Consider the following 72,089-nt stretch of genomic DNA (forward strand, 5'->3'; position numbering starts at 1 on the left):
CATTCCGGATGTCCCCATTTTCTTGCCAGGAAAAGGAGATGTTAATGCCTACTAGTCAGGCTAATGTCAGGGTTAAATGAGCCAGAGATTAATGTGTGAGGGTGCTGAAGCATTGTCTGGCCTGGCCCCTCTCTGTTAACTAATCCTGCCCTCCTTGATCTCACCCACTAACTTCTGTAGGTGCACCATGTGCTTGGTGATGCCTGGACCCTAAGGTACACACAGCTATGTGACCCCTGCCCTCCTGAGCTTGCAGACAGAAAGACAGGCAATGCTGCACAGAGGCACCTCATGGAGAGTTCTAATAACAGCCAGCATAAGCACAGGGAAAAAGGCACAGCATCTCTAAAGGGAAGACTGACCCAGCCTGGGGAGATCTTACAGGATTCCCTAGTCCTGTAAAAGCAGAATAAATATAGGTAATGGGGAGGAAGGCAGCAAATCACACTGCCATGTGTGTACCTATGCAACAATCTTGCATGTTCTTCACATGTACCCCAAAACCATGTTCTTCACATGTACCCCAAAACCTAAAATGCAATTAAAAAATAAAATTAAAAAAAAAAGCAGAACAAATAATTGAAGAATAAGAAAAAGCTAATTAGGAGAAATGGGAGTGGGTTATATTCCTGGCAGAAAGTTCAGGGTAAGCAAAGGCCCTGCTGCCACGTGATGCTTCAGGAAGGAAACAGAAGAATGATAAGGCTGAGCATAAAGTGGGAGGGCAAGGGTGGCATGACTGAGGCCAGAGGAGGGTGGAGGCTGTGCAGGAGGTTTCCGTGCTCGGTGCAGGGAAAGCCCATCGAAGGCTTTGAGGTTGGGAATGTCACTGACTTCTCCCAGAGTGCCTGTGGAGAACTGATTGACATGACCGGAAGCCACTGACCTATTAGGAGGTAACCACCATCTGAGAGCTGCTATCTAAGGAACCAGCCAATAAAAAGCAAAAATACCATTTTTCCTTGACTTCATTTGGGTCCAGCTTCTAGGTCACTGCAGAGGAAAACATCCCCTGAAACATCCCTGGAACTGCTTAAGTGGGAGCCGTAAATCTCTCTTCAAAGGCCCAGGACATGGTAGGGACAGAGGTGAAAGAACGAGCTTGGCTTCCTGCCACCAGACCGTGTACTGTGTGGACTGAGGGGTTCTGCATGAAGAGCCCAGTCCTCTCACTCCATTGTGAAGGCTCCTGCACTGAGGAACATTTCTTTTTCTTATATATATATATATATATATATATATATATATATATATATATATATATATATGTATATAAAATTGCATTTTAGGTTTTGGGGTACATGTGAAGAACATGCAGGATTGTTGCATAGGTACATACATGGCAATGTGGTTTGCTGCCTTCCTCCCCATCACCTGTATCTGGCATTTCTCCCCATGTTATCCCTTCCCAACTCTTCACCCCCCACTGCCCCTCCCCTAGTTCGCCCCTACAGACCCCAGTGTGTGATGCTCCCCTTTCTGTGTCCATGTGTTCTCATTGTTCAACACCCGCCTATGAGTGAGAACATGTGGTGTTTGATTTTCTGTTCCTGTGTCAGTTTGCTGAGAATGATGGTTTCCAGGTTCATCCGTGTTCCTATAAAGGACACAAACTCATAGTTTTTTATGGCTGCATAGTGTTCCATGGTGTATATGTACCACATGTTCCCTGTCCAGTCTATCATCGATGAGCATTTGGGTTGATTCCAAGTCTTTACTATTGAAAACAGTGCTGCAATGAACATTCGTGTGCATGCGTCCTTATAATAGATTGATTTATAATCCTTTGGATATATACCCAGTATATATGGGAATTGCTGGGTCAATTGATGGGATTGCTGGGTCAAATGGAATTTCTATTTCTAGGTCCTTGAGGAATCGTCACACTGTCTTTCACAATGGTTGAACTAATTTACACTCCCACCAACAGTGTAAAAGTGTTCCTATTTCTCCACATCCTCTCCAGCATCTGTTGTCTCCAGATTTTCAACCCTGGTTGGCCTGCAGGCTGCACTGGGAATGGCAGACCAGCAGACCATAGGAAGGGCATCCTGACACTGCAGGTTCTGAAGGCTTTCCTCCCTGCACCCAGTTCAGAGGATGCTGGACCTTCCTGGAAGACATCTCAATTATTTATGTTAATGCAAACTCTCCTTATTTTTGTTTTCTCCCAAATAATAGTTTATGGGAAATTTTGGTATGTGAACCAGACACAGTGGGGCTGATCTTACAAAAAGGGAAGTGGAGATCTAATTTGTCTCCACCCTGACCCCCACTCCAGCAGCTGGGGCAAAGTACCTCAGCAAAACCCTCAGAAGCCAATGAGGCGGTCTGAAACCCTTGAGCTCAGCAAGAAATTAGGAAACACGGGCTGGCCTTCAACATCCTGGCCCCAGACTGAGAAGATGTGTGTGTAGCCTCAGGAATTGGAGCCTCAGGCTTGACCTTGTCCTCATATTTGCCTGGGTGTGTTCTAGGGAATGGCCCCTGGGATCTCAGAGCCATGCTTGGGTCAAACCCTGCCTCCTGCTTCTGTGTTCCCATAAGCAGGTCCTTCAAGGCCCTGGAGCTGTTCCTCCCTTGACAGAAGGATTGGGATAGTGAGCCTGGCTCTGAGCAGGAATGCACTGGGCATGACCATTCATTCACTCATTCGGCAAGGACGTGCTGAGAAGCTCTTGGGAAGCATCCTGATGGATGCTGGGGGATTTAGTTTCTTAGCGTTGCCATAACAAATCATCACAAACTGGGTGGTTTGCAACAGTAGAAATAGATTGCCTCACTATTCTGGAGACCGGAAGTCTGAAATCAACATGCTGACAGGTGCAGTCCCTTCTGGAGCCTCTGAGGGAGAATCTTTTCCACGCCTTCTAGTTGGGGTGCTGTTCCTGGCTTATAGACACATCACTCCAACCTCTGCCTTTCCCTTCACCTGTGTGTCTCTGTGTCTGCATCCCTTTCTCTAATGAGGATTTGTCATTGGATTCGGGACCCACCCCAGGCCAGGATAAACCCATCTGGAGATCCTTACTATAATTACATCTGCTAGACCTGACAAATAAAACCACATTCTGAGGTTCAGGATGAACCCATCTTTTGGGGGGCCACCATTGAAGCCACTGCAAGGATGAAAAGAAGTTTAAAACAGTCCTTGCCTAGAAAAAATCCCATGGTCTAGCGAGAGCACACACCCGTAGAAAGCTGCATTGCCCTCTACCTGTCTGCGCCTCAGTGGCTGAGGGGGTGTATGCCCCCACCCGCCTCACATAAGGCAGTGCGAGGAAGGGAGGCATTTCACATAGAGCTCCAGCCTCAATCCACTGCCTGGCCGTAATGGTGGTCCATATTTTTGTTGCTATGGACCAGGCTTTGCCAGAGACCCACAGGGGAGCTTGATCTGACCATCTGAGAACGAATGCCCCTTAGCACATGGGTTTCCATCAGAAATACTTCACCCTTGCCCACATGTCCCTGGACCATCTGAAGTGAAACCTTTGAGGTGGGGCCTGGGCACGGGATGTTGAAATACCTTCCAGGTGACTTTGATGCACACTGACGGTTGAGAACATCGGCTGTTCTTAAATGGTAAGAGCTTACCTCGCGAAGAGGAAGGCTAGTTCAGGCCGTGGTCTCAGCTTGAGTGAAGGCCCAGTGGTGAGAAGCTGCCTGGTTTGTTGGGTCCTGGGAGCTGGCTGTTGCCTGGGAGTGTCCCATGGGAGTCAATGGCCAACCAGGCAACAGGAGAAGGGCAGGGTCCCCGAGTGCAGTGGCGAGGAGGGGCGGAGGATGGGGGTTTCTCCTGAGGGCCTGGGAGACATCCGTTGGTGCCTAGCTGGGTGCCTGATGGGCAGTCAGTGCCTAATTAGGAGACAGAGCATCTGACTCAAGTAAGGAAGCAGCAGATGGGTCAAAGACAGAGACCTAAAGGGTGTTTACAGGCACGGAAGGAGCAGCCTGGGCTGCTCCATTTGGCCTGCCTTTGATCCTTAATCCCAGCTTCAGGTGGGTGCGCCCGGAGCCAGACAGCGCTAATCAGGACGACAGGAGTAATACAATGGGCTCAAATGGAGCAGGGCCCAGAAAACAGAGAGAGCAAGAGAGAGGGGGGAAAAAGAGGCTTCACGGGATAAAATTGCCAGCCAAGACAGAAGGCAAAGAGGCAGAGGGGCGGGCTCCCCCACCCAGGAGGCAGCCGGGTCACCCCCAGCCTCTGCCCAGCCTGGGAGAGCAGATGCTCCCAGCCTGTGATGTGAGCCTCTGAGAGGGGCAAGTCGCTCCCTGCAGTGAGCACAAGGGCAGGGTGGGAGATGTCCACCGGGGCCTTCTGGAGCAAATTTCAGGAAGGAGGGAGGGGCGAAGGCTGCTGGCCTCGGCAAACACGACTCCTTTCCTCCTGTGATGTGAGGCACAACAAAAAATTAACACAGCCACGACTTCTGTTTGTGTTCACAGTTTAATGAGAATTTTAAAATATGTATCTCAGTGAAATCTAAATGAATCATTTCTTTCCAAAAACTAAATAAATAAATAAGAAGAGAGAGAAGAGAAGGGAAAAAAAAAAAAAAAAAAAAAGATGATGTCCCCGAGATTGATGTTGCCACTCATGCTTGGATGCCGATCACTTATCTGAATAATTAAGCAGTATCAGTGAACGACCAGATCCCCGAAACTTGATATTAATCCGTCCCTCTTAATAGTAACACAGAGCCGCAGCGGCAGAACTCAGCCAAGACTTCTAATCCCCCTTTGCTTTGCTGATGTTCCAGCATCAGCACCCAGCATTGCTTTCCGGAGGTGGCCGAGACACGCTATCAGCGGCTTAAACCTCATTTCGGCTTTGAATCAAAGTCTATTAGGGAAGTCTGAAAGAGTCAAGAGGCCTATAGATTCCGGAGAGAGAGAGTAATTCACAATGGCTTTGCCAACAGGCCAGGGATGAGGCACCTGGTTTTCAGGGCTGTCTGTCCCTGAGGTGTGTGTGTGTGTAAACCAAAGGCTCTCTCCAAATTCAGGGCACCCAGGATTTTGCCACTTGAGTGTCTGTCTAGGTATTACATTCCCAGGCCTGCCAGAGAGGCCAACAGGCTTTGTGCCCACCCCTTCCTCAGGGTGGGGAGCAAAAGCCCACTGATGTCCATGTCAAATATCAGGGCTTGTGTCGGTTCACTTTCAACCTGGTTTCTGTCTGTTGGCTCCATCTTGCCTTCTGTTTATCTTCTTTCTGTCCGGGTAAAACCTTAACTTCAGGTTCAAGCAATTCTCCTGCCTCAGCCTCCCAAGTAGCTGAGATTACAGGCGTCCACCACCGTGCCTGGCTAATTTTTTGTATTTTTAGTAGAGAACGGGGTTTTGCCATGTTGGGCAGGCTAGTGTTGAACTCCTGACCTCAGGTGATCCACCCACCTTGGCCTCCCAAAGTGCTGGGATTATAGGTCTGAGCCACCATGCCCAGCCAGTAACCCCTTTAAGAGAGGACAATGTCGGCGTTGGAAGAAGTGGAATAGACCACTTGCAAAGTCCAAAGTGTGGATTCATAAGATTAGTGCAATCCAGAGGTTGAATCTGGTCCATGTGGAAGGTCCCAGAAGCTGGGCGGCCTCAGGCTGGAAGGACACAAGAGAGGCTGAAAGTGATTCGTAGTAACACACACCCAAGGAGAAGTCCCAGGACATAGCTGAGGCATAAGGGATCATGCCAGGCAGAATTCTAGGACCGGGTCCAGCCATGGAGAGCAAGATGGATCGTGGAGCTTGCTGAAGGTGCAGGCTTTGCACACTCCTAAGGTTTCTCCCATACAGGTGCTACCATAGCTCCCAAAGCAGCCAGTGGGTCTAAAGCCTTATTTAGTTGTCTCAATAGGAAGAAAGCAATAAACATGGAGGTTCTGTTAAACATATGCATCAGGGCAATGGGATTGGAGCAAAACAGAAAGAAAATGCAGTGGCAGTGAGCTCAGCAGCCACATGAATCCAGCAGCCACATGTGTGTGGCAAGAATGGGGGTCATGTGAGGGATTCTCCTTAAGGCACGTGTCCCACAGGTGGGTGCACCCCCAGGGCCAGGTGCTCCCTGTCTCTCACCTCCACAGGTACCTTTTTCTCAACATTCCTTGTGCCCTGTTAAAAAAATCTTTACCCATAAAAATACGTTTTTCTGAAATTTGAGTGAAGTTGAGGTGAAATTCACATAACATAAAATTAGTTGTTTTGAAGAGAGTGATTGCATGACATGGTAATTGTGCAACACTGTGAATGCCCTTGTGCTTTTTAGCCTGATGTCCCACAGTCAGGGGTCTGAAGCTTCTCCTTATCCCATACATGGGCTCTCTCTCTCCACAGCACAAGTGTCCCCGTCCCCAAGGGAGCTTCCCTGGCAGTATGCCTGGTGCAAGAGGGAGCTAGAACTTATTTTATTTTCTGGGTCTTCATTGCTTCCTTCAGCAGTTCCACAAGCCCTAAGGAAATGGCTGGCAGGCAGAAAGACAGTCTGTTTCCTTCCTAAGTGACAGAGCTGGAGACCCTCACACCCAGGTGTGCCCATTCCGGGGAAAAGGGTATATCACATGGTTTATTATGATTTTGCCAAGTCTCTCCAGCTGCAGAGGCCTGCTCTCCATGTATGACATGAGATCTCATGGACAGTCCGGGGGTGCTGTCCTGTATCCCCACCAGGAGCAGATCTTTGGGGGAGAGAGGACATTTTAGGGTACAAGCTGACAATAGGGTGATCCAGGGCTAAAGAAACAGAACAGCCAAGGTGAGGAGTAAGAATGGTATCTTCTGCCCTGGCCACCTTTTTAGATGCTTTCCACCTATGAGTACCTGTGTGCTCCTGACCACCTGGTGTTGGAAAGGCCAAGGCAAGAAAACAGAGTGAAGGTTGTCAGCCAGGTAATGTTATGGACCTCGGGTCACCTGGGGTTATGGGAACACAAAGAAACGGGCTGTCCATGAGCACGGACAGGCTAGACATGGTTGAGGGAGCATGAATTATTTAGCATTCAGGCCTGGCAAGGACCTCAGGCAGAGGCTCTTAACCTGAGCTTCAAACACCAAGGGCATCTTGGGTAGGTTTCCCAGACTATGGGAAAACTATGCAATATCACCGATGTAATCCTAGCATGTTTAGGATTCACTGCTTTATGCCCACCTTCTCAAACCCCTAGTCAGGTCTTGAAATCCCCCAGAAAAAAAAAAAAAACAAAAAACACACAACATTTCTCAGCTTGACAGTAATCATGTTTCTTAGCTTGATGGTGAACATCATCTTGGAAAAGGTAAGCAAGTCAAAGGAAGAAAAAAAAAGAGGGAGAGAGAGGAAAAAAAGAAGAAGGGAGAGAATAAGAGATAGAGGAGGAAAGAGGGAGGGTCAGAGAAAGGGAAGGAGAGGAAGGAGAGAGAGAGGAGAGGAGGGAGCGAGAGAAGAAAGGAGGAAGAAAGGGAGCAGGGAAGGAGGACAGCCGGGAGGGAGGGAGGAGACGGAAGGGAGGAAAAGAAGAAAATAGCAATTGCTTTGAGGCACACATTTGACTATGTCTCATCTACTCTAAACTCCCCAGTAGTTCTCTGTTGGTCCTTTGGAGAGACCCCCCTCTTTCAGGGGCTTACAGTGCCCTGCATGCTTTAGCAGCTCTTTTCCTGTAGCGCCGCCAGCACTGGTTCCTGCCTCCCTGTTCCCTGCCACCCATCTCAGCTTTCATTAGAATTACTGAAAAGACCTTTTCCTTCTCTCAAACTGCTGTTCCCCACCCCAAAGCTTCTGCTCCAGCTAGCTCCATTGCACGCAGATTCTGTTCAACCCTCAGATTCTAGTTTAGAACGTTCTCAGGTCTCAGGCTTTCCCAGGACGCATTTCCTGGCTGTTCTTTATTCTTTTTTTTTTTTTTTTTTTTTTTTTTTTTTTTTTTTTTTTGTGAAGAGTCTCGGTCTGTTGCCCAGGATGGAGTGCAATGGCACAATCTCAGCTCACTGCAACCTCCACCTGCCAGGTTCAGGCGATTCTCCTGCCTCAGCCTTCTGAGTAGCTGAGATTACAGGCGCCCACCACCAGACCTGGCTAATTTTTGTATTTTTAGTAGAGATGAGGTTTCACCATGTTTGTCAGGCTGGTCTTGAACTCCTGACCTCAGGTGATCTGCCCACCTCAACCTCCCAAAGTGCAGGAATTACAGGTGTGAGCCGTCATGCCCGGCCTTCTTGACCAGAGTCAAGTCACAGTAATTTCCTTTGGGAATTCACTAGTTTGACCTTCAAGGCAGGTAGGGAGGGAACCTATCCTATTTCTCTCACCACAATCATGGGATGCTCTGTGGACATTCCTCTCTTCAGATGTAAATACCCTTTTGGGGAGCCTTGGAATCTGCAGCTCAGACACAAGGTCCCTACTCCCCATCCCTGTATATGTGGCCTCAAGTGATAACTAAATTAAAACTAAGTTATAAGGCATCTAAGAGACAGAGCTGGACAGTCCCTTACACCCAGGTGCACTCTCTCGAAAACCCATGTATCTCATGATTTATTGTGATTTTGCCAGGTCTCTCCAGCGGAGGAGGCCTGCTCTCCATGTATCATATGAGACTTCATGAACAGTCTAGGGTGGCTGTCCTGTGACCCCATCCAGGAGCAGAGGACATTTCTAAGGGACAGAGCTTGACAATATGTGGCATTAAGTTAAGCACGTCAGTAACTGCTCATAATTATTTGGTTTTATTTTCTCATGAGTAAAGTGGAAATAATAATACAGACCCCGAATATTTTTGAAACAGAGAGAAAGGATATAAAAAGGCTGGAAGCAGTTGCAGAATGCAAAACACACCTGGTGAGCCCCGGCTGGCCCCGCAGACCTGCCTTAGATGGTCCCTGTAAGACCCTTCCCTGCGTTCAGCCTCACCTCCCATCTCCAGGCCCCCAGGAAGGCCTGATAGCCACATGGGCAAAGCAGCTTTTGGAAGTCCACTTCCTCTGCAGGGCCGACCCAGGCAGAGTAGGAAGAGCTGGGGCAGCTGCAACCTTTCATTTGTAAAATCATGATGGTCCCAACTCCTCTGTGACACAGAAGAGGGTGGCAGAGGGAGGGGCACACGTGTATCAACATCCCAGAGCCTTGCTACCTTTACCTTTTCATTTCTTATTTGTACAATAACAGTAAAATGTTTTTACAGAGTAAGCCAGCGGTGCTACAGAAACTGAATTAGAGCATCCTTAATTAATATGTCAGGATATAAGAAATGATGAAAATATGTATAATTAAATTCTTGCACTAAAACACGATTTGAAAATGCGACAAAAATAGCAGCGCAGCTTTCCCCCCACCTCTTATTTCCTCCTCCCTCCCCAATGGCCTCCCTCCCCTTTTCCTCCTGAAAAATAATAATAATTAAAAAAAGAAGAAGCGTGAAGGCTGTGGCAGCTGCCGCCTGCGTCGACCTCAAAGAACGATTGGGTCGCCGGAGCTGACAGGCTGGTCACCCCCAAATTTAGACACAAATTGTCGAGATTAAAAATTCTCCCCAATCAGGTGCCGCCTGCCTTATTTTCATACGAAGATGCCGCAGGCTGTGTGCTATGACAGCTGGACGTGTTGGTTCCCATACAAGCTCACGCGGCGATAAGGCTGTTGAAGACAGGTGCTTGGAAAAGCCAACCTCCTGAATAAACATACAATTACAGTAGGGCAACGTGGAGAGACGGAGGGAGTTATTTATTTATTTATTTAGGCTCCCAATGGGCACACAAAGATGTTCCAGGGCGTGACCCCGAAGGTTGGTGAGGCACTTAACCTGGGTTTAGGTAAGAATGCCCCATTGCCCCTATAGCCCCCGAAACCAAAACATCACCGAGGCCCTCCAGGCCCAGTTCCCCTCTGTCTCCAGAAAGTCCTGGGGACGAACTGTCTGTTGTCCTCAAGAGGGAGAAACCTGGGGCTTTCTCAGACCAATGAGGGACTCAGACCCAGGGGCACAGGCATCTTCTCATCCGGGAAAAGAAAGAAGAAAACCCTTTTCTCATCCCCGGAGATGGAGTGCCAGGAGACAGGCTTTTTGCTTTATCTGAGCAGGGAGTTGGGTGCTTTGGGAAATTTCTTCTGGGGGCTGCTCTGTCTGCTTCACCACGGGAAATGGCAATTCCCCACTCCAACCTCCAGAGAGGTGAAAGGGAGGCTCTGCCAGATGGGTTGCAGTTCTTACTGGGAATAAGATGACGCACTGAGAGGGAGGAGAGATCGAGTATGTATAAACCCATGGCACATGAGATCAGTCTTTATTTACTTATTTATTTATTTAGTTAGTTAGTTAGTTAGTTAGTTAGTTAGTTGGTTAGTTATTTTGAGATAGAGTCTTGCTCTTGTCGCCCAGGCTGGAGTGCAGTGGCACTATCTCGGCTCACTGTAACCTCTGCCTCCTGGGTTCAAGCGCGTCTCCTGCCTCAGCCTCCGGAGCAGCTGGGATTATAGGCAGCCACCACCATGAGCAGCTGGGATTATAGGCAGCCACCACCATGCCCAAATAATTTTTGTATTTTTAGTAGCGATGGCGTTTCACCTTGTTGGCCAAGCTGGTCTCAAACTCCTGACCTCGTGATCCACCCACCTCGGCCTCCCAAAGTGCCAGGATTACAGGCTTGAGCCACCACGCCCGGCTGAGGCCAGAGTCTTTAAAACAGAGCCAAGCTCCTTTCAGTAAATGTGGATCAGAGATGTTCTGGGGCACCTGGTCAGGTATGCGTGTGGGAGATGGACCCAGACTCAAACCTTGGTTGCAACACACTCTCTGTGCGACTGTAGACAAATTACTAACCAGGACTCAAACTTCTCACCTATTAAATGGGAACCACGTTACTACCTCCCAGGATTGTGGTGGAAATTAAATAATTATGAAAGGATCTGTAGTTGGTATGGAGACAGGCTGCCCAGAGACCCTTGCCAGGAAGCCATCCATGGACAGCACCCAGATCTCAGGCCCACGTGCGTGCCTTTCCAAAGAGAGCCCATATCTAGGCACTGAGCAGTGTGGAAGAGCCTGGGACCAGCCATCAGCCGGTCACTTTCTGGTCTCCTGGGGGCAGTGCTTATCTCAGAGCTGTGATGGCCGACCTCTGCTAGGTCTGCTGCCCTGCTCGAGGGTCTCCCCTGTCCCCTCTCTCTGGTGTAGATCTCTGATGGGCATCTTGTTTCCAAATTCCATATCAGCATCTTCTTCCTAAGAACCCAATTTCTCCTAACATCTTAGCTCCAGTTCTTGCCCAGGGTGAGCCTTCCAAATGGGGGCTTAAGAATTGCCAGCAGAGCCCTCCTAGAGTAGCCTCACTGGGATGAGTTAAACCTGAGAAAATGGACACGGAATCAATTGCACAGTGCTTTTGTGGCACGGAAGAAATGCCGTGTGCCCAGTAAGGGGCTGCCTGGACTGCAGGGAGTCTATGAGGGAGGGGCGTGGGTGACAGAGACGAAAAAAAGAGATAGAGAATTCAAGAGACTGTGCTTATTCAGCATAGTCCTGGATTCAGGAAACAGGAACATTCAGTCCCCGGAGAAGTGCTCTCAGTGGGGTGAGGAACACAGCCCCTCTCAGCACAGCCTGCTCCCCATACTGTTTCTCAACTCAGCAAGCATCCTCTTGATTATCAATCTGGAGTCTTGAGTCCATTGATAATAGAAAGAAAAGATGTGGAAAACAAAGCATAAGATGGAACAAAACTCTGGATCCTGGGAGGTTCCGTCTTAACACACAGACTTGTCAAATACCAGCTGGAAGCGAACACCAGCCCCGCCATTTGTAAATGCCATCGTGTGAGCCTGTGTTGAAGCTTCCCGAGCCTTGTTTCCAGGCTGGTCCTTGGGAGGAGGTGAGTGGACATATTAAAAATGCTCAGCACTGTTCCAGGCACCAAGTGGGATGACAAGGCATGGCCATTCCTCTTCCCCCTGCAGACACACTTCACCTTGGGGTGCGGGTACTTGTAAGTCACTAGAAGGAGCTTCCATTCTTTCTTCTGCCTGCTGTGAAGTCCCGAGGGATTGTTTCTAAAATTTATGTCAGATAGTCTATGACTCAAAGTCACTTCTCCTCTGAGTGCCTTTACCAACCAGTGCCATTCGCTTGGTTCTTGGTGCCCCCGGATCCCCGTGTCCCCTACAGTGCCAAGAAACAATAGGGGCTCAAGAAATAGGTGAGTACATTCAACTACATGTGGGACTGATGGGAAATATTTCTGGCAATTGAAAAACCTTATTTTTTTCTGGGTACCTTTGGGCTAATTTGAATGGGAAAGACACATGAACCGATATGTTTGCTTAGAGATAAAGCGGCATGCTCCACTCCTTTCAATGCAACACACATCATCTCAGATAGCAGAGGATGCTCTCATCCCGTGCTGTGTTCTAGGAATTGTCCATGTGCTTTCTAACCTTGCTTGAAGTGTCCTCAGGCTTCCTGGCCTGGTGATATCAAGAGTACATTCTGCAGAAACTCAGTGTTCCCCCTGTCAAAGAACTTCTGTGTCACCTCCATCACTGCCCACTCCTCAGCCTCTTCCTTCTCTGGCTATTCAGACTTCATCACCTCCCATAATGTTTCACCTGTTACCCACTGTTCATTCACAGAGTGGATGGCATCCTTCATCCTTCATTCATTTGCCAAAGAAATGCTAATTAACTACCAGTCAGCAGTGATTAACCACTTCCATAGAAACACGGAGTGTACCCCAGGAGAATTACAACACAGGGAAGAACCACTCAAAGTTAGATATTAGACATTGTATCAGACACCGCATCCACAGGTAACTTGGACTATCCTGCAGCATGGGCAGGTCCTGGGCTCACAGTCTCTCTACTTAGCCTTTGCCCATCCCCAGAGGTTCACTCTTCCTTCCTCGGAGCAGAGGCTTGTTTCTCTTTTCAGTCTTCTCTCTCATGTCCCAATAACTCCCTGAAAACTCTCCGTAAGCAGTTTCACACTCTACAAAAAAAAATAAAGCATGGCTGTGCATGATATTTATGTTCTTATACATGCTAAGAAAGAATAAAGAATAAAGGAAGGGAGAGAAGAGAGGGAGGGAGGGATGAAAGAAGAAATGAAGGAAGAAAGGAAGGAAGGAAGGATAGAAAGGAAGAGGAAAGAAAGGAAGGAGGGAGGGAGGGAGGGAGGGAGGGAGGAAAGAAAGAAGGAAGGAAATGAGTTTTATTAAACGGAACATTTTAACTCCTTAACCTCTCAAATTCATCTTATAAGGCCATGCTTTCAACCTTCATAGCCAATAAGCCAAATAAGCTAATTCCCCAAACATGAAAACAGTCTTTTTATGAAAATAAACTCTGTCTATTCCCTGATCCCCTCCGAACACACACAGCTGGAATAGAGAAATGTCCACAGGAATCTTTAAAAATAGCCCTTTGCTCATCTTCATCACTCAGACACAGGGACAGGATGCGGATATAAACCTACCCAGACTCCCAGTGTGCTCTGGTCTCAGTTCTGAGAGCTCATCAGGAAACCTGTAACAGTATGAGGAAGATCTTATTTTTATTCAATTTGACAGATGAGGAAACATCTGAGAAAGTGACATGATTCTCCTGAGCTAGAATTGAGTTGAGGGGGACTAGCTCTAGCATCCCCACCTGCTCAGTTCAAGCCTGACACTTACAAAAACACACAACCCTGGCATTTGTCACTGATGTATAAAACACCACCTGTCCAACTTCAGAGGAGATGCTCTTTCTGGGTTTGACCGCACAGTTCCCACTGACCCTCTGACACACAGCAGAAGCACAGCAGGTGAGTTCTCCGCTGGCTGCTTCAAAGAGCTGCCTAGAACTCAGCAGAGGGCACGTCCTCCAAGCTCTGGCTGTGGTCCCGGCCCATGACCAAGCTGGAGGGAATGACTGCCCAGCCAGCCCTATCAAGCCCACACTGCATGGCCATTTCTCCAAGACACTCAGATTCATGCTTACATTAGGTCAGCCCATGTGGATGTTGTGTCTCTGCAGAGTTCTCAGAATCTCCTTAGAACTTCTCAGAGCCAGCACTGGCATTACACCAGGCCTCGATGAAAGAACTTGACTTCTCCAAAGAAAATAAAGTATTTTATTTTAAGGACATAGAGGCTCATGCGATTAATCCTGTCTCCATCTTGGGACGCTCTGTGTGTCTCTGACTTCTACGAAGGACCTAGTGCCTCATTCCGGGTACTGACTTTATGCTAGCTTGGTGATATTTCTTCTACAATACTTTCTAATTTTTCTAAATTCTTCACTCATTTCTATTTTCTTGATCCCGATACATAACTGTGAGCTTTCTCAAGTCCGTTTGGGAGTGAGGCTGAGTACCTGCAAATAGTCAAATAAAATCACCAATAAGTTTTGATGGCCTTTTAAGTTTAAAAATGGAGACAGTGTTTTGGCTAAGCTGGATTATCCTGTTTTTAGTCTATTTGTCCAAGACAGAGAAGCAAGTGTGTGTGTGTGTGTGTGTGTGTGTTTGTGTGTGTGTGTGCATGTGTGTGTGTGTGTCCATGCAGCTGAAAGGGAAGTAGGTGAATCTGCAATGAGCATATCCTGTAAGGCTTTCCTCCAAGTGGCTGGAGGACTCCACTAGTTTGCAAAGTAGTCAAACAGCTGCTCTGGAAAGCAGATGGATCAAAACAAGGTCCATGGTTTTGGGAAGTACTAGACTCCCGGGCCAACCCCAGGCAGAGAAGTGGCCTGCGTTGGCCCTGAGGTAAGAAACCAGCCCCTACTGCTGGACAGGTGTTCGTGCCTCAACCCTGCACCTGCTCCCAGAGAAAGCACAAAGGGTAAGAGGATCACGTGTTCTTGCAAGGACACCCATGAAACCCACGCTCTGTGCTGGGGAGCAGGGCTGGGTTCTGATCAGTGCACTGCCTGCCAACCAGGGCTGCATAAAGCCCACCCGTCAGGATGAGGAGGTGACTCAGGCAGAAGCAAACTGCACGTCCACTGTGGTCATCTGTCTTGTTATATTTGTGTATTGCCTGTCTCCCCCACTAGACTGTAAGGTAGATCCTACATGCTCTACAGAATGGGCACATTTGCCTGTCTAGTTTACCAGTACGTACTCAGGGTTTAGAATAGGGCTATCCTTATAATAGGTGCTCAATAAGTATTTGTAAAAGGAAAGAAACAGGGAAGTAGGAAAGAAAGGGAGAGGAAGAAAGGTAGGAAGGAAGGAAAGAAGAAAAAAAGGAAGGAAGGAAATTTGAAATTTTCAGTATTCAGCAGGCCAGAGTCCATCCGAATGGCTATAGGAATGTGCACACCTGTCCAAGGTATACGTTACGATATAAAATATGGCCCAGTGTGGTGGCTCATGCTTGTAATTACAGCACTTTGGGAGGTTGAAGTAGGTGGAGCTCAGGTGTTTGAGACCAGCCTGGTCAACATAGTGAAACCCTGTGTATACCAAAAAATAGAAAACATTAGTTGGGTATGATGGTATTGGCCTGTGCTCCCAGTTTCTTGGGAGACTGAGGTGGGAGGATCACTTGAGCCTGGGAGGTACAAGTCGCAGTGAACTGAGGCCACGCCACTGCACTCTAACCAGGGTGACAGAATGAGATCCTGCCTCAAATAAATACATAAAAATGAATAAAATAAATAAAATGTGTATAATGGGGTACAAATTGTAATGTAGGGGAGCAAAGTGGGATAGGGGTGAGATTAATGCCAAGCAGATCCAGAAAAGAAAGACTTCTCAGAGGAGGGGACAATTTTTTAAATTGTGCTTTGAAAGCTGAAAGGTGATCTCTTATCTTTTTTTCAAAATACTTTTTCTCATTATAGGCTTAATACTTTTTCATTAGTGAAAAGTTCGATAATGAAGACAAGTATAAACACAAAAATTAAAATTTCACATAAATAAATGCATCATTCAGTTGAAAAGCACTATTATTGTTTTGGTGTGTGTTTTATTCCAGTCTTGTTTTTTCTGAAGTTTTTCATAACTGAAGCCAATTATGTGTATTGTGCATATTTTAATTAATACTGTATAATGTGCATTTTTCAATATCCAAATATCTTGGCAAACATTCTTAATCACCTTATCTCTTTCATCACATGGATATTTCATAATTTACCTGACCATTTCCAAATTATTTGCTTTTTATATTGGTAAAATTTCCATTCTTATAAATATTTAGTTGGAAAACATCTTTTTGTAGAATTATTCACATTTAGATTATTTCCTTAAAATGGTAAGTAAAAATGAAATAACTCAATTGAATATATGCTTTTAGACTTTGGTATAAATGAAGGAGAAGAAAGACAAAGACTCTCATAGACTTGGAAACTGGTATTAAGCAAAAGTGTTGAGTCACATTTTTCTCTAATCTTGAGTGTGAAAGATGAGATGGTGGTGCTTGTTTTGGTAGTGGTGGTGGTTTTGGAGGGTTTGGAGATGATGATGGTGGTTTTTATGATGATGATGGTGGTGACAGTGTTTGAGATTGCAATGATGACAACAATGGTTAGAGTAGTGATGATGGTGGTGGAAGATGTAATGATGGTAGTGATTGTGGTGTCTTGGCAGTGGTGATGGTGGTGATTAGTGTGGTAGAAGGGGATGTCGTTGTTTTAATGGTGCAGATGATGGTGGTGGTGGCATGATCATAATTGTTTACAATATGTTGCAAACATTATGGTGGTAGTGGTTATAGTGGTGGTTGTGGAGGGATCAGTGTGGATGGTGACAGTTGTGCTAGTGATGATAGTACTGGTAGATGTGGTTGTAATTGTTTTGACAGTGATGGAGGTGGTTTTGGTTGTATTAGCGGCAGTTGTTCTGATGGTGGTGGTGGTGGGCATGATGATGATGGGGGTAGTGGCTGTGGCGGTGGTTGTGGCTGTGGTGGTGGTTGTGGAGGTATTAGTGTTGACGGTGACAGTTGTGGTAGTGATGATAGTACTGGTAGATGTGGTTGTGATTGTTTTGACAGTGGTGGTGGTGGTTTTGGTTGTATTGGTGGCAGCTGTTTTGATGGTGATAACGGTGGTGACACTGGGTATTATGATGGTAATGGTAGTAGCTGTGATGGTGGTTGTGGAGGTGATGATGTGGTAGCAGTAGTGATGCTTGTGGTGATGGATGCAAGGGTGGTGATGATAATATTGGTAAATGTGGCTGTGCTGGTGCTTATGGTGGTGGTGATGATGGTAATGATGGTTGTAGTCATAGTGCTCATGGTATTGATGGTGGTGATATATACGTTTTCATTGGGAATGTGACCGTAAGTGGTACTGCTAGAGAACTTCTTCCTTTGGCTTTTCACCAATCTGCCAAATTTCAGTTTTGTTAATGATGTTCTGTCAACAATACCATTATTGGAATGAGGATCCATTTAATTGACTAAGATTACAATAATACTATGAAAAAGCAAATTTTCTAAACAAGATTCACAAAAGTCAGTCTGTGTGCAAATCCATACTTTACCCTAGTAAACGGGATTGGCCTCAGTTTTGCTTGTGCTTACAAAATCACATATTCTAAGAAGAAAAGATTTTGATTTAATTGTAATTTAATTTAGCTTGACAATGATGTATCAATCATCTTTCGTATCCCTCTACAGAAGGACATATTATCCCCGAGAACATTTACCTCGTCTTCCTGCCCCACATATTTCTTTATAGCAAGGATGGCAATGATGGCCTGTGAACCCAATCCAGGCCACTGCCAATTTTTGGATGGCTCACAAACTAAGAATGGTATTTACTCTTTTTAAGAGTTTATACAAAAATTCAAAGAAAGATAATATTTTGTGACACATGAAACCATGTAAAATTCAAGTCTTGGTGTCCATATGCATCTTTTGGAGCATATTAACATTCATGAATCGAATTACTCTGAATTTCTGTCTATGGCTGTTTTTATGCTATGGCTATAGAGTTCAGTAGAGTTGAGATCACGTGGCTCACAAAGTCTGAAATATTTACTGACTGGTTCTTTACAGAGAAAGTTTGCTGGCCTCTGCATTAGAGCATGCCCAGGTAAACGATGCCTTTGGCGATCCAAGAAGAATATATTGTAAACTGGCATGAGCTTGGACTCTGGAGTGAGTTGTGACTCTTAACTACTAAAGTTCCTTCAATTTCTGTATTGGAGAAATGATATTTATATCAGAATGAAAGCAGCAACCTTTTGAAATTGCCTTTACTGTAGAAGTGCAGGGTATAAGCTCCTATCTAATCAAGCTAAGTGTAAAATTTTGCCTTGAGCTTCCTGGTAGCTAGGTCAAAAAGGGCAAGAAATTTAACATGTATGGTCCCAAAGGAGTGTAGTTTTTCAGGCAAACAGATTCTTGCCTGCCTAACACTCAAGAATAAATTAATATCCTACAGGATTTCGTAAAGGTACAAATGTAGGGTCCTTAACAGTATCCTCATGGTGCAGGTAGCAGTGCGGTGTTGCCTATCCTCAGGGAAAGATGTGGTCAAAAGATCAAAGGCCATTTAGTAAAAGAAATTCCGTGAGTTGGACAAAATCGCGTGGACCAAGTACCAACTCTTAGTAATTTTATTTACTCGAGGGGTAAAAGTGAAACAATAGATTCCCCACGTCTTTTGAAAAGTCCTTCCTAACTACCATCTCTCATATGTTTATGACTAATGCAGAGATATTCTCACCCTTGTCTGCATCATGATGCCCAAGAGGCCTCAGCGACGGGCTGAGAGGCTGAGGGGTGCTCTGTACTTAACCCAGTACATGGGCTGAGCCTCAGCCACGCAAATAAATCATCACGTATTTTCAATTAGTTTGCACTCTCACTAGCTGCTGTCCTGAATAATTAGGAAAACGATTCACATGCTGCCAGGAGCTGATCTGAAGTGTTATCTCTGGGATAATTATCTGTCTGCAGTTCAGTCTCCCCTGCTCCTCCCAGGTCAGCCCGGCCGCAGGAGGACACCCAGAGAGCATTAATGAGCTCTCATTGAAGATGTTAAAAAGCTTGTATTGATCTGTTTGTCCAAGAAGGAGATATTTAAGCCTCTCTGCTGAGGGCAGGAGAGACAGCGAACCCTATCACAGAGCCTGTTAGCCGGCCTCTGCTGCTCCTGCCAGCCCCGCCCTCCTGCCTGCAGGTCTCCTTCCGGAGGTCAGACTTCAAACTCATCATGCGGCTTTCCAACCTGCCCCTGTGCCACATCCCCAGTGTTTGTTTTCTTTGAATATGTGTGTGTGTGTGTGTGTGTGTGTGTGTGTGTGAGAGAGAGAGAGAGAGAGAGAGAGAGAGAGACAGAGACAGAGAATGAAGGGAGGAGGCCCAGTGAGTAAGTACCAATCCACAAGCCTGTACCAACATAAATGGATGAATACATGAATGAAGGAGTGAATAGAAAAGAAGACAAGATTCTTTCTTACCACAGAATGCAAGCTAATAAACGTAAACAGAAAGAACGAATTGGAAAATCACCACTTGACACTATCATAGCAATAATTGATCCAGAGAAGAAATATCAAATATCAAAGAATAATGAAAAACAGGTATTTGCATACCCTCAACACATCTCACAAAAAGACACTTAATTCATTTAAACAGGAAAAAGGAGTAGCTTCACAGTAGAGAAATCTGGCAGATGCCACCTTAACCAAGTGATCAAAGTTAACATCAATAGTAATGGGACTAATTGCCATCACATGCCCCCCAGGCGCCGAGGAGGACATAACGTCACTTCTGTGACATTCCCGCCAAAAACACAGAACCTGAATCTCATCACCAGGAAACAGCAGACAGACTCAAATTAAAGGACTTTCGACAAATCTGCTGGCCTGTACTTTTCATAAATGTCAAGTTCGTGAAAGGCGGAGAAAGGATGTGGAATGGTTCCAGATCAATGGAGACTAGAGAGAGTACACAAGTAAAATGTGGGATTCTAGACTTCATTCTGGACCAGAAAAATTAAAGTTGCTTTGCTCCAAGGAACAGTAGTGGGATGATTTACAACATTTGAATAAGGTCTGTGGATTAGAACATAGCACTATATTAGTGTTCATTTCCTGATTTTGATAATTGCACCATGGTGATATAAGAGAATGCCTTTATTTTTAGGAAATGCACATTGAAGTATTTCTGAGTAAAGGAGCTGTAACTCACTCTTAAATAGCTCAGAAAAACAAATAACAGTGTATGTGTGCATGTGTGTGCACACACACACATATATACAGTGTATGTAGATGTGTATATACATATGTATGTATTGATATCTATCTATATCTATTCACATGTTCACCTGTTCACCCAGCATCCCTCCATCCCTCCATTAAGAGAAAGAAAAATGCAAAGTGGCAAATGCTGACTTAGGCAATTTGGGGAAAGGTGACTTAGGATTTCTTTTTCTTTCTTTCTTTCTTTCTTTCTTTCTTTCTTTCTTTCTTTCTTTTTCTTTCTTTTTCTTTTCTTTCTATTGTAACTTTTCTGTAAGGAATGTTTTTCAAAATAGTTTTTCTTTTTTTAAGAAGGAAGGAAGAAAGGTAAAAACATATGAAAGGAAGAGAAAAGGAAAGAAAGAAGACAAGAAGCAGAACCTGGCTTCCTTCCCAGCAACTCCTTGTGAAGGATGTCGTACCCTGGACTTGGCAAGGATAACTTTAGAGGACACTGGACCAGTGAGGACGCTGGGCTTTAGCCTGACTCACAGGGTGTTCAGCTTAGCAGAATGTGCATGGACAAAGACTTCAGCTTTGAGTTGGGAGAGCAGCGGTCTGGCTCCAACCCTGCTATGAAGAAGAGCACGTGCCTAAATTTCTCAGCATTTTGGGTTTCCTAGTCTTATCTACAGGAGGCTTAGATTCTAGCGTGCAAATCTTTGTGGCATCACCAGGCTTCCTTTGGAGTCAGCATAACTTAGGGGGCTGGGGCAGATTCTTCGTGCACCAGGCTACCATGCTGGGTGAGATAAAACAAGGAGACAGCGTGAGTGAAGGGAGAGCATTAGACCCGAAGCCAGGAGACCTGGGCTTTGTGCCCTGGCTTCAGCAGGTGCCAGCGGCGCCGTTTTGGGAAACCATGTCATGTCTCTGAGCCTCAGTATCTGCATCTGTGACATGAGGGTACAGACGCAGGGCCTCACTTGCACACAATAGTCGCTCACTAAATGGCATCTGAACTGAAAGACTCTGTGCTGGGACGGGGAGAGGCTCTGGGAGACACGGCAGAGTAAAACAGGTCATAGTTGGTTCAGGCTTCTTCAGACAGAAATAGGTTTGGCTCCCCGGATCTACGATTTGGTCACTACTTACTTCACTGAGTCTTGGTTTTCTTTTCTGGAAGATAGAGACAGTATAACGTGTCTGCCTGGGTGGCTGGAGGTTTCAAGATAGTGACAAATGCAAATGCTCTAGAAAGAACAGCACTTCAGCAACATGGACTTCCTCACTCCCCACCCCCACCCTGCTCTCCTCCTGCCCTCCCAAATGCAGGAGGTGATTGTCGTTACTGTATTGCCTGGTTGATGTTGGAACAATTCCATCTTTGTCCCCAGGTCTTACCTAACCACCGGATCGGATTCTATTGACGTGACAACCCGCCCTCTCCCATCTGCCAGCTGAGAATATTCATGCTAAACTGCTGATTTCTGTCTTAGAATAAAGGCACACCCCCACCCCCCACCCAGATCTGCATGCTTCGGGTAAATTCTGAGAGGCACGCAGCTAACGGGCAGAGGCTACAGAAGCAGGTGAGCCTGGGGGCTCTGTGTACACACCTTTGTGTCTCCTGAGAAGTCAACCAGCCGTGCGGCCCTAATTAAGAGCTTACATCTCACATCCATCTGCCCAACTTCATGATGGCTCTTCACTGGAAAATGTATTCCTTTGTCCCGTACCCCCAGCCTGAGTATGCAGCGCTGTCAAAAGGTCACTGTTATGGAGCGTGGGACCGTGGAGACCTCAGGAGGAATGGGGGGGTTGGTGGTCAGCCCTGGTGGGAATGGACAGCTTCCCCAGTCAGCGCAAGGACTAAAAAAATCAACAATAATAATAATGAATAAATAAAAGCTTGCACCAAGAGCATGCGTATCGGGACCAAACAATAGTTTGGAACCTTTTGAGAGGGGCAGTTCCTATCAAATAATGGCGTTTTATTGATATGGTAATTTTTATATTAACAAATGTGTGCTGGAAATGCTGTGATTTATTTTTTTCTTGGAGGGGAAAAAAAAGTAGCTTGCATGTGGCATCAATAATGATATGCTAATGACCTGCTTCCAAATTTAGATTAAAAAATTTAATTGGCAAATCTCAGAGCTGAGAAGATGGCTTTCCTGATTGCGGCCCAGTTTTAAGGTCCAAATGTAAGGTTTGGTAAACTTAAAATTTCAGGCAGGCCCCGATATAGGATCTCTATAACTGGGATACGGACTTTTTTAGGGGTTGTAGGTTAATTATACTGCTGGATCTGCGTCTATCTCAAATTTAGATCATCCTGGTTTGACAGAATGGAAACATGCAACAAATGACGACTGGGACTATTTTCCCCTTTCTGTGCACGCACACACACACACACACGCACGCACACACGCACACATGTGTATATGCACACACATGTACACAGAAAGCATAAAGGGGGCTGTGTAAACAAAAATGTTTTATAAGGAAAGAGACAGCTTCCCTGGTGAAAACAATGGCCAATTAGTTTTGTTACATATTTTTAAATAACTTCTAAACCTGTATATGATTTCATAATAACCTGGAATAGAATATACATATATATGTGTATATATATATAGTTCATATGACAGAGTGAATATTATTGGTTCATTATATCCAGCAAGGCAGAAATACCACAAGATATCTAAATTAGGATTTAAAGAAGAGGGGAAAAAAGAAATCTTTTGGATAATAATGAATAAACCCACCGTGCTTCTGGATTAATTCTTCCTGTTTCTTTCTTTTTCAATCTCTGTCTCATCCCTTCTCTTAGTCACTCCTTTCTCCATGAATTTCGTTTTTATTACATTCGCTCTTTTCATTTTTATTACATTCACTGTTTCATAATCACTCTTATACTCCATGTATTCTCTTTCTTTCTCTCTATTTTTTTTCATCTTTCTTTCTTCCTTTCTCTTTCCCTCATTCTTCCCATCCTTCCCTTCCTTCCTCACTTTACTCCCTTCTCTTCCTTCATTTCTGTACTCCTTCCACTGTGACCTTTAGGCAAGCGATGTCCTGATTAAGCACGATAGACAGAAATCAGGCTGGACTGAGACTGACACTTTTGATTAATCCATGCAAATACTCATCAAAGGGAAACTCCTTGTTAGGCCCTAGATAACCTTTAGGCTAGGGTCAGAATTTCTTTCTTGGGAAGAAGATTCGAGTGAACAAACCTGAATATTCTGATATACAGGGGCATTAGCTGACATAGAAGTTTTCCTGGTGATTTCTCTCTGTCCCCTAGATGTTTGGAGTTGGAAAATGTCAGCTCTCAATGGTTCTGGTACTTGGATCTATGCTATACTTGGACAATTGCAATGTCTCTAAAGCACTGTGTAATAAATAATAGCTATTGGTTAAGTGCTTTACCAGGTGTTAAGAATGTAAACCCTGAATCACCCTCTGAGATGCTACCATGACATTCAGTAAAGTAGATCCTTTTCCACAGGGCACCCTACAGGTGACTAGCATGCTTATGGCACCAGTGGTCAGGCCCCACAGTCAGGACTGTATGATTTCATCTCATTGCAGCCTCAAAATAACCTTTCAATGGCATGCATTGTTAATCTTATTTTGTAGAGAAAAACTGAGGTTCAGAGAAGAGACAATGACTGTCCCAAGACCATCGGACGACAGTCAGGGGAGGAAGGGCAAGGACAGGTGCGTGTGTGCCCAGACCTGTGATTTATTCGTTACTTCTCACTCTCCATCTCCAGCCTGCAGACCACGCAGTGGTGGGTCAGAACACATCTTTCTCCAGCCTCAGCACTGCAGGACAGCTGATCTGCTCTTCATGTCTGCATTTTTCTTGGGAGACTCCCAACGACCTTGTGCAGCCAGCCACAGCCACACCTCCTGCTCATCTAGTTCACTCGCATTTATCCTTCCAACCTCAGTTTAGAAAAATCTTCCTCCAGGAAGTCTGCATTGACACCCAAAACCTAAATTTGGTTCCCACGGCATCCTGTATCTCTCCACCATCACCTGTCTCACTCGCTGTTGTTTTTTGATCTGGGTATCTTCCTGTGGGGAATGTGAGCAACTTGAAGTCAGGGGCCTTATTCTTTTAACAACTTTTGATAAACAGCAGACAGATACTGCTGTAGCCCCTGCAGAACCACATGCACAAGGCCCCTCCCTGCTTCCTTGGAATTTACATGCACTACGTATGTTTATTGTAGCACTGTTCACAATAGCAAAGACTTGGAACCAACCCAAATGCCCATCAATGATAGACTGGACAAAGAAAATGTGGCACATACACACCGTGGAATACTATGCAGCCATAAAAAGGATGAGTTCATGTCCTTTGCAGGGACATGAATGAAACTGGGAACCATCATTCTCAGCAAACTGACACAAGAACAGAAAACCAAGCACCACATATTCTCACTCATAAGTGGGTTTTGAACAATGAGAACACACAGACACAGGAAGGGGAGCATCACACACCAGGGCCTGGGGTATGGGGGACTAGGGGAGGAATAGCAGGGGGTGGGAGGATTGGGGAGGGATAGCATTAGGAGAAATACCTAATGTAGATGATGGGTGATGGATGCAGCAAGCCACCACATGGCATGTGTATACCTGTGTAACAAATCTGCACGATCTGCACTTGTACCCCAGAACTCAAAGAGTAATAAATAAATTTTAAAAAAAGAATTTGTGCTCTAGAATAAATGGATAGAGGGCCCACATGATTGAATCCCCAGGCTAAATGTAGTGCAGTGCCTGGCACGCTGCATGCGTGCAATAGATGCTTTTTAAATGACTGAATAAAAAAATAACATATAGATTAAAAAAAATCATTTCGATAAATCAATAATGCCTTACCTCTGTATATAAACTGCCAGGGGACTGTTGACCCCATGTACTGATGAAGACACTCTGGTGGAAAACAGGCATGCGATTTGCCCAAGGAAGGAGCAGGAGGAGAAGGCAAGATGGGAGGCTATTCTGGAGGCTCCACAGGTCGCCTGATGCTCACCTCTCTGGCAGCAGTGTCTCCAGCTTTGTTTCCAGAGCTTTGTCAGTGACAAAGGGGCCTGATTATTTACACTCCCGGCCTGTGTCCTTGCTAAGTGCTTTCTGGTTATTTACTGGAGAGTAGATGAAGCAAACAAGGAGAAAGACAGGGTACTTTTTTCATAATTCATTTTAATGTCTGGGTCTTGGTTCTCTGGAAGCAGCTCCAAGGATCCATCTGTCTGCCACGTGCAGTAAATATTGGAGAAGCGATGTACCCCGTATCCAGGGGCCTGGGCAGAGGGAAGAGGGTGGGGCACCAGATATGCTGATCCGGTGGTTCCTGGAGCCCAGTAATCAGGTAGGGAAAGGAGGGAGGAGGTGACAGCGCTCCTGCTGGATTCCTTTGCTAAAGGACAGTAAGACATGAGAAGTCACTCCCTTTGTCACCATGCAAGCCAGGAAGTATTGTGAAAAGAAGACAACCCTCTAGGCTGAGAGTCACATGGCGTGCAGATTCTCTTGCCCAAAGGTGCATATCGTGACAGGCAGCAGTGCCCACTAAAGCTCGTGACTTGCGGCATCCTTTACTCTGGTTCACATGTGACTGCTTCCTAGTTTTTGGTTGTGGGGACGTCACTGAATTTGCCTGTGCCTGGGATTCCCCATGCTACAAATGGGATACAAGAATACCTACCCCAAAGCTTACCGTGATGTTAACTGACTAGTTCCGTGTCCGTGCCCAGTGGTTCTCATTACTGGCAAATGAAAAAATGTGGTCTTCCTCTTCACTGCCTTCATTTTACTCTCATTGTCCGCAGTATCACCACCACCCTTGAGATCTGCGTATCCAGTTCAGTAGCCACTGACCAGATGTAGCTATGAAGAGCTTGAATGTGGCTGTTCCAAATTGACATGGACCCCATGTGTATATAATGTGCACATAATGTATATAATGTGTATATATATATATCATTTATACGTGTACATAATAAGAGTTTGAAGATTTAGTACAAAGAACAGAAAATATTAATATTTCATTAGTAACATTTTACATGATGACACATCTAAATGATAATATTGTGGACAAATTCAGTAAAGGAAAAACGTGATCCTTACGATGTGAAACCCCTACTGCCTACGCTTGTTTCCAAGTTCACGCCCCAGCAGCCTGTGGCTCTAGCTTCATTTATGCATTGGGTTTCTGTTCCCTGTGGATGTTTGTCTTGCTTTTGACTATTGCCATGTCTGCTTTACTCTTTTCTTTTATCTATATCTGTCTTGCTATGTGTTTTGAGGTTGGATGGGCAAACTCAGCTTCAAAGTGTGAATTCACTCTACCGTCTTGCCCTGAAGTCGCCCATGGCCTCTGCATGCTGTCCCAGAGCTCCTGGACCCAGGATAAGTTGTGCCTTCTGGCAAATGATATATGGAGACAGCCTGGATTAATATTAACTGTGAAAGGTGCTCATTATTCATTTCTGGTTCAAGGTGACAGGGTTAAGTCTGATAGCATCCTTTTAGTAGTATTAGGCTGTGATAAAGCCCCTGGCACTGTGGCTGTGTTATCTGATGTCCCAGGAGCTCAGTGCTTGCACTGAGCCCAGCAAGCACTCAGTGTAAGCACTTAAACAAAACACAGTTACAAATTTACAATTAGGGAACAGCCTGGGAAAATTTCCCCCCAAATGCCTTGTTCGTACCTTCTTTGTTTTTCCTAGTGCCAAAGGATAATGAAGGAGTTTACTGAATATCTAGTAAATGAATAAATGTTTGAAAAAGGAAATGAAGGAATAAAGTGGGTGAATGAGTAAATAAGTTGGTGACTACATGAATGAATGAGTAAAAGAACCAATTAATTTTTGGATTAGTGGATGAATAAAATATCAAATACATACATTTCTGTATCATTGAATGAGTAGTTGAAAGAATGGCTGATTACTTGATTGGAAGGACAATGAGGGAAGGAATATGTGAATGAATAAATGAGTGAATGAATGAGTAGATTATGAATAAATGAGTGAATGAATGAGGCTTAGCATTGTGTCTTAAGTGCTGATTTTTCTGGCCTCTTCGTCTCATACGCTACCTCTTACTATTCATGAAATTCTTTTGCCTTTTGCCTTTTTAATTTTTCCTCCTTCGTTCTTACTACTGTTAAACTTATCTATTTTTTTGTTAATCATCCTCCTTACTAGAAGGTGATTCCTTGAATAGCAGAGAATGTTCTCTATTTCATGAACTGCTCTACTCCAGATGATAATATTGTGGACAAATTAGGTTAAAAATATCCCTTAGGAGGTGAAGTCCCATTTTTTTTGCTGCTGTTTGATTCCAGACTCAAACCTCAAGGTCTTTGAATAATGAGGGGCATATAGTAAGTACTCAATAAATACTAGTTGAGTGGTGGCTGTGTGGCTAGATAGGCAGATAGAAGACAGGTCAAAAAATATATAGAAAAAGCATGGTATGCAGACACATGTTTATTTAGAGAGCAAGAGTTTAGGGGTCTGAAGCTACAGGGCATTGTCTTCCTTGATGTTTACTACCTGTGTGTTTTGGGGGTGGCTGGAGCTGAGGGAGGTGGAACTTCTCTGGGTCATTTTGCATTTTCATCTGTCAAGTGAGAGTGATGCAATCTGAACGGCCCACACGTCTGTTGTGGGGAATCGGTGTTGAGGAGCACGTGGACATTCTTGGTGCATGCTAGATCTCACACCCACGGTGGCCACTGCCAGCCACTGGGGATACCCAGCTCTGCAGGGGTGGTCTGGCATTAAAGCCTCTGTTTGTTCTGAACCTTCCTATGAGGAGATGAAGCTGGCAGGGGTGATGCTGATGTGCAGTGAGGGAATCTATAACTGAATTAAAGAATGGTGGGCTGCTGACCCCGCTTAGACAGTCACCTGCTTCAGCAAGTTTTTTCTCTTCTGGATCTAATTTTTCTCTTTTGTAAGTCAAGGGGACAGGGGACTAGCTCCCATATCTTGAAAATTCATTTCAAGACACATTTCAAAGCAAACAATTTACAAGCTGTAACCCCATAAAATAATTTCTGCTTTTTTCTACACCCGAAATGATTTACCACTCCTTGCAGAATCGTTGGCTGAGTGGGCTGGACATTCACTCGCACTGTCTGGTACAGAGGGTGAATGTGTGTGACCCAACCAAGGAGGCAGAACACAGATCAAGCAACTATTGACTGCAGCATACCACAGGAATGCTGCTAGACATGGTATTCCACGTTTTCTTTTCTTTTCTTTTTGTAAGACCTTCCGCTGGTCCATCCAAATCACATCACAGAGGTTGGGACCAGCAAAGACTTAATAGGGGAGTAAGTCTTGACTTCTGTCCTCAGTGTATATTCAGTTGCCTGACCCAAGCCCCCAGGTCCCTGATAAAATGCACACATAACTCTTTCTGTACAGTGCTTCAAAACATAAAACAAGCACATGGACGTGTATCCCAAGACAAGAAGTAGAGCCAGGGACTGGCTGGTTCCTAATAATTATTAAAGTAATATTTCATAACCTGGTTTTATGCTGTCATTTTTTTAAGTAGCTATTTATCTCAAGAGGCGCTATCTAAAATGCTTTCAAAATGAGTTTTGAAATTATTTTTAATTTACTTTCAGTGTTCAAGATTATCTTTCAATGTTACAGTTTACCTGGTCCAATCAGCTGAATAAACCAGAGGAAGTATAGATGAGATACACATTATCTTGCTAAAAAGTATAAATTACTTTTCTTAACTTGTTCTATGATATGGTATCTATCAACCAACTGAATTGGGCTCATTTCTTCTTATGAATTTCAGCAATTTCCGTAACTTAGCATTCATGGTGCTTTTATAGCATATAAGGAAGTTTCCAAGACTGAAGTCCAATGCATCAATATTCCCAATTAGTAGCCTTCCCTGTAACCAGGCAGTTTGCTATGTGATTTTCTGGTGCCTGCTTACTCTGGGTAGGGAAGCCCCCCACCACCCTCTTTTCATCTTGACTCTTGATTTGAATATGGGACTTACTTGACCAATGAGATGTTAGTAGATGTGATGTCAGCAGACAGAAGGTGATTATTCTCATTCATCTCTTCCATGGCATTAAAACATGTCTGGCTTCCTTTGCTGGCTGCAGAAGGAGGATGAGACCTGTGGAGCAGTCACAGCAAGATGTGCTTAGCCTAGGGCAGTTGATCTCTAGTTGGCCACAGACAAATGAATAAACCCCATTCAAACTAGCCAAGTGCAGACTTGATCAGCCAGCCTACTCCAGCTGGTGGACATATTAATGAATTAAATGCATGCTTATTATATCCTTCTGAGATTTTAAGGTTGTTTGTTACACAGCATTTACGTGACGTTAACTGTTACAAAGATAAACCATAGAATGCTACAAGTGCTAAAATTCCACAGCTCTATGCATGATCGCTTAGTATGACAATATTTTGAGAATATTTTCATTTATGAATAATCTACTTATTAGCTTATAGAAGTAGATTGCTGATGATAAATTTTATCTATATAAGAAATACAATGAGATCATTATTTGGTGGGAAGGTTGGTTGTGGAAAAGGATATAATCTCTAGTGTCTTAAATCTCTTGGGCTTGAATGTCCATTTCTGTAAATGAACTGTGTCATTTTAATATATCAATAACTATGGGTTAAGCCTGCACTCTCCTTTTAATTTACCCTGGATTTTTCAGATAAGAAGTCACTTCTTATGTTACACTTTTTCTTCAAATGGATAAAGGTATTTTCAAGTAGGGCCAAGAGGGCTAGTTTCCCAGAATCGCACCCCATTCTTACATAAAAAAAAAAAAAGATCTCAACTGCATGGACTACCTTGATGTCTTCAGAGGCATGTCAGCAGTAATATACTAACAGGTACACTGTGAGTATTCGAAATGAACATTCGTTTAAAGCTCATTGAAAGTCACCTTTGTGTTGGTGAAGCTCATTTCCCTTCCATCCACCATGCTGTCTCCTATGGGTGAGAAACAGGCAAGACGAATATTGCTTATTGGCCAGCCCCAAGTCTTTTTCAGTCACCTTCTCTTAACACATTCCGTGATAAAGGCTTACAAAGATAACGTTTCACTTTTACAGCTTCCCTTGAAGCTAAGGGTGATGTTACGTGTTATATTGTGTCCCCCAAAAACATATGCTGTAAAGTCCTAACCCCCAGAACCTAAGGATGTCACCTTATTTGGAAATAGGACTGTTGAAGATATTATCAGTTAAGATTAAGTCATACTGGAATAGGATATATCCTTAATCCAAAATTACTTGGGCTCTTTTTTTGGAGTCTCACTCTTGTTGCCCAGGCTGGAGTGCAGTGCCATGATCTCTGCTCAGTGCAACCTCTGGCTCCTGGGTTCAAGTGATTGTCCGGCCTTAGCCTCCCAAGTAGCTGGGACTACAAGCACTTGTCACCATGCCCAGCTAATTATATTATATATACATACATATATATTAGTAGAGATGGGATTTCACCATGTTAGATAGGATGGTCTCAGTCTCATGATCTCATGATCCACCTGTCTTGGCCTCCCAAAGTGCTGGGGTTACAGGCATAAGCCATTGTGCCTGGCCAATTACCTGGATTCTTATAAGAAGATGGGAATTTGGACATGGAGACGTATGGAGAGGAGATGATGTGAAGATACAGAAGACAGATGGTTACGTGACGAAGCTCCAGAAATTGGAGTAATGCTGCCATGAGTCAAGAGTGTCTGGGTCTACCAGAAGCTGAAGAGGTAAGGCTGGATCCTCCCCTAGAGGCTTTGCAGGGAGTGCAGCTCTGCTGATGTTTGATTTCAGATCTCTGGCCTCCAAAATTGTGAGACGATAAATTACTTTTGTTTAAAGCCTCCCAGTTTGCGGTACTTTATTACAGTGGTTATAGGAAACCAGTACAGATTGCCATATAAATATTTAGATCAGTGACAAAAAGCAGAAGTCTACTAGGGACTTCTTGGAAGAGGTTCGGTTTTCTGATAAAAGGGGCAGATGTGGTTGCTCCCAACCATTCTTTATTCTTTCCCCTTTGTGTGTGGATGTGATGGTGGGCTCTAAGACAGAACTTTTACAATCAGGCTGTAGTAGCCACCATGCTAGAAGTGAAAATGCAGAAAGCTGAAAAGACCCTGAGTTTTCAATGGAATTATTGAGCTACTGTTCCACCCCTCCATTGACTAGATCTAGAATTTTAAATGCAAATATAAGAATTTCCTAATTTCAATTAATTTCTTACTGGTTTTCTATTATTTGCAATCCAAGGTATTTTTATCTGGTATAGTAGAATTTAGCTTGCTATCTACTTCTGGTGTATACTGGAGGGACATTGATATCCCCTTAGCAGTTAACTGACGCCTATATTTAAAATTGGTTTGATGGAAAAAATGTTCATTTATATATATAATCAACAAATGTTTATTGAGTACTTGGTATGTTCCAGTCACTATCCTAGGTACTTGGGACATATCAGGAAATAAATCCAATCACAGTCTCTGTTCTTGTAGGATATCCATTCTACCTCCCTCTCCCCTCTAAGTATTTCATTGGTACTTCCAATGGAGTGCATGTCTCATGTCAACGGTTTTCAGTTGTTTCTCAGAGGAAAACAGAGCCCCGAAGAGCTGTTCCTTCTCACCATGCCCCTCCCAAAGACATCATCCATTTCCTCCACAAAACTCCTAGGGAATACCACCAATGCTTTCATCACTTACCACTTAAAAATCAGACCAAAAAAGGGAAAACCCTGAAACTTGCTTTGCATTTTCAGTCACTACGATGGTTGTCTTGGTATCGGTCTGAAAACAGAAAAGGTGTGGCATGCAGTGAGCAGGTTTCACTTCTCCATGCCTCTCTGCTCTGGGCAAAGAAAGGCCAGGGACATGTTACTGTAAGGAAAGGCTTAGGAACCTTTGAAGATCATCGTCACTGTTTTAGCATGATGACAGATTCTTTTAGCTTTTAAACGTGATTTTTTTGGGGAATTGTCCTTTGCCATTTCTGTCTTTCTTGAGCAACAATGTCTCCACACCCCGCTGTTTTTGTTTTTCTTTTTCTTTTTCTCACAGCCTGCTGTGGATCTTAAAATATTTTCAGGATCTCTGGGAGGTGTTCAAAGTGTGGATGTGTGGTAGGCAGACAGTTGTATTTATTGGTGCCTTTTCTGACTTAAAGAAAAGTCTACATTTAAATTTAGTGAGAAGAAAATACCTTCAGCTGGGTCCTTTCCTGAGAGCAAAAAATATACATATATTTTATATATGTATGTGTACATACATATGTATGTACATACACTCACACACACATATATATATATATATATATATATATATATATATACACTCTTTTAATATTATAAATATGTCAGATGAGAATTGTTAGTGCAACTTTAAAAAAAGTTCAGCTTATAATAAAAGAAAAACTTTCAAAAAAAAAAAGGAGACTCCATAAACGGTTTCATTCAAAGGGCTGCTTTTAATTTGGCTGTGGTGACAGATTAAGAAGGAGAAACTTGAACCAGACCTTTGACCTGTCGTGGGGTCAGAGGTTGCCTCTGTCTGTGTTCGGACTCCTTTGACAACTTCCTGTATAATTTGACTATTATTTGCGTGTCTGGGCACCGTCTGACCCCAGAGTCTGGAAAAATGAGAAAGGCAGCCCGCATTTTGGTGCCATATGGACAACAGTGAGGGAGGGCACGTTTAATCAAATTTGGGTGGGAAACACTGTCTGATCCCAGGTTAGGGAAAGAAGACTGCCTGGGATTTCCAACAGACTGGCAGAAAAAGGGTCGGATGACAGGCATGCTATGATTTAGGGCACGTGTCCCCCACCAGACGCTGGTATGGCTGCAACAAAATTTTGAATTTGGAAGCAGATCAATTATGAAAAAAAGAGAGGTGCTGGTGGCATTTCAGATTGCAAGTGGACTTCTGCCACAGAAGTACAGAAAGATTGAATTTTAAAAATCCAAATAAATGCATCTCTAATGCAGACTCAAGTCATAAGAAAATGGGTACTTTGGGCAGAGACAAAGGATTTTTTTTTTTTTTAAACTTTAGGCCTGGTAGAAGACTGTGTTCATACTCAATAATAAGTATACTTCAGTTTCATAATTTCCACAGGAGTCTTCATGGTTAAAAAAAAAGTTGTGTATATAAAAAAGAGCTTTATTTGATAAATAATAATAAATATATTTCTCAATTTAGAGGACTTAATAAAAAACACATATAACGGTAAATCAGAGCTTCAGAACAGCATGGAATAATTTGCATGGCCACACCAAGTTGCTCTAACACCAGCAAAGTCAAGCCCTATGTATTTAAATAGCCTATAAGGTGTTCTCATGGGGCATGAATACACCCACAGACCCGAGGAGCCCCAAGTCTTAGTGAAGAATGTTGTGGGATGCCATTGCTTAACTTTTCACCAAGTGTGCTGGGCTATCATCTTGTCTGACCCTCGTCACAGCCCTCTGAGTACATGGCAGCTGAGGAGGAGAATCAGAACTGGATCAGAAGACTCCATGGTTGTCAGCTGGCCACAGCTGGAAGTTGGGGCCATGAATCTGAAAATCAGTTCACAGTCAAAGAAGGAAATCAATAAATGACACAAGGCAAGATGAACAAAACAGAAGCGATCCTAAGAATGTGTAAGCAAATCTTGAGCAAAGCAGAAAGATCTTGGGGTGTGGATGAGAGGCAGGAGGACTTTTGAGGTGGTGAGCAGGGCAGTAAGGGCCCCAGGTGGGACTGAAGGGTGAATGGTTTCAGGAAAGGAGAGAAGGGGAAGGGTTGAGGCACAACAAAAACTGAGTTCCGAGCTACAAAAGACCCTTCAGAGCTACAAAATGCCAGCACCCAATTCTTCCCATCTTACAGATCATTTAAGTGAGAGAGAACAAACTTGAATCAGTTTGACCTAAGTTACCGAGTTACTCAAAACAGAACTAGATTCATGCCCATGTGATATGACACCCCAAGTGACAGACCCAAGTTTATCGCCAAGCAAAAACCCCCAATCCCATGCCTCTCATGTGATTTCTTGTACTTTCTGGTATAAACTCAGAATTATAATTAATCTAATTTCTAAAATATATTAAGATCCGCAGGTGTTAGATAAGTAAGCTAGTTTTTGGGTTTAGTGAGTGCACAGGAAGATAAAATGCCATAAGACAGGGAAGAACCAGCCTTGAGCTGTCTTTGACAAGGGCTTGTGTCTTGGGGAAAAAATGGTTTATTTTTTCTTTTACAGGGGCAAACATTGCAAAACACTTGAGTTAATGCGTTTGGAGCTATTTTATGTAAAATGCATCTTCTGGCCACCAAATTCTTTTGCTTTTCACAGGAGTAGACATTTAGGAAGATGACATCACTTACTCACGTAAGTAGACATCACTTACTGAGCATGTAATAATGTATTAGATACTGTCCAATTATTCATAAACGTATTTGATCTCACAGCCAAAATGGAAGATGAGTATCCAGATCAGTAACCTGGTTTCAGATAAGAAGAAACCATGGCTCTGAGGATTTCAATGGTGAGCCCAGTGCCCTGGCTTGCACAATGCAGGACTTAACCCTGGCCAGCTTCCGGAAGATTCTTTGCTCAGCCCCACATGGCACTGACATCTGCAATAGTATTTGATGCAAGTGGTCTTAATTCTGACATGAGTATTGCCTTCACTTTACACTTCATACTTTTGCTGGACTTTGCTGGACTTTTCTAAAGTTTAATGTTTTGTCTTCCTGAACTGAGAACAAAAAGGAGCCATCCATAAAAACAGGACTAGATTTGTAAGCCGTGGCCTTGAAGATCACGTCAGGATACTCCTTGGACCAGGATCATATCGATTCTTTCTTCTGGGCCTCAATAAATTCATCCAAAAGTGATGTCAAGTGTGCTGGGGAGCAGAGTATGTCTACGGATCCTTACACTGTAGAGGTTTCTGTCTTCCCCTTTCTCTGTTAACATTTTCAAGAACATTAGATCATTAGGAGGAGGGACACATCACTGCTCGCTTTTCCAAAGACCCAGGCCACTTTTTCCTTCCTAATGCCAAGGGATGTTGAACTCAAGGCATGACGGTAAGTTCTGTGCCTTGGGTTGCTATTTTGTCAGTGATGGTGGTTTGGTTTTGAAAATCACCTCCCCCACCTTGGTCCCTGTGTCCCATTCTAAGGCAACCCATGGTAATGTCAGGCTCTCATTAAATATCAAGACCCTCCATCTGCTTCTGTCTTTCCTCTGAGAAAATCCTCAGACAGCCAAGGTCACGGCCACATATGCCCTGCCACCCCCAGAGCAAAAAGGGGAGGGGAAGTGTGGGAGCTGCTTGTCTACACTGAGCCAGACACAAAAGAGCTGTTATTCAGAAGGTTTGTATGCAAAGTGCATGGTTCAAAGCTCGTGGACCCACCACGTGCATTCCTGAAGCCATGCTTTTAAATTCTTTTTCATGCACTTCATCATGGGGTCACAGATTCAGCTCAAAAATAGGGAATAGCTCTGGGAACAGCAAATTCAGACACTGGACACCTTTCCCATTGTTGATGTCTGCATCAGATCATGAGGCCAGAGACAGCAGGCTCTGTGCCCTACCCTGGACATTCAGATTGAGTGCTCAAACTACTTGAGCCAGTTGCTGACTGATCCAAACCTGCAGGAAGGCATGTGTATGACTTTGGAGATAACTTTTTTCTCTAAAGGAGAATGGTAATGAAGTCCCATGAGGTGCAAGTACAGGTGACAAGATCTCCCACACCCCTGGCTTTCCTAGCTGGTGGTTCCGGTTAAGTCACATTGCATCTGTCTGCTTCTATGAGCAATAATAAAATCTACTGCTTTTGTTCTGGGTTTGGGGGAGGATTTAATGAATTAGTGCACTAGAAGAACAATTGGCCCATGGTAAGTTCACAACTCACAACAAACAGTAACAGTCTCAGCAATAGCATCACCACCTGATGATTAGAGCATTGCCCTGAGCCTTGACGTTCCACTCCGTAAAATTTGGATAGAAAGAAGTCCCTGCTTGCCTTGCTGCACAGGGGAAGGATCAAAAGGGATAAAATGGGCTTCCTAGTTCTTGGATCACAAGAAGTCCTTCTTCTATACCAGCCCAGGCATTGCTTAGGCGGGGACTGAAGGTTTCCATAGCCCCAGTGCTCAACCTGGTTTTGTCCCCTAAATGCCATCTCATCATCAGAAAAAAAAGAGGAGAAATTAGAAGAGGAAAAATAAGCAAGGCACAACTTGATTTTTGTCACTTGAAAGTCTTTATTTCAAGACCGTTCCCTTGGTTCTGGGAGTTCTTGTGTCATTACCTTCTGTTAAAAGGATTCAAATGACATTATTTGCATGGAAACTCGCATACCAATGATGTCATTTATGCCACGAAGTTGCATTACAATGAAGAGGATGATGACTGTGTCACATGGACCTGACATTCTTTATGCAGTTAAATTGAAAGATAATGCTGGCAGTTCTTAACCACACACATCCCTTGAAAATACATCACTTCTGATATGAAATGAATATTTTAGGATGCCAAGTCTAGGCACATCAAATGGTGCTAACCAGTAGTATCACTCTAAGGGAGGCAAAGTTTCCTAAATTCAGGTGGACTTAGCCCTCTCTGAGTCAGAGTGTCAGATGGGCTAATAAACTATGATCTTTCCAGCCAAGCCTAATCATGCTTTGATGACAGTCTCTTCAAAAATGTCTTTTTTTTTTGTTTTTTGTTTGTTTGTTTGTTTTTTTGTTTTTTTGTTTTTTTTGTGACAGTGCCTTGCTCTGTTGCCCAGGCTGGAGTGCAGTGGCACGATCTTGGCTCACTGCAACGTCCACCTCCTGTGTTCAAGTGATTCTTCTGTCTCAGCATCCTGAGTAGCTGGGACTATAGACATGTGCCACTGTGCCTGGCTAATTTTTTGTGTTTTTGGTAGAGATGAGGTTTCACCGTGTTTGCCAGCATGGTCTAGATCTCCTGACCTCCTGATCCACCCACCTTAGCCTCCTAAAGTGCTGGGATTACAGTCATGAACCACTGTGCCAGGCCTTCATGATGTGTTCTAAAAGCAGTTTCATTTGGAGGTATCTGCAGGAACATTAAGGAATTTTTCTGTTGAGTAAGACGATGGAACGGAGAGTTTGGGGGCACAAATCCAAAATGATCTATTAGACACACCAGTTCTAAAGATTGGTCCAGCAGGCTGAATGGTCACTGGCTGGGTAGAGCAAATTCACAGTGTGGTCCAGTCAAAGCAGTGGGGGCTGTGGAATGAGATGGAAGGAGATGCATTAAAGGGGTAACTGCAAATTCCAGGCAGGAGGTGAAGAAAACACACATATTCGGAGAGGCCAACACCAAACACATCTTTATGATGAGAGATCTCAACGCGCAGGAGAAGGGAAGATACGCTGCACAGGAGGCATCTTACCATGGGGAGATGGGGCAGGAGATCTAGGGCCAAGTGTCTGTCAGATCTCCTGACCTGGGGGCAGGAGGCTGGAGGTGAGTCATTCTGCATGCGACAGTCTACCAGACTGACTCAGCGCACGCATGATCCACCAGCAAAGTCAAGATGCAAATAAGAGCAAAGGAAACAAAGAGAGTTATATTTCAGTGGATGAATCCAGAATCTTACTTTTTTTTTTTTTTTTTTTTTTTTGAGACGGAGTTTCACTCTTGTTACCCAGGCTGGAGTGCAATGGCGCGATCTCGGCTCACCGCAACCTCCGCCTCCTGGGTTCAGGCAATTCTCCTGCCTCAGCCTCCTGAGTAGCTGGGATTACAGGCACGTGCCACCATGCCCTGCTAATTTTTTGTATTTTTATTAGAGACGGGGTTTCACCATGTTGACCAGGATGGTCTCGATCTCTCGACCTCGTGATCCACCCGCCTCGGCCTCCCAAAGTGCTGGGATTACAGGCTTGAGCCACCGCACCCGGCCCAGAATCTTACAATTAGAAGTTTAAGAAAGAGCTGAGGTCAGGTACAGTGGTTCATACCTGTAATCCCAACACTTTGGGAGGCCAAGGCCGGTGGATCACCTGAGGTCAGGAGTTCAAACCAGCCCAGCCAACATGACGAAACTCTGTCTCTACTGAAAATACAAAAATACAAAAATTATCTAGGTGGGATGGTGCATGCCTGTAGTCCCAGCTACTCTGCAGGCTGAAGCAGGCAAATGGCTTGAACACGGGAGGCAGAAGTTGCAGTGAGCTGAGATCGCGCCACTGTACTCCAGCCTGGGCAATTGGGCAATAGACCGAGACTCAGTCTCAAAAGAAAAAGAAAGAGCTGGCAATACCTAATAAAAATAGCAACTAGCCACCACCACCACCAAACGTAACCATGATAGTAATCAGGGAGAAATGATAGTCTGTCTTCTTTATTCCCACCTCTCCCAACTTGCTCTTTGACTTCTGGTCTTTTCTTTATGGCTTGGGCTGCAGTCCTCCCTCAGCCCAGTGGGCTTCTGCCTGCCCAATCAACCCCAGATGGACCAAGAGCAGCTCTGAGAACCTTGCTGCCATCTTTGGCTGACATGGCAGGTGTGTCTACTGGATGTTGCCCATCCTTATTAGCAAGTTAAAGCAAGTGTGCTCTTACAGGGCTTAGGGTGTGCTCTGTGACAGCAAGTGTCACTCACTGTTCTGGAAATGCCTGGCTGCTCCAAAGACCCCGAACCACTTCAGTGATGATTTCCATCTTGTCTCCCACAGTGCCCAGCATCATGACTCTGTGTCACTATCACGACAAGAGCAACCATTTAGATGGCGTTCAACTGCACGCCTGGCACTGAGGTCAGTACTATTTTTATTCCTATTTTATAGATGAGGAAACGGAGGTGTTCGAATGGACGAAGCAATGCTCCTGGGTCACCAGGGAGGAAGAAGTACAGCCAGGAGTTGAAGAATCAGCCCCAGAGTCATATTCCAACCACAGCACATTGCTGCCTCTCTTAGAAGGTGAACGCAATCGAATGAAGCATGAACGAGCCTGTCTTGTGAAGACAAGTAATGAAAGAAGCCACCAAGGTCACTGTCCCACTGGGTAGGGCATATTTACCTGGCACCAAATGAATTTACGAATTCTCATTTTCTTGCAAACTAACTCCCCAACCTTTTTCAAACAACACATTCAGTGACACAATGTCATGTCAGGATGCAGAGACTGAATATTATAATTAAAATTTTCTCTGGGGGGTCTTGCTGCCAAGTGTAAGTGTCCATGAAGATCAAGGGACAAAACATGAAAGGAGGGGGTGGCTGAAAGCTCCCTGAGCTCTTTTTATTTATCGGCACCACTGAAATATAATAGAAACAACCTTCAAAGAAAGCAACACCAGCCACTCCTTCAGCTTTGATAGGGCTTTTTAATCAGGAGACATTATTGCCTCACAATGAACACAGAAAGCATTTAAAATATTTTGTAGATGGAGTGCATTGTATCTGACCCCAGCCAAAAGACCACATTGAAAGGAACTGAAAGGAATTCACTTTGAGTCCTCTGGGCTCAAAGAACCGAGGACATGCTGAACATGCTAAGGGTTGGATTCATCTGGAGGAAAGGGTGAAGCACCAGGTTAGTTGGAAAATGAGAAATCAGCTTTGCCTTGGGAAGTAGACTACGGTTGCTCAGAGTGCAAGGGATGATAAGAGACACTGGACATTGCTATCGAGTAGTTGATATAATTGCTTTCTTTTGAGCATGGAATCTGAGCTCAGTTTTCCTAGAGGTGGCCAGTGGACTGCTGGTGGGTGGGAATGCTTCCCCTTCCAAAATGCCCCTCTGTCACACAGGTCCGAGACACGTTCTGTACTACCTCAGCCTCTTGGTGACTGACACACATGCATCCAAGACTCTGAAGAGTTATTCTGAAAAGGCATCTCTGTAAGATTTTTAAAACTTAGAAAAAAATCTGCAGGGTCTTTTGCAGTATGCAGGACATAATTTGGGATAAGCTGCCGACTCATATAGTCAGAGTTATAAAGGGTCAGGAGAAGTCTGGAGTGACACACCTGGTTAGCTCTTGAGCCTGTCTGCCCCAGTGAGTACTACCTTCTCCAAATCCCATTTCCCCCAAGCTCATCCAATTATACAAGTGGCCAGGAATAAATCAAATGAAGTTACCAGAGGTTTTTTTTTTTTTAATAACAAGACATAGCTGATCTCATCTTATTAAAACAGGAGTTGGGCAGGTTTAAGACATGAAAATAAATAACTAGAATACAAAGGAGAATAAAGCCAATATCTCAGACATTTGCCATGGTTCCTTAAGCATTCGTGGGAGGGAAGCATGTCCTCTAGGTTGAGGGGCTTGATGGGATCGGGGGTACCTCGGGGGGATGCTTCCTAGTGAAGGGACAGGAAGTAAAAGAACACTTTAAAGTACAGATGGAATCTGTGTATGCTCTTTATTAATAATAAAAAACTTAATAATACTCTTTTTCAATTAAAAACTTCTCATCATTAAATAAATTACATTATAAAGTGGAACAGAGAAACATATGTCCCATTAATTTAGGACTGAAAGATAATTGTGATATTCATTCTTTATATAAAATACAACTGTTTTGGCAATACAGCTAATATATTGTGTCTGCAACTTTTTAACTTAATTTTCTATTTTGCCTCTTTTAAAAAATTTGGCTTAACCTGGAAAAAGAAGCGTATATTCTTTCTAATTACTGTCTTCATTCATGGTCTAATTTATTTTTAACTTGACAGATCATTGTTTAATTAACCAATATTGTCTAACTGAATATTTTTTTAAATTTTATGTTTTAATATTTTGCATATCTCTGATAAAAAACTTTGTACAAGAAAGATTTTTTATATATCAATTTCTGCTCTTAAGGTAGACGGAGAGCCTTGATGTCTTCATTATTTGGTTAGAGTAGAGATGAATATGAAGTATGGTATTGATTTGGCATATTGGTATGCAAAGTGTTGAATACTATGCCCCCACACCCCTGCCCCAAGGCTATACACATTGAATTTCTATGTTTCTACCAAAATGTCCTTCATCCAGTTCAGATAGGAGTCACCCACTGTGTGGCCAGAAGAGGACTGTTTGAATCTCAGAATCAAAGGTATGCATTTTTAACTTCTCAGTTGAAAAGTCATACTTCAGATGTGAAGCTGGAAAGTTTAGAAAGGAAGATGCAGGTGGAAGAAGGTATATTCCCTCTTGTGCCCAACTACAAAAGCCCTTTGAGCTGGAGATGGAGAGAGACAGTGAGAGAGATAGAGAGAGGTGGGGAGGGAGGGGGAATAGAGAGACGGAGAGAGAGAAGAGTAGTGGTGCAAGGAGTGGTTTTTGCTCATACTTGGCCCCCAGCCTGGGTACTAGGTGGGGAAGATCATGGAAACCCCACTCTGAGTCTGGAAAATCCAAGAGTTAGGAGGACCTGTACATCACCCATCCCATCTTCCTGCCTGGAATTGTGATAAACAACAGTGTTCTCACCTTGATATCTCAGCATATCCAGGGGTGGGGATAACAGGGCTGAGGTGAATGCTCAGGTGTGTCAAGATGGCAGCATGCCCTCACCCCAAAGTCACCCAGGAGCCTGAGAAAGTTAATGGAGAACAGGGAGCTCCTCCTGGGGCCAAAACAATGGCACAGAGGGCTAAGGAAGGGCCATGGAGTGTGTATGACACTGACTGACTGACATATGGGGGCCAGTACAGGCCAGGGGCCGAGGATGCCTCTGTGCAACCATGGGGAGAGACATGCACAGGGTGACAAGGCCTGAGGGCCATGGTGAGATGGCAAATCCTTGCAGGACCAAGAGGCAGACCACCGCCTGCCCACCTGCCCACAGCAATCCTGACCATATAAGAAGGCCCTGAGGGCTTCAAACCTACAGCAAAAGATGAAGCTGTCACAAAACAAGCACCCGTGGACAACGGTCATGCAAAGTTAGCTCTTATAGAAACATCAGGTTTTGTCCGGACCCTGTCTTCTTATCTATGAGAAAGCTGAAGCTCAGAGACTTGATGACACCCAGGTGACATGTAGGAGGACGCCTGAAATTCAGATCATTCCGTGAGGACCTCTCTGTCCACTCTGTGGGAAAATCTACAGCCCTGCACGGACCACAGTGGAGTGCAGCTTTAGTAGTGTCTTAAGTGACCTGTGAGCACCAGCAGGAGAATACAGTTGGAAAGCAAGACAAATAATGATAGCATGTGTCCCCGGGTATGGTAGGGGATTGACAGAGGCTCTCAGCTCCCCTGGGCCAGTCACCGGGGGCCACAGTGAAGAGCTCAGGTGTCAGGGTCAGCTGTGAGACTCTCCCAGGCAATAGAGCAGTGGCTCCCCAGGCAGGAGCCTCCCAGCCTCTCTGGACTTGCTTCTACTTACATAAACCAACTGCATTCACTTTCTTTGCTCGAGGCTGTTAGTCTTCCAATTTCGGGGGGGAGGGGGGAGTGTGGATAAAATAAGGATGTTTCTGAGTATCAGACCGGTGTTTCATCTCTGTCCTTTTTACTTGCTAGCTACATACATTGCACAAAACATTAAACCTTAGCTCAGTTTCCTCATCTGTAAAAACGAGATACTGCCCCCCTCCCCGCCGCCTTCGAATGGGATATCACTTATAAAACAGGAAGCACAGAAGGAGGTCAATTCATTCAGTGGCAGACACTTCTCATGTGTTAATATCTTACTGACTCCTTGCAAATTGCCTTGTAAATGTTAATATCCATTTTATAGACCAGGGAATAAAGGTTCATGGAATTGAGTCACGTGCCTTTGGCCTTAGTGTTAGTGACCTTGTTATTATGGACAGTCATGCCCTAGTACTGTAGTTTTACTCTACCCTTACCGTGTTTAGATATGTTTAGATGCACAGGTATTCACCACTGTGTTACAGTCGCCTGCTGTCTCCAGTGCCATAACACGCTGTACAGGTTTGGAGCCTAGGAGTAACAGGCTGCACCATACGTCTTAGGTGTGTGGCAGGCTACACTATCTACGTCTCTGTACGTACATGCTGTGATGTTGGCACAATGACAAAGTCTCTCAATTGCAAATTTCCAGATTGCATCCCTGTGATGAAATGATACACGACCGTATTTATTTTCCCTGTCCTGCAGGTGAACAAAATACCTGTCTTCAGGCTGCAGTTGCTGGTTCAAAGTGTGGTCATGTGATCCAAGTCTGGCCCATCGCGGTCCTTTTGATTTGGAGCTATAAGACGGCTCATCACTTTTCTGGTCACCAAGCTGGTGATGCCTGTGGCCGTGTGGGGGCCACACAGTGGTTGATCTGAGGATTGGAAGGTGACACACGCAGTGGAGACAGAAACAGCAAGGAAGGTTTCATGCTCACATATCATTTATTCCCAAGGCCAGCTCCACCCCTGTCCATGTTGTGGTTTGACTCTTGACTCAGTAAGTTCCCTCTTTTCACTTTGGCTGATCCCAGTTACGTATCTGTCACCTACAACCCAAAGAATCCTGGTGAATACAGGACTTGGACCTAGATCCCTGTAAATTCAAAGCCTCCCTGTGTTCTTCCCGCTTTATAAAAAGGGAGAAAGGAAGGAGGGAAGCAAACAGGGACAAAATACTTTCTCCTTAATTTGGCAAGCATCACATTGGAACTTCCTTGGCTCTCCAAAGATATGACCTAGGTAAGCTTGAGATCTAGGCTTGCATTTTCTAAAGAGTGCCCTTTCTAAATCACCTTATTTTGATGTAACTGCAAAAGGCAGTACTATTTTGGGTTCTTGCTATGATAAAACTGAAGCTGTAAGCTAGGGACTTTCATGAGAGATTGCACTGAAATGTCAACAGATGGCTTGCTAATCATGTTAAAAAATACTCATTTCTTTTCAAAAATGGCATTTCCCCCCAGTAAGTAGATCAGAAAGCAATGTTTATGATATAAAACATATTAGTCACAACGCCATGTAATTATCCTACTTAATCATCAAGGTCATAATGATAATTGTTTCTAAAAATTAACACCTCTTCCCTCAGCAAGGAAGCTCACCCAAAATGCATGGTCAGAAACTCAAAATCGCTGCAGTTGAAAAAAGGTGCACATTAAAAGGGGACGCACGCCGCAACCACAGAGACTGAGCATGACGATTCACAAAGTACTTTGCAGTAATAGGCTGAGGAGTGCCGAAATATTTGTTGGTCCATTTTTGCCAAAATCAAAGGCCCCATGGTTCTTTATCCTAGAGGAGAGGCTGGAGTCTTAAGAGCATTTGATCATGATTCACCATTGGATCGACCCTATTCTCTTGTAAAGATAGCTGTCTCTGTGAATCAGCTGGAGTTGCCCAAACACTGAAGACCACACAGCAGGGAGAAGTCCCCGGCTTCTGTTCCCAACTTGCACGAACCCGCCTCCATCTGATGTTGGACTCTGCTTCTTGGCTTTACTGTGGGCCCTTTGCTAGCTTGTGTTATGTGGCTCCACGACACCAATTCTGTTTTTACACTTGGCACTCTGGGCTGTCTTCTACTTCTTTTCAAGAGTAGACTCTCTCCTCACTGTTCCAGCCCCCCAGGACCCAAATCCAGGAAGCAGCATTCTCAGCCAGCATCCCTTCCTATCCATCTTCCTCAAAACCAGCCCCCTTTGAGAGATACTTCCAATGACTGCCACGCCAAGTCACTTAGAATGTTATCAAATAAGCCAGTTCATGTATCATGGGCCTGAAGCTTATCTTTCCAAGTGTCCCAAACAAGCTTTACCTCTTTAATCATGAAGTCCTCCTGGAAGGCACCATGTAGACAAGAAATAAAATGTGCTTAGTGTTTTTAGGTTGCTGCAAAAGTTATTGCTGTTTTTGTCATTAAAATGGCAGGAGAGATGGAGCTTACAGACTGCATGGATAACTGAAAAGAAACTCACATAAGCTATCTTATAAAAAGAGAGTTGCTGGTTCACCTTCTGCAGCAGACCCTTTCAAATACTAGTGACTGCCTATGTGAGTGTCTGGCAGGTCCCCAAACTCACCCCTACCTCTGCCTTTTTGTTAGTTGTGTCTAGAAAGGCTGAGTGGTTACATTTCAAATGCCTTGGGAGACGGGAAAAACTCCTTATTACCCTCTTCACTCTGCAAACACAGAATCCCCACATGCAGGGCCCACACATAATGGGAACTCAGTTTATATGAATTCCCATTTTATGAATCTTTTAATGGCAAAAACCAGCAATTACTTTTGCACCAACCTAATAATTCAATGTTATTTGGAACCTCAATGACAGTACTGTCAGAGTGACTGTCAGAGTGACTGTCAGAGTTACAAAGTGGGCAAAGGACCATTTGACCACACACGGAAGGACACCAGGTTTTCTGGGCTTTTCAGTTCTTGTGTCACGCCATTAAATGTGTTCTTGAGTCCCTGTGTCTCTTGCCATCTGTCACTTCCAACAACAGCTCCTCCTGTCCCTGTCCGACTCTTCTACAACAGCCTAAGATAAGAGGTGGCCCCTTAATTGACTTGGTGTCTGAAGGGAATTTGGAGGGTTTCACCGCAGAGCTGCTGTTTCAGTGAGGCCTCCCTCATATTCCCTTCTTCCTTCTGCTGGTGCCTGGGTTGGGATCACCAAGCATGCCTGGCTGTAAATCACTGCCTTGCCAATTACGAGCTGGGTCAATCGAGCAACTCACCTCATGTCTGTGTGCCCCATTTTCTCTTCTGTAAGCAGGAATGTTAAGGGTACTTAACTCATCAAGGTGTCTTGGAGATTAAATAAATTCATATTTGCAAAGCACTGAAAGCAAATACAGTTATTAAATAACTGGGATGATTTACTTCCTTTTTAAGTCTCACTGCACCATCCACAAACATGAAGATAACAGTAACATTTTGTCTGTTGTATCAATAGATGGTGAGGATCCTCAAGAGAAAGGCACCATTTATCATGGGTGTCTTTTAAGGCTGGGCTTTTGGCTTGTGCTGCTCGTTGCCCCTTCTGCTGCACTTCTGACTGTTCACATAGCTGAATGGCATAGGAACCACGTTCCGGGTCCTGTCCTGTGGTATCTGTGCCTAGTTCTCTCTACCCCAACCACTCGTAATTTGAGGATGATGAAACCAGCCATGACCATCTGAGTCTGGCTAACCCTGGTCTCCATTCTCTAGTGAACAGACACAGATCTGGGTTTGGAAGACCTGAGCCCATGCATTTGGGGATCTCTTTCTGAAAAAGAATATAAAGTGATATAAGCCATCAACTACATATGTAGAATGAGAAAGTACATTTCAACAAATTGTGAATTCATAAAAGTCAGAAAATATACAGAAGAGCAACAGAATTTTCATTACTTTTCCACCTGAAACAGCTCAAAAATTCTTAACCCCTGTATTTTTTTTTTGCTGTTTCTTTTTCTTTCTTTCTTTCTTTCTTTCTTTCTTTATTTATTTCTTCCTTTCTATCTTTCTTTCTTTCTTTTTCTTTCTTTCTTTCTTTTATTTTCCCTCTGTCACCCAGGCTGGAGTGTGATAGCGTGATCTCTTCTCACTGAAACCTTCACCTCCTGGCTTAAGTGATTCTCCTGCCTCAAGCTCTCGAGTAGCTGGGATTCAGGTGCCCACCACTATGCCTGGGTAATTTTTGTATTTTCAGTAGACACGGGATTTCACCATGTTGGCTAGGCCGGTTTCAAACTCCCAGCCTCATATGATCCATCTACCTTGGCCTCCCAAAGTGCTGAGATTGCAGGCGTGAGCCACCGTGCCTAGCCTCCCCTGCATTTTTGACTACATGTACATATAACTAATATTTTGATATATCATTATCTCTAGAGAGAATAGAAAAATAATTCATTGGTGATTTATTTATTATTTTCTGAATTATGCCCTGAAAAAAGTTCTTTTGAACTTCACAATTCATTATTGGTAGCATCATATAGATTATTAAGATGTGGCCAAACATAGAAACTACTGTCAAATCTCTTACAGAGACGAGCTGTTACAAATGCATTTGCTGATTGTAATTCTACAAGAGGTTTTTCCCTAACAATGAATTCCATTTTTTAAAGACTTCTATGTGTTTATACGTGAATATATTGTGTGAGGTAGTATATTTCTGACAGAACATCCATTTTTACCAGGCATTAGTGCAAACAATAATCTCTTACAATATTCCTCGTCCGATAAGTGGGAACAGACTCCACGAATTAGCTTTTGTCTCTGTACAGATGAAAGCTTAGGACTCCTCCTTCACTCATCTGCTTCCAAGACCAGGCACTGAGGACATACTCCTAACCCAACACAACCTCCAGCCTCACTCCCGCTGTCACAGTGCCAGGGGAGCCAGTGCTGCGGGCAACAGAAGTACTTCCAGAAGCCGAGGCGTTACTGCATCCAGATAGCAATCAATATTTGCTATCCACCCAAGGAACTATGAACACACAAACCCAAACTACGTGTCTCTCCACTTCAACTTCTTATTTTCTGGGTCCCCAAAATGCCCTGACCACCTCAAGATCCTCTAGAACAAAGGCCAATGTGAAGGAGAGGAAATGACAGCAGAAAGAGAAGTTGTCTTTACCAAGATGGATACAAGTATTTTACCAGAATGAGGCTCCAAAGGCATAGGAGGACCCTGGAACTTACTCCAAGGGTTCTGGGAGGGTCTGTTCAGGCGAGAAGCTGGATCTGAACTGCATTTGCCTCAGGGTAAATGTGCCTTTGTCGGGGACCTGAATGCCGTCTGAATGGGCCGGAAAGGGAGCTGAGTCAAGAAGGTCTCTTGCCAAGGGTTGCGAAACTGGAATTCTGAATCTATTGCCAGAAAGCTATAGGGATCAGAGCTGAAAATCGTGTACACTGAAGACTAGAGGGTGGGCGGGGGCAGGGGTGGTCACTGGGACCTGTGTTTAAGATAAAAAGAAAAAAAGAAAAAAAAGTTGATTGTGAAGGAGAGGGAGACAGAAAACAAACCAACCCTGGACATGTTGCAAAGATGAAGGCCCCAGTCTTGAGCTCTCCAGGGAAACGTGTAGATTTCTCCAGAACTGGTTGAATTACAACCTTTTTCTGAAGGCTGTTTCGAGGTATTTTTTGAGGCCTTCTTTGGGGTCTTTTCTGAATCTCCAGGAGATCACTCTACATCCTCATGATAAATCCCATGACTTGAGCCTGTTGAAGTCAGTGCTTCTGAGCTTCTGCTGAAAAGTGTGCTAAAATACTTCTGTCTTTAGCCTTCATGCAGTTTCCTCTACCTCCATGGACTTTTTGGCTTGGGGGAAAAAATAGTAAACCATGGGGAAGGGGTCAAGACCATTTCTGGGATTGAACATTGGAGTTAACCGTGCCAACTTCAGGCATCTCTTTCAGCAGCTCTTAGCCATTGTTCGCCCCTTTGATTCTTCTTTTCCGAGTCCTGGGTGGCTGAAATGACTCAGGGAGTCCTTTTTTGATGAATAAGCACAGGTTCTTATATGAAACAAGAATGTGGATGATAGAATAAAACCTTAGGAAAAGCCGTAAGTTAATTTATGTCCACCCCAAGTCCAAGGTGGCCACAAAAATAAATTCCTTCTTGGAAATCCACAAACAGAGGTAAAAACATCAGAAAGAAAGGAAAATTCTTCCCTCTCAAGTGTTATTTTCTCTCTCATATCTTCTTATTTCTTTCTCTTAATAAGTCTTTGGCCTACATTTCCAATATATCAGGTATTGCTCTAGTGACTTTGGAAAACACAAAAATAAATATGACAAGAAGTCTCATTTCAATGAATCAACAGACTAAGAATTCCCTTAGATCCTTTCAAGAGCACTGACTTGAAAGTCCACCATTATTGTGATCTTCACAAAGATGTGTTCAAAAATTAACCCCACCAAAGGCAATCACAAAATCCCCTTTTTTGTTGGACAATACCATAATCTTACTTTGTTCTTTTAAATTAAGGCATTTGAGAAACAGACATTTTTATAATCCTACAAAATGTTTCTCATAAATAAACATCCACATCAAAAATATATATTCTTCCTGAGACCATATATATTTCAACTTGGATTTGTCACGTATCTGGCAACTAACGAGGGACTCCCTAGTGCTGCTAGTTACCATCTCTGCATCTTTACCCTGTCTCCCAAATGGATTACACAGTCGCTGAAGACAAGCATTTTGTTTGCAAAATGATAACATTCCATTCTTATTATTTTGATATGCCCTGTAAATGGTTGTGAATTAATTTTGCAGAGTTTGGATTGCAGGGCCACTCTCTTTATGGGTTGAAGATTTTGTAATGATTTTTTTTAGTACTATTTGCTTTTTCAATCTAATTTACAACCTGTCTTTGATTCCTGCAAAATCTCTCTAGAGGATATGGGTACATGTTACTATTATTATGACACATAAGAAAACTGAAACTTAAGAAAGTCACAGAATCTACTAGCCAAAAACAAGGATTGGCTAACGGGAAATCCACCTGTCACCAGCTCCTTCTTCCTTCATCCAGACCATGTTGTCTCTTACAGACTCACTCCCCTGCATACAAATATCTTACAGGTGTTTGAAAAATGCTCAGCATCACTGATTATCAGGGAAATACAAATCAAAACCACAGTGAAACATCACCCGACCTGAATTAGAATAGCTATTAGGAAAAAGTCCACAAAAGAACACATGCTGATGTGGATGTGGAAAAATGAGAACTCTTAAACACTATCAGAGGGAACATAAATTAGTATAGCCACTATGGAGAACAGCATGGGGGCTTCTCAAAATATTAAAAATAGGACTGCCATATAATCCAGTAATCCCACTGGTGGGTACTAACCAAAAGGAAGTCAGTATGTCAAATAAATATTTGCATTCCCAGGTTTATTACAACAATATTGATAGTAGCCAAGACATGAAATCAACAACAGTGTCCATCAATAGATGAATGGATAAAGAAAATGTGGTACATATATATAATAGAGTACTATTCAGCCACCAAAAGTGAAATCCTGCCATTTGTGGCAACATAGATGAAGCTGGAGGAGCTTGTTTTGAGTGAAATAAACCAGGCCTAGAAAGACAAATATCACATGATCTCACTCATTTTTGGAATTTTAAAAAACTGATTTCATAAAAGTACGAAGTAGAATAGTGGTTACCAGAGGCTAGGGATGGTGAGTGGGGGATGAGGACAGATGTATTAATGGGTACAAAATTACAAATAGATGGGAGAAATAAGTTCTATTGCATAATAGGATGACTTCAGTTAACAATACTGTATTGTACATTTTAAAATAACTTGGAGAGGATTTTGAATGTTCTCACCATGTAAAAAAAACCAAGATGAGTGTTTGAGTGATGGATTAGCTAATTCCCCTGATTTGATCATTACAGATTGTATATATATGTATATATATATATATATATATATATATATATATATATATATATATAACATCACATTGTATCTTGTAATTATATACAATTATCATATATTAATTAAAAATAAAATACAACTTCGCCAGGTGCGGTGGCTCACACCTGTAATCTCGGTAATTTGGGAGGCCGATGTGGGTGGATCCTGAGGTCAGGAGTTAAAGACCAGCCTGGTCATTTTTAGTAGAGATGGTGAAACCCCATCTCTACTAAAAATATAAAAATTAGTCAGGCATCATGGTGCACGGCTGTAATCCCAGCTACTCTGGAGGCTATGGCAGGAAAATTGCTTGAATCTGGCAGGCAGAGGTTGCAGTGACCCCAGATTGTGCCACTGCTCTCCAGCCTGGGTGAAAGAGCAAGACTGTTTCTCAAAAAATAATAAATAAGTGAAAATAAAACACAACTCGTCCAGGCATAGTGGCTCATGCCTGCAATACCAGCACTTTGGGAGGCTTAGGCAGGCAGATCAACTAGGTCAGGAGTTCAAGATCAGCCTGGTCAACATGGTGAAACCTCATCTCTACTAAAAATACAAAAATTAGCTAGGCATGGTGGCACATGCCTGTAATCCCAGCTACTCGGGAGGCTGAGACAGGAGAATTGCTTGAACTCAGGAAGCGGAGGTTCAGTGAGTCAAGATGGTGCTGACGCACTCCAGCCTAAGTGACAGAGACTCCTTAAAAAAAAAAAAATTAAAGAAAAAAAACCTTGCTTACCTGAAAGCTGATTGTCATCAGGGCATAGCGATGGAGACTATGGATTGCATGAATAACTGGAAAGAAACTCACATAAGCAATCTTATGAAAAGAGAGATACTGGTTCATCTTCTGCACCAGACACTTTCAGATACTAGTCATTGCCTATGTGGGTGTCTGGCTGGTCCCCAAACTTACCCCTACCTCTACTTTTTTGTTAGACGTGTCCATAGAGGTTGAGGGGTTGCATTTCAAATGACTTTGGAGAACAGGAAAAAACACACTACCACCCTTTTCATTCTGCAAATACAGAACCCCTATATGCAGAGTCCACACATAATGGGAATTCAGTTCCATTCTCACTAATTACTTTGTGAATTTCTTGACTTGGTAGAAACATTGCTTAAGGATATAAACCCTATTTGGCAGCCTCTGTCACCTCCAGGGCAAAGCCCACAGTCCTTCCCACAGTATTCAGGGTCCCAGTGACCAGATATTGCCATCTTACCTAACCTTCTCTTTGACTTTGGACAACACAAGTGATTTCAGTTGAGGGCCACATGCCTGGGATCATAGCCAGTCTGACCTAGGTAGATGGCCTCAAGACTGATCATGGTGATTTGGCCTTGCTAAGAATCACCCTCTGGTAGCCCCTTGGCAAAGGTGGGCTCCCAATCCATCTGATTCCAAGCTGAGACCTTTGCTCTTTCCTGATAGACCTGAGGAAGACCTTGGGCATGGTGGGAGGTGGTGAGGAATCTGATTTCAGAGACTTTGGACTGATTTGGGAAATAAGTGAGCTATATGCCTTTAGCACTAAACTAATTTTTTCTAATGGAGCCTAGGACAGATGTCCCTGGGGTCAAGGGAAGTACATATTCTTAACATTCTGCCTGTAGGTCCCTTTCAAGCTCTAACTGGGCTCCCCTGTGTCAGTCGGGCTCCTCTCCATTGGTCACATAAATGTGGTCATCCATAAGAGCTCAACAGTCTATAGAGAAGGGAAAAGGATCTTAGTCTCTGGCCTCCGAATAGTGACTGTAAGTTAACACCTTGTCATTACTGATTTTTTATGGTGATATTCTGCTCATATGCAGGTACATCTACCAGACCTTCTGTTTTATGTTGCACTTTTCTGGAATGTTCTAAGAATGACTAGAATCCCTAAGCCCCTCAGGCCAAAACAGTTTGTTGTCTATGGAGCTGTTTGTGAGTTCGGAGTTTTCTCCATGCCTCAGAAATTCAACAACCGAGTAATAGTGGAGGCTTTTTTTTTTTTTGCTGATATTGCTTTGGTTTTAACTTAATGAAATAAATGTACTCTTGAAAAAATAAACCAAACTCAGCATTGCACACGAGAGTCCCACAGACTGACTGTCAGCTTAAACCAATCTGAAAGCTATGCCTTTTAACCCAGACATTGGACATGAAAAAGGCCTTGTGGGTCATAGACTCACCCCCTGCCAGTATCAGAGAAGCATTGGCTGGTTCTTGTGTGTGGCGGGGGAGAACATCTCAAATTCCCTTCCACCCAAATCAAGGGAGGCTGGGCTCAGCTCTGCCTCCCGTTAGTCACGCCCTGTGGGGTGAGATGCAGCCATTGCTGGAGCTTGCAATCGCCCTCTCCTGCGTAGCCTCCATTCACAGCTGTCTCTGATCAAAAGGACATGAGAGCATCTCCCCCATCCCTACCTGACCCTAGACTCTGGCCACAATCTTGGGCATTGGCTTTGAGTCTTAGGATGGGCCATGGAATTGCTCAGTGTCTCCAAGAGATCCAAGCTGGGTCCCCCAGCAGCCATAGGACAGATGCGCTGCTCCTTCTCTGCTGCTGATCACATTTATTCCATGAAGGTCTGGTGGAGACAAAGTCATGCAGGCCTTTGTCTCAGCTGGAGCACTATCTCCCATCCAGCCACCTCCTCATCCAGTGGGAAAGGAACCTTCTAGATCCACCTTCTAAATCATGTGACTTACATGTGGGCTAGTTTTCACCCTTTGCCTGAGTTTAGGTTGTTTACAGAGAAAAGGGTGGGGAATTTCATCTTGATTTTACAAGAGCTTCCTATTTCTGGAAGACATAGCTCAGTGTGTCTTTGTCCAGTGAGTTACCAAAATCTGACACACTTTGAGGAATGTTTTTGTCATAACCCACTGCTTGCTGCACTGTTGATCCAATGATTTGGAACAAGCAATCTGTCATTCTATTGTTTCTTTCCAATTGTTTGACTTCAGTGGCAGTTGAAGAAAAGAACCTACTTTCAGTTTAAAAGAGGGGTGAGGAGGGAATCTACAAGAGCACCTCAAACGTGTTTCTTAGAGATCTGTGACCCATGCACATTAAAGAAAAAAGAGTACTCTTTCAGGTAACAAATGTTCTGGAGCAAGTTAACTCAATCATGTGTTTTGGCCATTTCAGAAATAACACTTTTCCACCCAAACTCTCTGCCAATGCACATATCACCCTACTACCAAAACCCAGCAGCTTCCTGGGGCTGTTTATGTGGGATGGTCTTGTTAGTTCTATTAATTAAAAAAGGTTTTTGCTCACTCTAGTTTTGCTTGAATTTAGCTGTTGCCATATGGCAAACATTGCAACTTTATGAAATTCATTATGGATACATACACAAACTTCTTTAGAACCTCAAACAGCATTCTTGATCCAGGAAGAAATCATTTCCTTCTCATTTGTAAATTTATTTATTTAACAAATTAGGAAAGTATGAGAATTAAATTTAACATAATTCAATGACAAAAGGATTTTCTTTAATATTGAAGGAGAGTTTAACATTCAGAACAACAACAAAATAAAAGCCATGAAATAAGCCATTTTGTAGAACTATGAGGAGTCTATGATAATTCAGCACATAAACTCACTGGAGTTTTGAGTTTGCACCAACAGTGAAACACTCACAGGAGTGTTTTCCAACAGGCTTTGCTAGATAGAGTTGCAATAACAGAGGACCATAAGCTGGGCTGGGTGGCTCAAACAGCAAATATATATTTTCTCTCAATTTGGAAGCTGAAAGTCCAAGATTGAGGTGCCAGCAGGGTTGATGACCACCTCTTTTGTTGTGTCTTGGTGGACATGGTCATCGTCAGCGCTTTGTGCACATGTGACCTGGTGTCTCTCTGTGTGTCTAAATTTTCTCTTCTAATAAGGACACCAGTCATACTGGATTGGGGCCCACCTTAGTGATCCCCTTGTAATGTATTATCTCTGTCAAGGACCTGTCTCCAAACAAAGTCACATGCTGAAGTACTCAAGTATCCTTTTACCCGGTAAAAGCCTATCTGAATGATCCTTGTCATAGATGTCATGATATTTCGAGCTGCAGTGTTAAGAAAGTTTCAGAAAAAAAAGAAGGAGTATTTGCCAGAGAGAGCAAAATGAACCAATACTTGGAGCCAGACACGCCTGAATGCCCACACATTTCTTTGGCCACAGGGAAAGGCCAATGTTTGAATTGAACATCAAATTAACTTGAGTTTACATGCAACATAAGAATTCAATATAAGAATTTGGGAGGACACAATTCCCCATAACAGGCCCTTTAAGCTATCCACAGCCCCCTCTGCATTCTCAGTGCCAGCTTCGAGTTATCGTTGTTCTGTGCAAGGTTCTAAGGGTTTTGTCCTAAAACCTGTGGTCTTCTCTAACACATCACTAATGTTCAGACCTGCTCACAGACATCTGCGCCATTTTCCATTTGTCCACACCCTTACATGTGGCCTCCTCCAACCCTGCAGACCCAATACACATTTGCCTTCCATCTTTTCTGCCTCTGCCTGCTCCAGGGAGCATCTTCCTTCTCTGTCTCCACATCCTACCTACTGTTCCTTGGTTAGGCCCCATCAGTTATGATCTTCTGGCTTCACTGGGCTCAAGAGACTGCAACTCATATCATGGATAAACTTTATATGTGGAATCAAATGCAATGAGATTACTCTGCAAAATAAGCTTGCTTGCAGGTTTATTTTAATTTTAAGCACTTAAATTTTAAGTGTGAACGTTTACACCAGCCTGGTGGATTTTGAATTTCCGATGTGGATACAAATTTGAATGTACATTTTAGAAGCTGTACACATCAAGGCAATTTTTTTCTTCACAAAACCAAATGACCAACACTTTTCAAAACTTCAGATAAAATTCTTCATTGTGATTTTTACTACAAGGCAAATGAGGCCCAAAAGCCAAACAAATAAATCATGAATCACCTGAGAACAGGCCAAGGTCTCCTGGCTCTAACACATTCCATGACTTGACATCTTTTGGACGTATGTCCTTTGGAATGCATTCACAGGTTTCAAATTATTTGTGGGTAATGCGTTAAGTCCAAAGGACATGACATTCATTCTCAGAGACTCGTCAGCAGAAGGAGCCGTGCACATAGATAGATTACCGAGTAAAAGGATATCGGAATGATCCTCTTCATGGATGTCCTGGTATTTCGAGCTGCAGTGGTTAAGAAAGTTTCAGGAAAAAAAGGAGGAACATTTGCCAGGGAGACCAAAATGAACCAGTAGTTGGAGCAAGAAATGCCTGAATGCTAATGCATTTGTTTGGCCACAGGGAAAGGCTGATGTCTCAACTGAACATCACATTAACTTGGGCTTACATTTTAGTTCTCAACCTGCTTTGAAAGGATCGTGAACTTCTTTGTACCTCAATCATTTCATTCATAAAGGGGAAATGACAATCTGCCTCTCGTGATACGTAGCTGAGAGAAAATACCTGCAATATGCCCAACCCGGCTCAGTCTCAGAAATGCAATGGCTACTTCAAAAGACACTTACTAAAGTTTTACTCCAGTGGAACTTTGGCAGAATGCATAGGAGAAGACAAGACTGAGAAGACTGTACAAAAATATTGAGATAGACACACAAAAGAAAAAAGATTCCCTAGTAACTGACAATTATCTAGAACTCAGAGTGTAAATCATGCATATCTGTAACTTATTTATGATAAGCATGAAAGAGCTCCATGGCAAAAATCCAGGATTTTCCAGCCAAGGCAAGACAGGAATACTATAGAGTCAATGAATTCTTTGTGTGAGAGGGAATTTTCCTGTTACACCTAAACTGAGACTTTTATTTCACTTTCTCTTAAGACAGATTATACAACACCTCTCACTTCTGTAACAGGGAAAGAGGCAGGTGCTTTTCACAATGTTCTTGGAAAAGTGAACTTTCCTAAGCTTCGGTGCCATCCAAGTAGTCCTGCATTAGAAGGATTGGAGGCAAGAATTCAGATTGTGGGATTGCACTTTGAAGTCTTAACTATGCAATGCTGTCAAAGATAGCACAGAACAACTGTGGTTGCTCCAGGGGCCTGATTCATGGAGGGAGAAACCCCAGTGGGGAAAAGCACTGGGTGTGGGCCAAAGTACGATACGAAAGAAAATGAACAAATAACTCAGAACTGGATCAAAGAGAGAAGCACGTGCCCGGGACACTTCCCAACCTGTTCCATGACACAGTGGGGAACTTTCTTCAGTCCAGAGTGAGAACGGATTTGCGTTGACATCAGCCCATTATTTCTTGTGGCTTGCTTGCATAGACGTCTTAAATTAACTGCGTTGTAAGTTGAACCTAGTGTGTTCTACTGTGAGGATTTCGACTTTTTCAGCCAAGTCCTTTTCTTGCTGTTATGAATCCTAAATTTAGGATTCTGATAGTTTTCACTAACAAGATGGAAGGAGTTGTCAGGAAGAGTCCTCGCTATTTTATACACGTAGTCTCTTTACAGTTTGATAATAAGCCTGACATATGCTATTGTGCCTATTTTATGGAAACAGCAGGGCAGAGACTAGCATGAGGCATAGGAAATCCATGGGGTACAAAATTTAAGGTGGCGTTCACACTCAACTACCAACACGGCATGCATGTGACCTTGAGAGTAAGAGCTGCCTTAAACATTGCACCCTAGATTCCTTCCTTACCTCACCCCACGTCTGGCTTTGGGGAATAGATGCAGGGAGGAAGAGAACAGGCCTAACATGAAGGAGCTGGCTCGAGTTGGGCTTTGAATTCCTTCCAGGTGAAATCAGCTTTTTGTCAAGACGCTGGTGGCTCAAGTATTATCCTGCTGAGATGTCCCCATAGAGAATGGACCCTGAATAATCTGAATGAGATCTATGTCCCATCAGATAATTACACATCACATAAAATCAATGGCAAGCCACAACAGTGCCCTACTCAAGGTCAGATGCCATAAAAAGAACTACATCTGGTGCCCAAGACCACCAAGAAACATAGCCAAATGGAGGGAGAGGATTTGATTTGGTCCCCCTGTGATCGACTTGCCCCAAACAGGAATGCTAAAAGGGAAAACAAGAAGAGGTTCCTGCTGATCCTCATCATGGAATCCAGAAAGGCTGGGGAGCAAGAACAGACAAGCTGGCCTGGGATGGTGGAGGTGGCAGAGGGTGGAACCACCCTCTGAACGGTTCTCCACCTAGAGCAAAACTGTAATTACACTCTGGCATGTGTAGAACATGGTGTTCGGTCAGGTCGGACTGCTTCCCAGCCTGTTCCGAACTCAAGCCCAGCAACCTCCACCCAGGAGGAGAGCATGTGCTGTGATTTGTTGTTTGGAAGGGACATCTGTGATCTCCCTGCTCCAGGCACCGGCTCTGGCAGGACACCCAAGCCACCCAGATATTCAGCTCGTCCGTCCATCTGCTTGGGGTGGCCCACAGCCCACAGGTTGAGCCACGGCCACCTGGGAGGCCACATGTTGAGGTGCATGAGAGCAGTCCTAGAATAAGATGTTATCTGTCTATTTATTTTGTAGCCAAATGACAGAAGGTGGATATGTGAAAGCTAGGAGTGTTTCCAGCTGGAAGTCTCCTTAGTGTTCACTTAGCCTGGTGCTACCCTTCATAGTGCACAAGAATGGGAAGCCCACATAAATTAAAGGACTCATGCAAGTCCTCAGGCAAGACATCATATCTTCCAACTCAGATCAATGCATTTCTACTCAATTCAGTGAATGCATATTTTTGGCTACAACCTGCAGGGTGCTCAGAGGCTAACTGGATTACATATATGTGGTCACAGAACCCAAGGATCTATGTTCTTTTAAATCCTGAGTTAAACTGGAAACTATTTTCATTAGTTTAGCAACCCCAAATGAAGACCAGCACACATATAGAAAATCCAAAGAGAAATAAGTCTTGCTAACTGGATTAGTCTGTTCTCACACTGCTACAAAGGACTGCCCAAGACTGGGTAATTTATAAAGGAAATACGTTTAATTGGCTCACAGTTCCACATGGCTGAGAAGAGCTCAGGAAACTTACCATCATGGTGGAAGGGGGAGCAAACACATCCTTCACATGACAGCAGCAAGCAGAAGTGTAGGAGAACAGCCCTTTATAAAACCATCAGATCTCATGTGATTTATTAACTATCATTAGAACAGCATGGGAAAAACCTGCCCCCATGGTTCAATTACCTTCCACTGGGTCCCTCCCTCCCATGACACATGACTATTATGGGAACTACAACTAAAGATGAGATTTGGGTGGGGACAGAACCAAACCATATCACTAAGGCATGCATTTTTTTGTTTGTTTTTTCTTAGCCTGCCCACTTAACTCTCCAGAACTCTGACCCTGACCTACTGATCAACTGGTCCCACCTCTTTCATGTACGTTAATACCATAGCAAAATGATTCCTCCACAAAACAAACTTTCACAATGACTGGATGCATTCTCTCTCTCTTTTTTTTTTTTTTTTTTTTGAGACGGAGTTTCACTCTTGTTACCCAGGATGGAGTGCAAAGGTGCGATCCTGGCTCACTGCAACCTCTGCCTCCCGGGTTCAAGCAATTCTCCTGCCTCAGCCTCCCAAGTAGCTGGGACTACAGGTGTGTGCCACCACACCCAGCTAATTTTTTTATATTTTTAGTAGCGGTGGGTTTTCACCATTTGACCACTATGGTCTCAATCTCTTGACCTCATGATCCACCCACCTTGGCCTCCCAAAGTGCTGGGATTGTAAGTGTGAGCCACTGTGCCAGGCCACATTCTCTTTTTTAAGACAGGGTTTTGTTTTGTCACCCAGGCTGGAGGGCACAGACGTGATCATGGCTCACTGCAGCCTCGACCTCTGTGGCTCAGGTGATTCTCTCACCTCAGTCTCCCAAGTAGGTGGGCCTATAAGCATGCGGCACCATGCCAGGCTAATTTTTGTATTTTTTGTAGAGACAGAGGTTTTCCATGTTGCCCAGGCTGGTCTCGAACTCCCGGACTCAAATGAACCTGCTCTCCTTGGCTTCCCAAATTGTTGGGATTACAGGTGTGAGATCTCACGCCTGCCCTAGACACAGTGTCTGCTGTAAAAACAATATCCTTTTTGCTATACACAGTAAAGCAAAACTTAAGCACAGTATAATGATTATTATATATTTATATACAGTATAATCATTTTATACACACATACACATACAGAATAAAAATGTTATACACAGTATGATAATTTAAACACAGCATAAACAACCACAGACTGAGGCATGCACAATAAGCCCTTTACCCCTTAGCAAAGTGTCATCAAAAGTATTTTGGGAACATTTAGACCATTTTTTTGCGATTTGTTCATTTAGTTTTTCATTCAATCATTGAATATTTGCGGATTCTTCCTGTGTATCGGATGCATCCTGATTCCTTTTCATTGGGTGCACCTCAATTTCCTGCTTTATACCCTATCAGCCACTTTTGAAGCTATCCCGAAGCAGAGCTGCTGTTATAACGTCCTTTAGAGCATGCTGCAGGAAATTCACTGCATGTCTATAGTCACCATTACAGCTGTAACACACACCATCTTACGTAGCACAGAACCAGGATTGCTTACATTTGCAAGTACTCTGTCAAATGCTCCTTCCATGCATTCTTGCTTCTCTGTTCTCTGCAGTCTCTAATCTAACTTCAGTTGAAATGCAGAGTTGGAAGCCACTTCATATTTCACTTGAGATTTAGCTGGAAGAAGGTAGTTTCCAGATTGAATTTGACCTGAAAATAAGATTTTTGCTGCACAAAGTGCCCTATGAATTATGTGATACCTCTTGATTAATAATGTGAAACATCTTTCCCTAGGCAACACTTTGGGCTGCCAAATTCCTTTAATGAAATCAGGTCTTGTAGCTTGTGCAGACTACGCAAGCTTCTGTAGTGAGATTAGAAGAACAGAAAACCAAACACCACATGTTCTCACTCCTAAGTGGGTGTTGAACAACGAGAACACATGGATGCAGGGAGGGGAACATCACACACCAAGGCCTGTCAGGGGTCAGGGAGGCTAGGGGAGGGATAGCAGAGGGTGGGGGGATTGGGGGGATAACATTAGGAGAAATACCTAATTAATGTAGATCACGGGGGAATGGATGCAGCAAACCACTGTGGCACGTGTATACCTATGCAACAGACCTGCACAATTTGCACATGGACCCCAGAACTTAAAGTATAATAATAAAAAGAAAGAAGCCTGCTTCAAGTCATCACTGTGAGGGATCCACTAAAGCATGGCACATTTTAATGTCCTTAAGAAGCTTCTTAAAAATAAAATTATACATGTGTACTGAATTTTTTTTTTTTTTTTTTTTTTTTTTTTTGACAGAGTCTTGCTCTGTGGCCCAGGCTGGTGTGATCTTGGCTCACTGCAACCTCTGCCTCCCGAGTTCAAGCAATTCTCCTACCTCAGCCTCCCAAGTAGCTGGGATTACAGGCACCCACCACCATACCCAACTAATCTTTTTTTTTTTTTTAATTTTTAGTAGAGATGACGTTTCGCCGTGCTAGCCAGGCTGGTCTCAGACTCCTGACTTCAAGCGATCTGTCGGCCTGCACCTCCGAAATGCTGGGATTACAGGCATGAGCCACCATGCCTGGCCTGTTTTTTAGTTTCTGTTGTCGTTGTTAATAAGGAAACAGAGTTTCTTAGAGTGAGTTGACTGATCAAAAATTATGTTAAAAACATCGTTAAGTAATTTAATACAGTCAATATCTAAAGGATCTTGGTTCCCTTTGCAAAACAACTTAATATTTAGTTTCTCAATAAATGTGTTAAGATAAAGTGCCAATATTGTTATAATTTTATCACATATTCAAAAATCTGTAGTCATTATGTCAACAAACATTTATGGATCAGACATTATGGGATGGACATTCTTCTAGATAATAAGGATGAAGTGAAAAGCAGAGCAGGCAGGTCCCTTCTCTCATGGAGCTAAAAATTAAATCAGAGAAGAAAGTCAATAAGCTTAGCTAAATAAAATAAAACAAAACACAATTTAACCTCTAGGCAAAAAAATTATAATGGAGGATATGACAGAGAGGGACTAAGTGGTGGCTTCAGGTTTCCTGTTCAAGTGAGAGCTCTCTGAAGTGATGACAATTGAGCTAAATCTACATGACAGAAGATGACAGCTAGGCATAGAATGGAGAGCACTTTAGGAGGCAGCCAGTCCAAAGGACCCATAGCAGAAATCAGAGGGTCATGATTACAGCACAGAAACAATCCCAGCACACAGGCAGTGGGGAAGGCAGGAGGGACAGGAGTCCATAGGTCAGGGCTGCCTTGAGTAGGATGTAGCCAGACTGGACTCCCTGAGTTTGGGAAGCGAGCTTGGATTTTGTTTTGCCTGTGGTGGAAATTCATAGGGGTGAGACATCGGCGTAAAATTATTTGCATTTCAATGGAATCACTCCAACTACTATGTATGGAAGAACTGAGGGGAAGCACAGGTCTAAGCAGATAAACTAGGTGAGAGGCAATTTGAGTTGCCCAGGAAGAGAGAGGGACGGCAGTAGAAAAGACAGAACATATCAGATAGTACAAATGTGTTTAGGAGACAATTTTTGTCCAGCCTGCAGCCCAGGATGGCTTTGAATGCAGCCCAACACAAATGTAAACTTTCTCAAAACATTACTGGATTTTTTTTTTTTTTTTTTTTTTTTGCGATTTTCTTTAGCTCATCAACTACCCTTAGTGTTAGTGTATTTTATATGTGGCCCCAGACAATTCTTCTCCAATATGGCCTACGGAAGCCAAAAGATTGAACACTCTTGGTTTATAGTATTTGCTAATGGCCTGGATTTGTGGCATATGGAGAAATGTTTGAAAATGTTGGCAAAGTTTTCAGATTATGCGGTTTTCAAAAAATATAGCAGCCAGGTCTAAGGAAGTCAAAAAATTACTTCTTGGGCTTAGCAAAGCTCCTTGTCTCAACTTAGACTTCACCCGCTCCTTTGATGTCTTCCATTTTTGTTTTTTTGGGGAGCTAAATAAACTCCAGACAACATTTTAAGGACTCCTCTTATTTTTCTGATCCACATCCTTAGGACTAAAATGAAACCTCTGCATAACTGGATATAAAGTCTTGCATTCAGTAGATGTTTAATGGGCTCCTCTGGGATCACAACAAGGATAAGAACATAATACCTAATCTCAGTGACCACAGTTCACACTCCCAGTGGCCTGTGATCTGGCTGTGTGGAGGTGTGACCTTTGCAGAGAAGGGCAGGGAGAGGGATAGGGAAGGCATCTTCAATAGGCAGCCTTATGCCCAGTTCTCAAAATAGCCTCATTTCCAAGACAAAGAGAGAGAGGAAAAGCAACCCAATCAGAGACTACAGCAGAGAGGCAGAAGGGAACATGGAGCCCTCTAAGTAAGGCGCTGGAGAGGGAGGATTGGAGTTTTAAACCAAAGAATGGCGTAATCAGGTTTGCATCCTTAGAGGAGATCCCCAGTTGGGATATAAGGAACAGATGGGAGAGTTCAAGATGATATGGTTAGGGCTGACTACATTGTTCCAGGAGAGATGAAAACGTAACTTGGACTATTATAACAGCAGTATCATATTTTTTGAGATGAGGTAACATTTTGCCAGCTTGGGTGACATTCCCAAATTTATGTACCTAAAACCATGCTTTCCCTAGAAATAACAATGCAAGCCACAAATAATTTTAGATTTTACTCTTTATTAAAGAGTAAAAATAAAGAGGATTTAATTTTAATAATACATTTTATTAACTCAATATATCCAAAATGTTATCATTTTAATACATAATCAACATATAATATTAATGGGGCATTTTACGTTCTTTTCTTTTCACACCTAAGCTTCAGATTCCCATGTATATATGATATTCACACCACATCTCACCTTGCACATCTGTACTTCAAATGCATAATAACCGTATTAGTGGCTACCACAATAGACAGTTTAGCTCTGGAATATTCTAGAATTCCTACTTCAAAATGAGCCAATGACCTCATGTAGAAATTCATTCCTGTCATCTCTTTCATATACAGGACCTGGAACCAGGAGACCCCAGTTCTAGCCACTACCCTTCTACAAACTAGCTGCATGATTTTGAGTTGCCCTGCCTGCCCCAAAGGGCTAGAAGTAACCATGTCTTTTTGCACTAAGTTTCTATGATGAAATCATTTTTCATCTGTTGTAGTGGAGGAAATTCCAGAGGCATTATTTCGAAGGTCTGTGACAATCTACCAGTTTCGATGTGTGGACATTTTCTTCTGGGCATGCAGCAGTTTCGCCCTAAGCACGGTTCCTATCTGATACGGAAAGACTGGTCTCCTTAGTCAGTTATTGGACAGAAAACCTTCAAATGTGACTCCAAGTCCGTGGGAAGTGGGCAGGGTGATTCGGCTCTGGGACTTGTCGCATGAGTCAGGGCTAAGCCGAATGATGCCAGGGGGCACCATCAGAGATAAGAGGCAGCTCGGACCAAATCTCAGAGCTCATCGCTCGCCGTCCCAAGTTACTTCTTGCACTTCTTGCAGAAGGCTAGGTGTTAACCCATCTGGCCTGGCTGCATTTCAGCGTGGGGAATTAATCTCCGCACCTGAACTTCTCTAAAAGCTTGAGCTGGCCAGAACTTTCGTTACTTCAGCTCCTCCTCCTTGGGATGTATTCAGCTGGAGAAATGCCAAGTTTCAGCAGAAGCTGGGATGAGATTGGTGTGTAAAAACCTTTCACGTTGGCTGGGCACGGTGGCTCACGCCTGTAATCTCAGCACTCTGGGAGGCCGAGGCGGGCAGATCACCTGAGGTCAGGAGTTTGAGATCAGCCAGGCCAACATGGAGAAACTCCATCTCTACTAAAAATACAAAATTAGCCGGGCATGGTGGCATATGCCTGTAATCCCAGCTGCTCAGGAGGCTGAGGCAGGAGAATCGCTTGAACCCAGGATGCAGAGGTTGCAGTCAGCGGAGATCACGCCACTGCACTCCAGTCTGGGCAACGAGCAAAACTCTGTCCAAAAAAATATATATATATTGAAATCTATGTCTTCAAAATTAACAATTTTCCAGGAACCTCAAATCTTTAGGATATTACATAGACCTGAAAGGTGAGCAAAGTTTTTACCTGGCGAGGTAAGCACATATTTTACCATGTCCATTCTTTAAAACTCTTGTGCTTTTCACATTGGGGGAAGAAAAAACCCATTAGACGCCAATACAAGCTTATTGCATGTTCTGTGCATGCCATTCTAACGGATCTGATTGACGAAATAATGATGATGTGAGTGAATGATGACTTATATTGGGAATTTCTGTTTCCATTTAATTGAGTCTGGGAGAGCGTTACGGTTCTGCCACCAACCAAGTAGATGTGGCCAAGTCGCTAGGAATTCTGCAGGCATCTGCAGACATGAAGTGCTTTAATATGAAGTTCTGAACCTGGTCTTCTCTCTCTGTTTCTAGCTTTGCACACGCCACTGTCATCACTCTACCGTTGCCCGTATCTTTATGTTATTTACCTTTGCAATTTAACATGGTCTATGGAGTTATTATCTATGATGAGCAACTATTTTCACAGTTTTCCAGTGTCCATTGAAAGGAGCATTTGTGGGCCCCATCCCAGGACTCCTGACTGGCAACAGGCTTTGCTGGACAGCAGCTGTCCAGGAGAGGCTCATACTCCTTTAGCACTAGGAATGCTCTGGAGGGCCAGTATTTCTCCTTCTCTGTGGCACATGGGACTTTCTAAGTCTTTGGAGATTAGAAAACACCACCTGGGCTGTGCTCTCAGCTGCTCCAATTTGGGGTATCACGTGGACTCACAGACTCTCACACACTCACACACACACACACAAATTCACACTCACACACAGATACACACAGACTCACACTCAGACACTCAGGCGTACACTCATGGATTCACAGACACACACATACAGATTCACACACACAGAAACACACATATCAACTTACACACAGACACACAAAAACTCACACTCACACACATAGACACACTCACACACATAGATTCACATACAGATTCACCCACATAAACACACTCACACACACACATAGATTCACACACAGACTCAAACACACAGACACCCACAGACTCACACACACTCACACACACATACTCAAACATACAGATTCAAACACCCAAACATACACATACGGGCTCACACACTCATATACAGACTTACACACACAGACACACACACACATAGGTACTCTCACACAGCCACAGACACACACAGACTCACACTCATACAGTCATGCATAAAGACTCATACAGACTCACATTCACACACACAAACACACATGCACATACAGATTCATACACATAGACTAACACATGGGCCTGTACTTATGCACACACACACCACGGACACACACATAGACATACAGATTCATACACATAGGCACACACTAACACATAGACACACACATAGACATACAGATTCATACACATAGGCACACACTAACATATAGACACACACATAGACTCACACTTATGGGCTTTCACTACCACAAACTCACACACTCACACTCAGAATCATGCTCACACTCACATTGACACACACAGACACACGCACTCATACACTCTCACACAGACACACACAGATTCATGCACTCAAACACTGACACACAAACAGAAATGGATTCACATTCACACACACAGACTCAAACACTCACACACTCTCACCCTCACACTCACACCACCTGCACTGTTGCAGCTGTCCAAGCCTTGTGACATCTTCACCCTTCCTAACAGGTGGCCCCAGGCATAATCTCCTATGTCAATCACACCTCAGACTTTAACACCTTCAAGCTGAAACTTCATCTCATGAAGAAAACCCAGGACACATTAAAAAATGAAGCAGTCAGGAGAACATGTTCTTGCACTAACCAGTTTACTCACTCTGCTGCAATCTTCACTCATTAGTAAAAATTCCAATGTACAATGCCCCATGCAGAGACTAAACATCCAAACCCATCCCCACTCTGCTTTCCAATAGCTCCTTCAACCTGCGGAGCCCGCATTCCGGTGCTCCCCTAGTCCCATCCATATCCCAACAGTTATTTATATGATGATCATTTTGAATGTCTTATTTCACTTCACGGTTCCACAGGAACAAAACAGTCTGGACCCTGGAGTGAAGTGGTCTGAGTCCTGCTTAATAGTTGCTTAATGTTTATACTTGAGAAATGAAATGCATTTCTTCCTGCCTAGTAAATATCTTCCCCATTGACAGTCTAATTTATTTTTCAGCTAGAAAGTTGGAGGCAATAGTTTCCTCAGGGGCTAGGAAATGAGTCTGTGGGTGACCAAGGCCAAGTGGAGGGTATGCCTTCAGAACAGCCCACGAGCAGGGTTTCTCTGATATCCAAACCTGGCTTCGGGGACCTGAGGCTCCTTGTCACTGTTTTTGGCACCAGAATCAAAGCAGAACACACACCCTTCCTGCAATAGTCCCTGCTGGGTATCCTCCCAGCTGCCCACATTTGCATGATGGGTATAAATTCCCTTGGCCATTTTGCCAAGAATCTACATTTAGATAGACTGTTTTATCAAGTTGAAAACCTGACATTTTCTGTGCATGTTTTCTTCCCCCCCCCTTTTTTGGATGTCTAAAGAGTGACTTGGTAGCATCTTTGATAAGGAAGATCATAGCACAAATTCTAGCCTATTATAAAGTTTGAAAATATATCAATCCTGTTTTTCACAAAGTCCCAAAATAAGCTGACAGAGTTTCTGGTATCTACTAGGGAGGCAGATGGGAAGCCCTGGTAGGCAGGCAGATAAGAACCCTGGTTTGTAGCCATATCCCTTTTCATTTAAAGGCTGCTAACCTCTTCCTTCTTCTGCTGAAAAATAGGTATAGAGCTCGTGAGTTATTAATGCAGCTTCTTATTTGAGAAAAAAATGATTTTTGCCTCTATTTTTGGGTATTCTTCTCATTTTTTATATGTGGAATTTTCTTTTAAACTGACTTTAAGTGGTATTGAATTGTGACTGAAGATTTAGTGAATTAATGAATTCTAGAAGGTTTAAGTTAAAATTTTTAACCATAAAAACAAAATTAAACTTTTAGACTGAACAGTCTTCTTATAATGAAATAACAATAAATTGATCCTTTTATTTTTCTACTGTCTCATTTTAAAAATTTTGTTTAAGGACAAGCATTTAAATAAAAAGTATTCCCCCAACCATGTTCTCAAATGTCCTTATTTCCATATCTAAGGCCTTTGTTACATTAGCTCAGTTGGAAGTGGTGGTAGGCAGCCCCCAATGTGGAGGCTGATCATACAGTCCAGTACTGGTTTGTATGATCAGCAGACTGATCTATACAAAGGGGCCTATACAAGACGGTGCATACCAGGAGAAGGGGTTCACAGTACCCTTCCTACCTCAGATCAGGACTGGACCGTATGATCAGCAGAACGTGGCAGATGACTTTGAAGACTAAGACCTAAAAGTTTCTATAGCACTTCTGGTCTATTAGTTGGCTAATTCTAGGAGAAGCCAGCTGTGATGCCGTAATGGCTAGGGTAGTCAGCTATATCAAATACAAATATAGGATCAAATGCAAATTAGTATGGACTAAATTTGAATTTTTAATAAACAGTTTTATTAGTATAAATATGTCCCAAGTCCTGTTTGAAACATGGAGAAGAACTGAGGCCCCCAACCCACAGCGGTCATCAACCTGCCAACAGTAGGAGTGAGTCATTCTGAATGCAGATCCTCCAGCCCCAGTGAAGTCTTTAGATAACTTTGGCCTAATGAGACATCCTAAACCAGAATTGGCCAGCTAACTACTCCCAAATTTTAACCTACAAACACTGTGAGAACTAATAAACTATTATTGTTATCTAAACTAAGTTTTGAGATATCTATGTATTCATAGATAACCAATAGAGAGTGTTTTATTTTGGGAGTTTGTTGATAGATTGTTTTGACTTCCGTTGTTTGTAAAAATAGATGCAGATTGCTGATATCTAAGGAAGTTTCCAGACTCTTCCCTGGTTACAGATCCTGGCAGAAGCAACAGCAGCAGTTGTTTGTCTTGATAAAGACAACTTCAAGAAGGATAGTGCAAGAGTTTGTCAGCTAAAGGGCTTGGATTGCAACTAGGAATAATCCCTGAAGGGTCAGAAGAATTAAATAAAATCCGGAGCTCTCCTAAGAGCTGAGTTGGTTAAAACAAGACAAGTTGGCAAGCCTGGAAGTCAGGAGTTGTCCTGAAAATGAGTGCCAAAGGCAAAGTTAGGAGCTGGAAAGAAGCTGGCGCAGAATTAATGCCAGGAGGGCAAATGAAAGAAGTGGGGGAGCAACCTGGAACCTCTTGGCTTGCCACAGTCAAACTTTGGTTTTTCTAACAGCTTGACACTCTGTTCTGCAGTGATGGTGCTTGTCATTTTGTACAGGAGCTTAGAAACATCCTGGGAAAGAAAGTGATTAAAGCCCCCATTCTCCTCATTTAAAGGTTCAGTATTATTTTCATGCTTTCAATGGGTGTGATAGTCCTTTCTAAGGTCAGCCAGTGGGAAAGAACATCACATGGAAACTTATTGTTGGGGAAGCTAAACTGGGACATGGTTTCATCCTCAGGGCCCTGCCTTGTGGAAATAGATGCCTTCTGAAGTGTATGTCTGAACCCAGAGGCATCTCTAAACCAAGTCTTATGGTCACAGTGGGTTTAAGCTCCGAGTACAGCTCTGGCCTGAAAATTCTGGACCAGCAAGTTAATCACTTCAGAAGAGAAAAAGCATTCATTGGCATGTAGAGGGCAATCCTGGTGCCCTGAGCCAGTAATTCCTGCAGTCCCTCCATGCTTAGCATTAGGTATAAGAAATAGCCCCTTGGGATTGACTCCTCAGTCTTTGTTTGGTTTAGGAAAGTTTTGTGTCTTTAACAGGGGGATCTTGGCAGGCACGCTAAGTTGGGTAGGTAGAAGATTCCGTGGTAAAGTAGAATATATGTACAGATTCTCCTTAGTGAAGAAAAATGTATTTTGTATGTGAGGCAGTGTGTGGTTGGCCGGATGGAAGCTGAGGCTTTTCTACCTCCACAACCAGACTTCAGCTCTGCATCTGCCAAATACCCTCAGCAGCTGCTGTGAAAGGCAATAAGCAATGCTGAGTGGCTTTCTTCTTTTTTCCCTTTGGATAGCTCAAAAGATTTTCCTCAAAATCTTTTGAGATATCCAAAGGGAAATATATATATATATATATATATATATATATATATACATATATATATATATATATATATATATATAATATTTATATCTCAAGTGAAATTATCCATGTCAGTTGCATGTCCTATAAGATAATCTTAGAAAGTTGTCTGAGGCTGGAGTATGAGTTTTATATCTTAGATTGAGAAGTTTGGACTTAAGGCTATATATCAGTGATTCTCAAACTTTAACAGCCGCCAGAATCATCTTGTGAGCTTGTACAAACACAGTTGCTGGACCCCACATTCTGGAGCTTCTAATTAAACAGATTTGAGGTGGGATCCTAGAGTCTGTATTTCTAACAAGCCCCCACGTGATGCTCATGCTGTGGGTCCTGGGATCATACTTTGGGAACCACTGCTGTGCACAGCAGGTGCCAGTGCTGAATTGATGAAAGAAATAATACAAACCAGTAGAAAGCTCTAACTTAGAATTACAGTCCTGCAGCAAGGTGGAGAAGTCAACAGAAAGGGCAGAGAGAGGAGTTTTGTTGTTGTTGTTGTTGTTTTTCAGATAGAGTCTCACTCTGTCTCCCAGACTGGGGTGCAATGGCACAATCTCAGGTCTCTGGAAACTCCACCTCCAGGATTCAAGTGATTCTCCTGCCTCAGCCTCCTGAGTACCTGGGATTACAAGTGTGCACCAACATGCCCGGATGATTTTTCTATTTTTAGTAGAGACAGGATTTCACTATGTTGGTCAGGACAGTCTCAAACTCCTGACCTCGTGATCAGCCCGCCTCACCCTCCCAAAGTGCTGGGATCACAGCAGTGAGCCATGGTGCCCAGCCAAGGGCAGAGATTAAGACCAAGTCCACTGGGCTCTGTATGTTCAATGATTAAAAGCTGGGAAAATTTGAAGAAAATCACTATAGAACATCGTGAATCTCTCTAAACACCCAGAACTTGTTTGCTCTTTTGCTTTGATAGATGCCTTAGGCGAGTATCTATCCAAGGACTTTGAAGATATTTGTGGTTGTGAGTGAAGGACACAGGCTTTTCAGGGCAGCGTGCCTCTCCTCCCTTGTGGTTGGCAGAACTGATGTCCTGTTCCTCTTGCATGGTAAGCCTAGGCTGAGACAAAGAAGGTTGAAAGTCCTCACTCCAGAAAATTGCACACAGTGTGTTGCCAAACTGGCCTCTGAAGTCCTCTTCTGCTCCACGAAAGGAAAGTTAGGAAGGGAGGAAAAATGGATTTTGTGTGTGAGGCGGTGTGCGGTTGGCCAGACAGAAGCTGAGACTTTTCTACCCCCACAACCAGACTCTAACACTGCAGCTGCCAAATACCCTCAGCAGCTTGCAAGAAAGGAAGAAAGTAATGTTGAGTGACTTCCTTCTTTTTCTTCATTTGAATTTCTCCAAAAATTTAAACAGTTGAAATAATAACCTTTCTGCCCCTTGCCCTTACGTAATGTAGTCCATTTGTCGAAATTACAGACTTGACAATTTGTGTGTGTGTGTGTGTGTATGTGTGTGTGTGTGTGGTGTGTGTATTTGTGTTTTCCAGACTGAAGAAAAGATTATCTCCACTCTGGGTGAAAGTGGCCAAGCACCAGTAGAGTCAGACATCATTCGTCTGTAGAGAAGAGGAGAAATTTGTTCCGTACCTACAATATGCTACACATTGTTTGATCTCCACTTCAGCCGTATGAGTTAGATATTGTCATTGGCTCTAGTATTTCTATTTAAAATTATTACAAAATAGCGCAGGCGCGGTGGCTCACTCCTATAATCCCACCACTTTGGGGGACCGAGGCACATAGATCATCTGAGGTCGGAAGCTAGAGACCAGCCTGGCCATCATGGTGGAACTCCATCTCTACTAAAAATACAGAAATTAGCTGGGCATGGTGGTGGGAGGCAGGAGAATCGCTTGAACCGGGGAGGCAGAGGTTATACTGAGGTGAGATTGTGCCACCGCACTCCAGCTTGGGTGACAGAGTGAGACTCTGTCTCAGAAAAATAAAATACAATAATACAAAATAAAATTTTTACAAAATAGCTTTAGATTTATGGAAGAGGGGCTAACATAGTACAGACAGTTTCTATATACCCCTCACTTAGCTTCCCCTAACATTAACATCTTACATTAACATGTTGTATTTATTTAAGATAAGAAATTAACATTGAAACAACACTACCCCCTCAACAACAAATTTTGTCCAGATTTTATCATTTTCCCACTAATATCCTCTGCCTGTTCCAGAATCCCATCTTGGATACCATATTACATTTAGTCTCTTCAGTTTCCTCTGATCTGTGATCATTTCGTATGATTTCCTTGCTTTTCATGACTTGGATACATTTGAAGAGCATTTTGTAAAAAGTCTCTTTGTTTGGGTTGGTCTGCTATTTTCTCCTGATTAAA

Source organism: Saimiri boliviensis, chromosome 2, assembly GCF_048565385.1.
Source record: "Saimiri boliviensis isolate mSaiBol1 chromosome 2, mSaiBol1.pri, whole genome shotgun sequence".
Classification (NCBI taxonomy): domain Eukaryota; kingdom Metazoa; phylum Chordata; class Mammalia; order Primates; family Cebidae; genus Saimiri; species Saimiri boliviensis.